The 72,089-nt window shown below is 44.7% G+C and overlaps 2 protein-coding genes and 1 pseudogene across 3 annotated transcripts; all 3 read left to right on the forward strand.

Moving 5' to 3' along the window:
- The first annotated feature begins 26,166 nt into the window (after nt 1-26,166).
- LOC147986260 (protein FAR1-RELATED SEQUENCE 5-like) lies at nt 26,167-58,436 on the forward strand (annotated as a pseudogene).
- LOC125533798 (protein FAR1-RELATED SEQUENCE 1-like) lies at nt 58,318-59,462 on the forward strand. Of its 2 annotated transcripts, none has more exons than XM_048697148.2 (2): nt 58,318-59,117; nt 59,191-59,462. In XM_048697148.2, the coding sequence occupies exons 1-2, from the start codon at nt 58,464-58,466 to the stop codon at nt 59,359-59,361; spliced, it is 825 nt and encodes a 274-aa protein (XP_048553105.2). In that variant the 5' UTR covers nt 58,318-58,463; the 3' UTR covers nt 59,362-59,462. The 2 variants fall into 2 exon arrangements, with proteins under 2 accessions (XP_048553105.2, XP_087396136.1); XM_087540010.1 differs by having other exon boundaries at nt 58,420-59,131; nt 59,175-59,462.
- A 6,172-nt stretch (nt 59,463-65,634) lies between these two features.
- On the forward strand, nt 65,635-66,669 carry LOC125533800 (uncharacterized). Its single transcript, XM_087540011.1, has 2 exons — nt 65,635-66,323; nt 66,391-66,669. Exons 1-2 carry the CDS (start codon nt 65,671-65,673, stop codon nt 66,566-66,568), a joined length of 831 nt encoding a protein of 276 aa, XP_087396137.1. The 5' UTR covers nt 65,635-65,670; the 3' UTR covers nt 66,569-66,669.
- Nucleotides 66,670-72,089: the final 5,420 nt, after the last annotated feature.

The following is a 72,089-nucleotide window of genomic DNA, read 5'->3' on the forward strand; positions in this document are numbered from 1 at the left end:
GCCGGTGGGAGACAGAGCGGGGAGACGATACGGGGGCCGACCGATACTGGGTCGATGGCTGCCGCAGGAGGACGCCACGAACGCATGTGCGGAAATGCGTCGCACCGCGGACGGGGAGCGCGTCGATGTAGAGTGGTGCCTCCTGAAGCCAGGCAGAGTCGTCGGCGACGAACGTGAGCACGCCGAGGCGGATCTCGCGGCCCTCCACCAAAACTCCGCATGAAACCATGATCAAAGGGATCGGAAAAATCGAAACTTCTCCAATCAGGTGCTAAGATTCCGGCCCCAAGGTGGGCGCCAACTGTCGTGGTTCTAACTCTGACAGTGATGTAGGGGGGTATGTATGGAGAGGCTAGATCTCAGCTATTGGGAAGTTGTAAACACACCAAGATGTACGAGTTCAGGCCCTTCGCGGAGGAAGTAACAGCCCTACGTCTCGGTGCCCGGAGGCGGTCGACTGGATTACTGGCGTGTGAATAACAGGGGTGCGAACCCTTCATACTGAGGAGGGGGGTGGCTTATATAGAGTTCGCCGGCCCCCTCCTGCCCTCTGCAATGCAAGGTTTAAGGTACATTTAAGGTTGGGCGTTACTGGTAACACCCTTAATAAAGTGTGATAATGACCATAAAGACTACTTAATAGCCGACCGTTTGCCTGCGGAGTGACTCTAGGTCTCCTGGCAGTCGAGTGGTTGGCTTCATGGTTGAGTGGTTAGCTTCATGGTCGAGTGTCTTGAACCCATCGAGTGGGATACCTTCAAGTCGATTGAAAGGTGACTTCTCCTAGGGATGTCCCAGGGTAGGGCTCTTTGGACAGGCCCGTGCCCCTAACCTAGGTACATGGCTTCATCAAGCGGGTCTCCTCCAACCTCTTGCCATTCTAGAATGGAAGTTTGACCACATTGAAATGGACTTCGTGACTGGGTTTCCAAAGTCCAAGCATGGTAATGATGCTATATTCGTTGTCATCGACAAACTCACTAAAGTGGCTCACTTTCTGCCTATCAAAGAGTCTATCACTGCAGCTCAATTGGAGGAACTCTAAACCTCTCGGATTGTCTCTTTGCACGGTATTCCTCAAGTGATCTGTTCAGACCGTGGCAGCATCTTTACCTCCAAGTTTTGGGATTCTTTTTCAGAAGGCCATGGGCACCAACATCCGCTTCAGCACAGCTTTCCATCCACAAACTAGCGGTCAAGTCGAGCGTGTCAATCAGATTCTTGAAGATATGCTCAGGGCTTGTGTGATCTCCTTCGGCATGAAGTGGGAGGATTGTCTTCCATATGCTGAATTCTCCTACAACAACAGCTTTCAAGCAAGTTCGGGCAAGGCCCCATTTGAAATTCTGTATGGCAGGAAGTGCCGTACCCCTCTTAACTGGTCTGAAACCGGTGAACGTCAGCTTTTGGGTAATGACTTAATCACAGAGGCAGAGGAAATGTGCAAAGTCATTCGAGATAACCTCAAAGCAGCCCAATCCCGCCAGAAGAGCTACTATGATAGTAAGCACCGTGATTTGGCTTTCGAGATCGGAGATCATGTTTACCTCCGTGTCTCTCCAATGAAAGGTACTCGTCGCTTCGGTATCAAAGGGAAGCTTGCCCCTAGATACATGGGACCTTTCAAGATCGTCAGCAAGAGAGGCGATCTCGCCTATCAACTCGAGCTTCCTTCAAACTTTGCAAATGTTCATGATGTGTTCCATGTCTCTCAGCTCCAAAAGTGCTTCAAGACTCCTGACCGCACCGTCAACTTCGAGGACATTGAGCTCCAAGAAGATCTCTCTTACCGTGAGCACCCTGTTGCTATTCTCGAAGAGACTGAACGCAAGACTCGCAACAAGTCAATCAAATTCCTCAAAGTCAAGTGGTCACACCATTCCGACCGTGAAGCTACCTGGGAACGCGAGGATCACCTCCGTTCTGAGTACCCGGCGTTCTTTCAGTCCTAGATCTCGGGACGAGATCCTTTCGTAGTGGTGGAGTGTTGTAACACCCCGGATGTGATTTACCCAATATGTACTCCAACTCTTGCCGTTTCCGGCGTTAAGTTATTTCATTTTCTCGGGTTCGGGTGTTTTTATCCGTGTGTTGTTGTCGTTTTCATGCATCTCATATCATGTCATCATGTGCATTGCATTTGCATACGTGTTCATCTCATGCATCCGAGCATTTTCCCTGTTGTCCGTTTTCCATTCCGGCGCTTCGTTCTCCTCCGGTGGTCATTTCTACCTTTCTTTGGTGTGTGGGGATTAAACATTTCCAGATTGTACCGAGACTTGCCAAGCGGCCTTGGTTTACTACCGGTAGACCGCCTGTCAAGTTTCGTACCATTTGGACTTCGTTTGATGCTCCAACGGTTAACCGAGGGACCGAAAAGCCCTCGTGTGTGTTGCATCCCAACACCCCTCCAAGTTGGCCCAAAACCCACCAAAACCCTCTGCGTCATCTAGAGCGTTCGATCACGATCGCGTGGCCGAAAACCGCACCTCATTTGGACACTCCTAGCTCCCTCAATGTCTATATAAACAACCCCTCCTAAAAATCCCGGATCCCCTCCATCCCTAACCTCAGATCCTCTCCCTCCGCGCGGCGGACAGCGTCCGCCGGCGCCGAACGTGTCCGCCCAGCCCCGCCGCCGCCACATGTCGCCACCCTGTTCGCCACCGCCCGTGCCCACATCGCCGTGCCGCGCGGGCCCGCAAGGCCCGTGGCCGGCCCTCCCGCCGCCCGACTGGGCCGAGCCGCCCCAGCCGGCGCCGCCCGCGTCTTCCCCGCGCCCGGCCACTCCGAGCCGCCGCTGACCGCGGCCGCCGATGCCAGCCGCCCCGCCACTCGACGCCGGCCGCCGCCTCACCGCCTTCCGCCGCCTCCCGGCGCCGCCATCGCCACCGCCGGCTCCGGCCTCCTCCTCCCCTCGTTGCCGGATCCTCCAAGCGTCAAGTCTGGCCGTCGTCTACCACAGCTCCGGTGAACCTCGTAAATCACGCCCAGATCCCAATCTGGATCTGAGATCCAAAACTCGGTTGACTTTCTCCCTAACCCTAATTTTTTTGCTATGTTCATCGTGCCGTAACTCCTCATCCGTAGCTTCGTTTTGGGCATATAGCATATCAAAATGTTCACCTCAGAGAGAACATCATTTCATCTCATTGCATCATTTTCATTTGAGTTCATCTTGATGCCCGAAATGCTGTTAGAAGAGTGCTATTTGAGATATTTGTCAGACCTGGTGCTCCAATTAGATATTTGACATTTTTGCCATGATTATTGTGTGCATGATATGCCCAGGTGCTCTTCATGTGTTTTGTTAAGGGTTTTTTCATCTTTAAAGAGGTGCAACGCATGTATTTTTGTGATGTGTGTGATGACTAGCACAAGCTTGCAAAGTGAGGCATTTGTTAATGCTGATTTCAGGGACTTCGCATTTCCACTAAGTCCTTGGACTGTTTATCTCATATGGCCATATGTTCATGTTGTTTCCTAGTGATCCATGCCTCTTTTGAGGATGATCAGTAAGGATGATTTGTTAATCTTGTAGTGCTCTATCCATCCATGTATTTGTTTGCAATTATGGAGCACCCTAGCTTGAGTCAATCGAGCTCTACTTTTGTCATGTCGTGAATCTGGGCAGATTGTCTACTTGTAAGCGATTTTGCCGATGATGTTGTAGTTGTATTTTGTGTATTCTTGATGGGTGTATGCTTAGATTGTCATGACTTGCTCTGTAGTGAGTGCATCGAGCTCGTAAACATGCCTACTTGATATCTGTTTTCAGCATGCTCCAGTTTTCACTAAGTCTGAGAACTGATTATGTTTTTGCCATGTTCACATGCTTGCAGTTGTATTTTCTGATCCCTTTTGGCTCAAGGTCACTAAGGGTCTTTTGTTAAGCTCTTTGAGTAGCTCCATGCCATGCTTTACTTTGCCATGTTCAGATCCTGTAGCATATTGTTTTCATGCTCCGAAGGGTGCTATCTGATCTGAAATTCCAGACAAGTGTTAATTTCACTAAGTCTGAAATCTGTTTGCCAAATGCATTTTTGCCATGCTTGTTTGAACCTGTTAATGGATGAATTGGACGTAGCTCAGTGCTAGTCTTTTGTTAAGCTTCATGAATGGATTCCTGCCATGTTTTTTGATGCCATGTTTGGGTGCTGTAGCATGTTCATCTTGTTGCATTTAGATGGCTACTTGCTGTAAATCGCAGAACGTGGTCATAATTGAATTGCTTGCCATTTCCAAACCGTAACTCCGATTCCGGTGTTCTTTATATCGTTTTCAAGCGATTTCATCTCATATATCCAGTGGCATACTTGGATTTCCATGTTGATGCCAGGTTCATGCATTCCTTGTCAAATCTTGCATATGCATCACATATTGCATCCCGCATAGCATACCATCTTTGCATCATATTGTTTGAGCTTTGCACATGGTTGATTGTGTCCTTGTTGCTTGTTTTTCTTGTTTGGGTAGAGATGGGAGATGAGTTCGCTAACGAGGAGCCCCTTGAGTTTGCTTTCGAGGACCCAGTCAACTCTGACAACTTTGCAGGCAAGATGATCATACCCTCGAAATCACTACTATCTTTGCTATGCTAGATGCTCACTCTTTTGCTATGCCTATGCTACGATGCCTACCACTTGCTTATCATGCCTCCCAAATTGCCATGTCAAACCTCTAACCCACCACGTCCTAGCAAACCGTTGATTGGCTATGTTACTGCTTTGCTCAGCCCCTCTTATAGCGTTGCTAGTTGCAGGTGAAGATTGGAGACCGTTCCTTGTTGAACATTATTTACTTGTTGGGATATCATAATATTGCCTTGTTATCTTAATGCATCTATATACTTGGTAAAGGGTGGAAGGCTCGGCCTCTCTCCTAGTGTTTTGTTCCACTCATGCCACCGTAGTTTCCGTCATATCGGTGTTATGTTCCCGGATTTTGCGTTCCTTACATGGTTGGGTTATAATGGGAACCCCTTGATAGTTCGCCTTGATTAAAGCTTTTCGAGCAATGCCCAACCTTGGTTTTACCATTTTCCACCTAGCCTCTTTGTCCCTTGGGTTTCCGGAGCCCGAGGGTCATGTTATTTTAAACCCCCCCGGGCCAGTGCTCCTCTGAGTGTTGGTCCACCTGTCAGCTGCCGGTGGCCACCAGGGGCAACTCTGGGCTGGCCTACGCGTACCTAGGACAATCTGAGTGTGCCCTGAGAAAGAGATATGTGCAGCTCCTATCGGGATTTGTCAGCACATTCGGGCGGTGTTGCTGGATTTGTTTTAACCTGTCGAAGTGTCTTGAAGAACCGAGATACCGAGTCTGATCGGAACGTCTCGGGAGGAGGTCTATTCCTTCGTTGGCCATGAGAGCTTGTCATGGGATAAGTTGGGACTCCCCTACAGGGTTTTGAACTTTCGAAAGCCGTTCCCGCGGTTATGGGCAGATGGGAATTTGTTAATGTCCGGTTGTAGATAACTTGAACCTTAACTTAATTACAATGAATCAACAGTGTGAGTTACCGTGATGGTCTCTTCTTGGTAGAGTCCGGGAAGTGAAGACGGTGTTGGAGTAATGCTTGCGCAGGTTGTCCTCTAGTTTCTCGCTCGCGCTTTGCCTCCACTTCTCGCTCTCTTTTGCGAACAGGATAGCCACCATATATGCTAGTCGCTTGCTGTAGCTCCTCATATTTTTCCTTGCCTTTCATATTAAGCTTAAATAGTCTTGATCGCGAGGGTGCGAGATTGCTGAGTCTCTGTGGCTCACAGATTACTTCCAAACCAGATGCAGGGCCTGATGATTCCGCTCCAGATGGCACGCTTGAGCTCAATTGGGAGTTCGACGAGGACTCTCAACGATACTACGTGTCTTTCCCTGATGATCAGTAGTGGTGCCCAGTTGGGGGTGATCGGGACCGTGTCGCATGTTGGGTTATCTTTTATTTTGGCGCCATAGTCGGGCCATGAGTGTTTGAATGTTGTAATGCTATTTATGTACTTTGATTGACGTGGCGAGTGTAAGCCAACTATGTATCTCCCCTTTTATTATCTATATTACATGGGATGTTGTGATGATTGCCTAACTTGCGACATTGCTTTCAATGCGGTTATGTCTCTAAGTCGTGCCTCGACACGTGGGAGCTATATCCGCATCGAGGGCGTTACAATGGTGTTGTCTATGTATCCACATATGTATCTGAATTTCCTATCAATACAATTCTAGCATGGATAATAAACGATTATCATGAACAATGAAATATAATATAATAATAACTAATTTATTATTGCCTCTAGGGCATATTTCCAACACAGCTAACTTTCCACATCGCCCCATTCCCAAGTAGCTATCAAGCACTGCTGGGACGCGAAGCTTTCACCCGCTTTAACGCAATACCGCATTATGCATCTCTTACGCTTAAGATGCCCGGTCCACGAGGCATCATCTCATTAAAGGGAAAACATTGAGTGTTCCTCCCGCGTGGAAGACAGTGCGGCTGCCTTGACATCCCCACAATAAAGCGGCTTCACTAGCCAAAGCACCTAAGCAGGTCGTCAAGACCACGGACACGGCTAGACGAGTCCGCCATAAACATACAATTGATAAAGGCTTAATAGCCGTATACCCCTGTACTAGGGGCTCCGCGCATATAAAACAAGAGACAATAAAGCTCAATTTTACCCATTTCGATTTATACTTTGTTTATTTAGTATAACTCATGTTCGGCACAATCTTTGTTCAACTAAGTTCCTCTCTTTTACAGATGAACGCCGTGCTACACCCGTCCAGGATACGGCACAACGGAGACACAGGCGCAGACGTGCAGCAGGGACCCGTTCCAAGGATTCTTTTCAGATTAAGACCCTGCGTAAACCTTTTTTATTGTCTCTTGTTGATACACATCCCTTGGTTTCTCGGTATAACCAAGGAGGAGGCCGGCGTTTTGGCATGTGGCCACGTCAGAGTTTTGCGCGTACCTAGACACTAGGGGCTTATTACTAAGGGCGTTATCCCGCCCGCCCTCATAAAGACCGAATACCTTAGGGAGTGTTCGGTGTCGCGAGTTTGGCCTTATATGCATCAGCTCCGAATCATGTCTTTGGTCAAATGTTGGGTTTGCCCGGCTCCTGTGTTTTGCTACCTTACGTTCCGCTCTATCGGCTAAGGCGGCACCAGGAGAACTACTGCGATTGTGCCCTGGTTCGGCCAGGCGAGCACCTCAGTAGAGAAAGCTGAAAACTGACTGTCATGATATAGCGTGAGACTGGTCAACCACTCGATGACTTACCGAAATCTTTAGGATTCCTCCGCATTAACAAAGGGCCGCTTCCTGGCCAGGCACATATGCGCCCCGAGTTGGGGCGAGCGCAGGCGCCACCAGGGGCTATATAAGTAGCCTCACTGTCAAACTCCTATGGCTAAGTGAAAGTGATAAAGCATCATAGTCTGATTGCCTAGTTCGCTGCGCTATCACCTCCTTTGTAGGACCAAGACGTTGGATCAAGTGTGAAAATGCGCCTTCTGCGAACACCCCCGCATTATGTGCGTGGGGGCTGAAGCCGATGACTGCCATCTTTCAGATTATATATACATATATGTTAAACGGCCGCACAGGAGGTATTATAATACTTGCAGGCAAAAGTATAAAAAGCTTCTACAATTTATCAAAATATTGTTTTACAATAATATATGCTATTTGAATATAGTATTCTTCGAGCACTGCATCTCTATTAAACGAGCGCCTTGCAGAACTTCCTAAAAATAGTGCTCGGCAGGTACTCGGCTTCCATCCGAGTCTGGGGATGCAACAGCGGTGGCCCCCATTTCCGCCTAGTATGTCTTGACATGGGCAAGAGCCATCCACACACCCTCTATGCACGCTGACCTCTTCATCGCATTGATGTGCGGCACCGCACCAAGGAACTGCTGCACCAAGTTGAAATAACATTTCGGCTCTGGCCTCTCTGGCCACAGATGACTCATGACATACTTCATGGCGAGTCCGGACAACCTATTTAGCTCGGCCCATTCGGCCAAATGACCGGCTAATGACAGTGGACGCTCCGGATTGTGGAACTGCGACCAAAAGAGCTTTTCCACTTCGCGATCTTCTTGATCTCGGAAGTGTTCGGCCGCATCTGCGGCACTCGCTGCCAAATCCAGATAGGTGTCCGCCGTACTCCACATCTGGTCTAATGGAGCATGTTTAGGATCACAAAACTTCCTCCGCAGCATAAAGGGCTTTCCATCCGCGATCTCTCTGACCTGACGTAGCTCCTCCTTCATAGCTCTCATCGCAGAGCGAGCATGCTTGGCATCGGCAACGGCCTTCTCCAGGTCTGTCTGTTCTGCCTGATCTTCTTTTTCAAGAAGCTTGCAACGGTCAGCAGCGCTCTTCAGCTTCACAACCATCTCGGCCATTTCCTTCTTGCTTCGGCAATGAGCAGCCTGTTCGGCTTTCAGCTCTTCAATTGCCTTTCCGGCAGCCGCATCACTTTTCCTGTCTTGCTCCTTGGCTCGGGAAAGTTCCGCCCAAAGATTCTCCATGGCAGCAGCACCATCTGCATCAAGCGCACACATTGTAAGATGCTGGCATAAAGCTCCTCTTACCAGGTGCCGCCAGAGTAATTACATACCTTGTGCCTCGTCAAGCCGCTTGTTGACAAGCGCGATGTCGGCATCTGCCACGTCAACTTGCCGCTTTAGCTCGGCAAATTCATCAGTCCGGCTGGCCACTCGACACTTCGCCACCTACGTATGAAGGCGGCATATTAGACCTGGAATTATGATCCTCTGCGCGCCGTCACTTTTGACAACGCACAGAGTCTCAGGGGCTACTATCTACACAGGGCGCATCTTATTTATGCGCAACTGTCCAAAAAGGGTACATTATTTCGCGTACCTCAAAACCTGTCAGTAAACTCCTGATAGCCTCATGCAATCTGCTCTCCGCGGATGAAATCCTCTCAATAACCGTACCCATCAATGCACGGTGCTCCTCTGAGATAGATGCTCACCCTAGCAAATCCTTCAGCTCCTCCGACCACGCACCAGACGGTGCCGGACTCGTCCGATGGCCCTTTTCGAAGGCCGGACGCGGAGGGCTTTGGGGGGGCATATGACTACCTTCCGGCCCTGCCGGATTCGGAGAAACCCTCTGCGACGATACCTCAGGGTCGCCCGCCTCGCAAGGCGGTACGGCAAGGGGAGGCGTTCCGCTCTCCATCATCTCCAAAAGAAGTTCCCCCGAAGACGAGCTCTGCTGAGAAGGGCTAAGGTCCGAGCTACAAGGTAAATTTTCGATTACTCTTCTTAGATATAACGCAAGATTTCTCTCATTTCTTAAAAAGAAAAGCTCCTCTCTACTTACGGCTCGGTGGAGGGCTGATCCCCTTGAGGCCATAATTCGGCCGAAGTATCCCCCGGCGCAGGACCCTCTGACGAAGATTTCTTCCCCCGCTTTGAGGCCATGGTCTCCGGGTCGTCAGAGGCGGTCCTCTTCTTCACCTGAGGAGAGGAATTTTCGATTCCTCCCTTCCGGATAACCTCCTTCGAGGAGGCTGTAGCTTCCTTGTCCCCTCCCTCGCTGTGACGCCCCGAGACTGATGTGCTAGTTGTCCTCCAGTTTTTCGTTGTTGCTGCTTAGTCATTTGCTTGCGTAACGCTTCTTGTCATGTCATCATGTGCATTGGGTCATCATGTTTTCAAAACTTGCATCCGTCCCGGTCTCCTCGTTCCTTCCATTGTCCATTCTGAGCCCAACCACACTTGCACGCGCCCGCGGCATGTCCGAGATATTATTTTATAAGTGGCTAAAAAATGTTCTCGGAATGGGATGAAAGTTGGCGTGCGGTGTTGTTTTGTTGTTAGTAGGCCGCCTGCCAAGTTTCATCGCATTCGGAGTCCGTTTGATAGCCCAACCGTTAAACTATAGAGGCATTATAGCCGGTCAAATCGTCGGACGTTTTCGGTCTCCGGAAACAGTCGCCGGGTCTCTCTCTTCTCTTCTCTCAGCTCGAGACCGTCTACACAGCCCACTGCTTACCGCCAGGCCCAACCTCACCTCTCTCAACAGCCCGCGGCCCTCCTCACGTGCGCATCCCAAACTTCCCCGGACCCGACCCAGGAAGACGTCACCGTTGTGTCCGGATCATCCCCAAACGTCTACAAAATATCACCATTTTCTCATTTGGACTCCCTAGTTTATTATCTCGACCGTCCGATCTTGATCGGAGGGACGAGATAGCCCCTAACCTAATCTTCGTGAGATATATATATTTGACCAACCCTAAATTCGAGGAGGCTTGTCCCATCATTCCTTTCGGCCGCCGCCACTCTCCCTTGTTTTCAGCACCACCCAATCGGCAGCTTCCACCTAGCCCCGATCCAGATCCTCCCGCACCACCAAGCTCTTCCTCGCGCCCGTGAACTGCCTCCCGGCCCTTAGGAGCTCAAAGCGCTGCCGCTCCTCGCCGGATCCGCGACTACCCCCTCTGACCTGCTCCGTTCCGGCCAGTCCCCGGCGAATCCACCCCGAGTCTCGCGCCATCACCCGCCGAAGCATGCCGCCGGGCCCCTGTTCGCCCCTGTTTCGCTCGCGCTGGCCTCGTCAGGTCTTAGCGCCCGCAGCCTCGCTTGAGGTCCAGATCGGGAGAAACCTGAGCTCCTCCATCTTCGTGCAGCGCCGACGACCTCGAGCACAGCCCCGCCAAGCCCCCTGCAAGCCGTCGCCGACCGCTGCCGCCGGCGCCCGCAGGAGCTCGCCACCGAAGATGAGCACTGCCACGCCCGTTCCCCTCTTTCTCTTCTCTCTCTCACGCGTCTCTCTTTCTCTATGTTCCGCTGCAACAGGGAGCACGCCAAGCCGCCGCCGGGAACGACCTCCACCGCCCAGGGCCTTCCCTCGCGTCATCGCCGTCGACCTGCGGAGGGACCCTCCATGGCCACCCTCGTCTTCAAGATGCATTCCCCGCGCCCGATTTCGGCGCTCTCAGCATGCCCATCGCCGGAGGCCGCCGTCCCGCGCCCCGCCATCCCCTGCGCCTCCGTCTCTTCCTCGCCGCTGTTCCCCTTCTTCCTCTGCTTCCTGTACGAGCAAGGAGAACGACCGAGCTCCCCTGCATCGCCATGACCTACAACTGTCTTTATTTTCAGACGAGAAGGAGCAGCTCGCTCGCCTTCTGTTGACCACGGCCGGGCCATGTCTCGCGACGCTCGGCCTAGCGCCAACTCCTGTGGCCTCATTCGCCTGGCGGCCCGCCTCCCCTTCGCCCGATTGACCGCGACCCAGCTGCCCCTCTCACCCGACTGGGCCTGGCCCATGGTGAGCGCACAGACTGCCCCGATTCAGCCTGCCTATGTTTTTTTCCATGCTCTGCGATTTTGTCTAATTATCCAGGAGTTTACAGTTTTGCAGAAAAGGCCTTCAACTTCATGCATTTAATATCTCACAAACCGTGCATCGGATTAAAACAAACTTAACATGAAACTTGCTTAGTTTTTCATCTAGTTTAATAATATGTCGTTTTCATCCATGTTTAAAATATTTAAAATGCTGTTTGTTTAAATTTGCTCGTATGCCATGTTAGAAATGATTTATTTCATAACTTAATAACCGTAACTCCGAATTTAATGAATTTTATATGTAAATGGGGTAGAAAAATGCCTAATTTAACATGGTGGCATCACTTTGCATGTTGAACAACTCTAAAATTATGTTAGGGCAGAACAGTACCAAACCTAAAATATGCACATGAGGAGTTTCCGGACTTGTTGTTTTGTTGTTCCGGGCTCATTTGAACTTGCCTAGATTAGATAGTTTAATTATGCTTCACCCTCTTGCCATGCTTAACAACATTTAATATTGTTGGGTACATAAACGAGATCAAACTAAATAACTTGAATGCATTTTGAGCTCCACTTAATTTGTAGTATTGTTTGTGCACTTTGCCTTGCCATGCATATTTAAACCGGACATGCATCATACTTGTTTGCGCATCGTGCCATGCTTATGTGATGGTTTTTTTACTATGTTGTGTGCTTAGTTCCGGCGTTTGCTTCCGGTAATGTCACGTTTGTGAGGACCCGTTCGACTACGCCCGTTTGTCTCCTTCATGGACTCGTTCTTCTTCCTTGCGGGATTTCAGGCAAGATGACCATACCCTCGAAATCACTTCTATCTTTGCTTGCTAGTTGCTCGCTCTTTTGCTATGCCTATGCTGCGATACCTACCACTTGCTTATCATGCCTCCCATATTGTTGAGCCAAGCCTCTAACCCACCTTGTCCTAGCAAACCGTTGATTGGCTATGTTACCGCTTTGCTCAGCCCCTTTTATAGCGTTGTTAGTTGCAGGTGAAGATTGAAGTTTGTTCCTTGTTGGAACATGGAGATGTTGTTCCTTGTTGGAACATGTTTACTTGTTGGGATATCACAATATATCTTATTTAATTAATGCATCTATATACTTGGTAAAGGGTGGAAGGCTCGGCCTTATGCCTGGTGTTTTGTTCCACTCTTGCCGCCCTAGTTTCCGTCATATCGGTGTTATGTTCCCGGATTTTGCGTTCCTTACACGGTTGGGCTATTATGGGAACCCCTTGATAGTTCGCCTTGAGTAAAACTCCTCCAGCAATGCCCAACATTGGTTTTACCATTTGCCACCTAGCCTTTTCTTTCCCTTGGGTTCTGCAGACTCAAGGGTCATCATTATTTTAACCCCCCCCCCCCGGGCCAGTGCTCCTCTGAGTGTTGGTCCACCTGTCAGCAGTCGGTGGCCACCAGGGGCAACTCTGGGCTGGCCTACCCGTACCTAGGACAATCTGAGTGTGCCCTGAGAAAGAGATATGTGCAGCTCCTATCGGGATTTGTCGGCACATTCGGGCGGTGTTGCTGGATTTGTTTTAACTTGTCGAAATGTCTTTAAGAACCGGGATACCGAGTCTGATCGGAACGTCTCGGGAGGAGGTCTATTCCTTCGTTGACCGTGAGAGCTTGTCATGGGCTAAGTTGGGACTCCCCTGCAGGGATTTGAACTTTCGAAAGCCGTGCCCGCGGTTATGGGCAGATGGGAATTTGTTAATGTCCGGTTGTATCAAACCTGAAGTGGACCTTAATTAAGATGCATCAACCGCGTGTGTTACTATGATGGTCTCTTTCTGGCGGAGTCCGGGAAGTGAACACGGTGTTGGAGTTTTGCTTGACGTAGGTTGTTTTAGGATCACTTCTTGATCATACTTTTATCGGTCGTGCTTTGCCTTCTCTTCTCGCTCTCATTTGCGTATGTTAGCCACCATATATGCTAGTCGCTTACTGCAGCTCCACCTCATACCTCTACCTTACCTATGAGCTTAAATAGTCTTGATCGCGAGCGTGCGAGATTGCTGAGTCCCCGTGGCTCACAGATACTTCCAAATCCAGTTTGCAGGTGCTGACGTTACTGAGCAGGTGACGCAACCAAGCTCAAGGAGGAGCTCGATGAAGATCTTGTCCTTTGTGTTGTTTCGTTCTAGTTGATCTGTAGGGGAGCCCAGTTGGGGTCGATCAGGGACCTTGTCGCATTTGGGGTTCTTCTTTTATTTTGGTTCCGTAGTCGGACCTTGATTGTATTTGGATGATGTATTGCTTTATTCATGTATTGTGTGAAGTGGCGATTGTAAGCCAACTATGTATCTCTTTCCCTTATGTATTACATTGGTTGTGTGAAGATTACCTCACTTGCGACATTGTTTTCAATGTGGTTATGCCTCTAAGTCGTGCTTCGACACGTGGGAGATATAGCCGCATCGAGGGCGTTATAAGTTGGTATCAGAGCCTTCCCCGACCTTAGGAGCCCCACTTCTTGATCGAATTAGCAGACGAGTTGAGTCTAGAAAAATGTTTTGAGTCATTTAGGAATTATATATCGGAGAGTTTAGGAATTCTTTTTACTCCCCAGTCCCTTCATCGCTCTGGTAAGGCATCCTGATGTAGAGTTTTGACTCTTCTCTTCTCAAATTTCACTATTTTTTTTAGGATCACGCGGGTATCTTGGAATCGTTCCGATGGATTTGTGACGAGAACATTGTTCTTGGTGCCTCCTATCATTTAGGGGTTGTGGCAGTGTCCCGGGGAGTTGAGCTCCGAGGTGTTGTTGTCACAATTTTATCGTTGCAGTTCTGGAATACCTGAGTTTAGTTCGCCGACATCGAAAATCTCTTTTATGCAGTTGTTGGTGAGATAACCTCGACGCCACCCAGTACTGGGGCGGGAGTTCGGGAGTATTGCCATAACTTGTATAACGGATGCTTTTCGAAGGTTGAGGTAGACGATTTCCGAAGGTTTCTTGGTTATGTGTTGAAGGATGGATACAGCTGGATGTAGGATTTGTTAGTTTTGGGTGAGATATTATGCTTCCCCTGTATCCCCAACACCTGATTGCATAACCGGAAAATTTCAGGAGTTTATAAGTGGGAATTCAAGTAGCTCCTAGGATATCTTTCCGATAGATGTATGATATGAAATTGGGGTTCGACGTCTAGTGGTCCGCCTATTCACGGTTGGTTTTACAGTGGTCTCGTTGTGTCTTAAAGAGTCCTTGGCTATGCCGACTCGGGGACGCTTCGTATGTCATGTGCACTGCCTTGTACATGATGGTGCTGTACGATCGAGCCCGTGTAGGCCCCACCACGAAAACTTCGAACAAAATCTCTATCATATGTTTGTTCCGGCTTATTTTGCAAGCCAATCCTTTGTTTTGTTTTGAGTTGTGGTATTCGAGTTGCTTCAAAGTAAAATGTTGATTCCATACCTTCCCTAAGCGGTGGTCTCATACTCCGATGTGAACACTAATCCTTCATGATAATCGAGATTGCCATGTCAATCCTTTTTCAACCGGCGTGTTTTCTCTTCAAGTGGATCCGATCATTTCAACATTCGCAAGATCTAGTATCAGTTCTTCTCAACGGTGTTTGTTTCATCCGTCTCCAAGTTGCCTTTATTTTCCCGCCCACCCACCCTTTTTCCTCCAGGACTCGGATTTCTTAATCAAGTATCCTTTTATTCTTGTGAAGTCTCTTCATTCTTTTCTTTCAATGTTCGTATCCGGTGATTCTCATGAAGATTCTAACAAAGCTCCAAGTTCGTCACTCTTCACTCATTTTCTTCTCCGGTGGATTCAATTCAAGCTTTGGTATTGAGCATACTCCTTTTCTTTTTGCCCAATGCCTATTTATGCCGGTGCACCTCTTAATCTTCCCCGCTTGCTATTTTTTTGTTCAGGAGTGCTAAAGATATCTCAGAAGATTCGTGTTTCCACTCTTAATGCATTTCAACGGTGTTTCTTTTGAGTGGGCCCCAACCCACAGGTCTTTTCCCAGGATCTTACCTGCCTCTTCTTATTTTCCCGGAGTTTTTCAAATTCGTTTCAAAGATTGACGTAAGAATGATTTATTATCAGTCAAATGTCTTTCTCCAAGATCTTTCAAATTCTTTCCATCGTTGGCTCAACCTTTCTAATTTTCATTACGGAGTGTCTAAACAATTCATGGTGGTATTTCTCGTTGTAATTCAAAATTTGAAGACCGAAGAAGATTTTCTCTCAGTCCTGCTCCATTCTCTTCAAGATTCGTGATTCTAGCTTGTTGCCATCCCCTCATAATTGTTTTGATTATGAGAATTCTTTTCACCCATCCGGAGTAATTCATGAGTCTTTTGAGTTTGTTTATCTGAAGGCCATCAATTTAGAATTATTCATGTCAGCTTTCAGCTATCATTCAAAAATCTTACCAGTGCATCGCCCAAATATCCTCTAATCAGCTTGTGATCTATTCGTTCTCATGGATCTAAATTCACTCAAGCATCTTCGTTCATTTGCTAATTCTTCCCGGTGTTTCTTTATCTTTTCTTCGTTCATTTTCAGTTCTTTTTTTTTGACTGAACACTGTGAGGCAACAGCCCCACAACCTTTTATTAAAACTTGGCCAAACAAAACAAATACAAAGAGTTTAAAAGGTAAGGCTAACTAGGAGACAGGGGAACCTACCTATATCTGTACAAATATACAAATATACAAATATACAACAGCATATGCCACAAGATTAAGGCTAAGCATGAATCCAGTCTAGGAGAGGTTGCTTGATAGAGGCCTTCATCCTATAGGAGTGCAGAGTAATGTCATGGATGAATTTGGCTTTCCATCTGCCAAAGCTTGGCCTAATATGCCTGAAGATCCTGTCATTCCTTGTGGTCCAAATGCTCCAGGAAGCAAGGTAGACTACTTCAAAAAAGAAAGGATGGTTGAAACTTCTCTTGGCAGCCAGAATGCATTCACGAGGAGTTAGCCCAGCATACCAGTTAATTTGCAGATAATTCCAAACCCTGGTGCTGAAAGAGCAGTGGAAAAAAAGATGATTTCTGTCTTCATGCAAGTGGGCTATGCACAGTGGGCATGAGTTATCATCCTCCTGTGATCTCCAATGTCTTCGTAGCAACATATCCCTCGTATTGAGTCTATCATTCAGCATGAGCCAGGCAAAAACTTTTATTTTCATAACACACTTACTCTTCCATATCCATTTACAGGGATCATCATCAGGTAAGTGAGCATGGGCCATAATGTAAAAACTCTTGGCAGAGTATTGACCATTACCAGGTGTCCATGACCAAGTGTCAGGTTCAAGGGGCCTCCTTTGCAGTGTGGATAGATGAGATGTTAGAGACATCAGTTCATCCATTGCTTCCTGGGACAATGGCAGTTGGAAGTAGGTTGAAATATCAAAATCCTCAATGAAATCTCTGACTGAAATCTTATCATCCAGTGTGAATGAAAACAACCTAGGAAATCTCTCTTTAATTGGTTGGTGGCTTCCACCTAAGATCCATGTATCATGCCAAAAGAGAGAGCTATTTCCATCATTGATTGTAATAATACAGTGATTTCTGTAGGTGTCATGTAGTTTCATGATGTCTCTCCACCAAAAGGATCCACATTGAATTGTTGCATGAGGAACCACTCCATCATAGTAGGTGTCCCAGATCAAGGAAACCCATGGTATATCAGCCCTATTGTAAAACTTGTGTAAGTGTTTGGTAAGAAGGGCCTTGTTCTGGATTGCAAGGTTTATTATGCCCATGCCTCCCTTATCTTTTGGTTTACAAACCATTGGCCAGGCAGCTAATGACTGTTTAGGTGTATCAGAGTTTCCCCTCCATAAGCATTGCCTCATAATTCTCTCAAGCTGTTTAATGATAGTAGCTGGCAAGCTAAGACTGCAAAGGAAATACATTGGCAAGGAGGTAAGAACAGACACTAGCAGTTGTAGTCTAGCCCCCTGGGAGAGGAGGGAGGAGCTAGCAGAGAGTCTTCTTTCCACTCTATCTACCACAGGCACTAGGTCTTGAACTCTTGGTTTTGTGGTGCCCACAGGTACGCCTAGGTAGGTAAAAGGAAGGGACCCAACCTGACATCCAAAAATTGCTGCCAATCTATTAGTTTCTTCCTGGGAGACATTAATTGGAAGAATGCAGGACTTCTGAAAGTTGACTTTCAAACCAGTTGATTTGGAAAAGGCCAGCAACATTTGCTTTAGAGCTAGGAGTTGTACTTCATCAGCTTGGGTGATTAACAAGGTGTCATCTGCATATTGGACAATTGGAAAATCTGGATCATTAGAGGGAATGGGTAGAGTAAGCAGTCCCTGTTGTAGCATATGGTTGACCACAGGTTGGAGAAGGTCAGCAGCAATCACAAACAGAAGAGGAGAAAGGGGATCCCCCTGTCTGACACCACGTTTACAAACAAATTGTTTGCCAGGCACACCATTCAATAAGATAGAAGAAGATCCTGATGACAATAGTTCCTTGACCCATCCAATCCATTTGGCATCAAAACCCTTATATTTCAACATCAGTAGGATGAGGTCATGTTCAACAGTATCAAATGCTTTAGCAAAATCCAACTTGATGATAAGAATGGGTCTTTTGGACTGATGACACTGATGTATGTATTCCAAGCTCCAAGCAATGCAGTCCTGAATAGACTTTGACTTAAGGAAGCCATATTGATTTTTATGGATGCATGTGAGGATGACTTTCTGCAGTCTATTAGCCAATAGCTTAGTTAGGAACTACAGACAAGTATTTGTGAGAGATATTGGCCTAAAGTCATTTGGCCCCTCAGGAGAAAGGATTTTTGGGATGAGTGTGACAAGAGATCCATTGATACTCTGTAAGGAGATTCTTCCTTCGTAGAAGTCCTGCATTAACTTGAGGAAATCATCTTTAATTATGTGCCAGCATTTCTTAACAAACATTCCAGTAAAGCCATCTGGTCCTGGGGCTCTGTCAAGAGGTAGAAATTTCAAAACCTCATTTATCTCATCCTTAGTAAAAGGCCCAGATAAGCTCTCTAAGCCAAGGACTGGTTGTATCAAGGCCCTAAGGTCAAACAACATGTCAATTCCACATTTAACTCCCAATCTGTCTTTATATGAGGACCAGAGTAGTCCAGCCATTTCATTGTGAGTTGATAAAGTCACACCATCCTCAGTTACCAAGCTGGAAATGGAATTCCTTCTAAACCTCTCTATTGCCATAGCTTGAAAAAGTTGGAATTTTCCTCACCCACTTTGATCCACCTGATGGTACACCTTTGTTTCCAATAAATGTACTGCAGGTGAAGGAGCTCTTCCAGGTGTAATTTCACAATTTTCCTGAAATTAAATTCTGGTCTAAACAGTGGTCTGGTTTCCTCTAAGTTATCAAAAGCTAGGATGACTACATTGCAGGCATTCATCAATAGCTTCAGCCTGGATATTCCTGTGTGCCATTTCTTAAGCTCTGACCTTAACCTTTTAAACTTATGGGTGAGGATTGCAGCAGAGTTAGATAAGTGCGTGGGGGCAGACCAGGACCTTTCAACACATTCCATAAACCCAGGCATATCAACCCAGTAGTTTTCAAAACGAAAAACCTTAGCTTTTGGTATGGAGGTAGAGATTGAGACCACACAAGGCACATGATCAGAAGTAGTTTTGGCCAGTGGGTAGACTATGGTGTTGGGATACTCTGCAGTCCAAGAAGGAGTTGTAAAGAACCAGTCCAACTGTTCCAAAAGAGGAGTTTCTTGCATGTTTGACCAGGTATATGATCTCCCCTTGAGTGGCAACTCAATAAGGCCAAGATTGCCAATGATCTCATTAAAAATGAACATATCATTATTGTCACCCCAGGCATATTTCTATTATCCAGTGATCTGATGAAGTTAAAATCTCCTAGAAATAACCAAAGTTCATCCTGTGGGATTTGAATATGATATAACCAATTCACAAAAGCATCTCTAAGCTCTCCCTGGCATGGACCATAGACATTGACTAAGGTCCAAGTTTGGTTATTTTGTGTGGAGGAGAAATTTATAACAACACCATAGGACGATGATCCCACCAGAAGCACCCACAGAAGGAGAGTATACAAAATTATCGAATCTTCGAGGACAAAACTTCCTAATAGACCTTTGATCGAAGAAATCACACTTAGTTTCTTGTAAGCAGACAACAGAGCATTGGCTTTCTTCAATTTTAGCTCACACAGCCCTCTGCCTAGCTTCAGAATTCAAACCTCTTACATTCCAGCAGAGAACTTTCCAGTTCTTATTAATGTAAGTAATCATGATAAACCAATGTGAGGGAATAGGGCAAGCACAGTATCACATAATAATACTGACACACAATATAAGCAGCATACTGTACGAGATAGTTTAAAGGAGTCTGCACAACAATAAAACCACAGTGATCTGAAGAATGTAATAGCAGACCTAACAGATAATAAATGCCAGGACAAAGTGCCTTCCTCCCTATGATATTACAACACAAATCACTCATCATTGGACATGTCTGGTTGCTGAGCTTGTTTGGGCTCAGCCATAAGCTGATCCACAGATAGTTTCTCCAGAGGGATGCCCAAAGAGGCACCTAGAGTCTGCATAACCTGGATTGGTATAGGTGCTGGTCTGGGATCTGACGCCATGGGGCTTCCATTCTGATCAGTTGTCTCTTGAAGCTTGGGCTTCTTCGCCCGTGGCTGTCTCAGAGGTCTGGGCTTGACTGGAATTGGAGATGTTGGCTTGAAACCTTGCTGCTTGGCAGCACTTCTAGTCATTCGCCTATCTGAGAAATCTTCCTGAGGAGCCACCAGAGACTTTGGTTTTCTTCCCTTTTTTTGCACAACAAGAGGTTCACTGACAAAAGGTTGTGGAGCTTGCATAGTGTGTAAAGAGGTTTCAGGTGTAGGCATGTTCGGGAGCCCATCATCAAAGGACAGTTTCCTAGCAACTGGCCTGTGAGGTGATGGTAGCTGATGTAGTGGTTGGTGTTGCTCATAAGACAGTGTAGGTGGCCAAAAAAATGACATGTCTTTTGGAAAAGCTTGCAACCAAGATCTCTTAAGGGTAGGACACTGGATCATCATAGGTATCTGCTTGGGAATTGATGCAGTCAGAAAGCTAGGCAACAGAGACTCAAAAGTCCTCTGCGAAATCATGGTAGGTGGAAGAACTGGCCCGTAGACAACTCTGGCAGCGCCAACAAACAGTGGAGGTTGTAGGGGAGGTTGGTATGGTACAATAGCAAGGTTGTTATTGTCTTCAGGTACAACTGGAGCTTCAAATTGATTTGCATTAACCTGAACTTCTGCCTGAACTTCAATGTCCAACTCTTTTACCAAGATGTTATCCACAGGTATATGCAGAGGCTGCAATGGTCCAATCTCCTCATTTGGCCCATCTATCTCGTCTTGTATTATTGGGCCAACAGGCCCATCACCCTCAAGCACTGGCAGAAAGCCCTGGACAGGTTGCACTGGGGGCCCATCAACCACAAGATTCTGCTGTGAGGAGTCGTTGGAACCCATGGAGGGGTTTAAGACCATGGAAGCTTGATCTTGCTGCACCGGTGGTTGCTCTCCAGCCTGCTCCTCAACTGGCTCATTCCAAGCGTCCCAACCATCCGGCTGAGGCTGCTGTTGCTGTGGACCATCCGTTTGCAGAGGCTGTGGGATGTCATTCCATCCAAGAGCAGGGTAAGGCGGCAATGCCCAGAAGTTTTCTGCCGGTTGAAGGTGGCCTAGCATTGGGTGGGGATTCCCATCGATTGGCATTACATCTTCATCTTGGGGAAGTTGCTCAGCAAAAGCAGCCGTTAAGATACTACATGAGGCGGTCCAAGAAACAACAGCACCTCCAACAGTGGCAAACTTGCGGAAAACAACATCTCTTGGGACAAGCAAGTTATCTGGAAAAGATGCATAAACCAGAGTTCGAACTAGTCAATCATCCTCATGATTCCATTAATGAAACTGGCCAAAAGTCCCCACTACTTCAGACAGAATTTCCTCATTGCGATAATCTAGTGGCACCCCAATGAACATGAGCCATCCAGTTCGGTACCCTTGAAGAGCTCTATACCCCTCTCCATCATCGTGATTTATGAATCTAACAAAGATTTCCTGGCCATACTGATCTAATCCAAGAGGCCAAGGTGCATTATTAACTAGGGCGCTGCGAATAACTGGGTCTTGCATCTGATTCAAACCAACGCCCTGGAACCACGTTTGAGAGGAAAGAACTGGCAGTTCGAGCTCATCGGTGATAAAATCCCTGACCTGTTGTCGAAGATGATGTACATCCTCTGGCTGGGGTATTGGCTCCACAATCCCCACCATGTAGGACTCGTGCCGGCGGGGAGGCGAAAGAGCCGGTGTATAGAACGTGCGCGGCAGTCGCTGTGGGCCGGCGTCGACGATATCATGTCCCGCCGGCAAAAACCTTCTCGGGTCAAGCTCATAGTTCGCCATGGATAGCGGCGAAGTAGAGGGCGAGGTGGAGGGCGAAGTAGAGGTATCGATGGGCGTGCGGTTCGATGGAGGTGGCGTGGAATAACCAGACTGCAGGGTGGGAGAGGCGGGGGTTTTGGCAGGGGATCTTTCCACTGTTTGGGAGCACGAAGCGTCCGGGCTGTGCCTGAAGGCGTGAGGCTCGAGGTTGGTAGTTGGGCTGGTTTGTTTGGGAACCCAAATCTTTAAATTGGGAGGTGATCTCCTGCAACCTTTTTTAACGTGACCGAGCCAGAAACATCTACGGCACCGCACCTTGTTCCTGCATCGATTGAGCGTGTGCCCCATGCCCAAACAGCGTGGGCAATCCCAAACTTGGGCAGCAATTTCCTCAATCACTTCGTCCAGACCTTGAAGGTCTCGTACTATTTCCACGGGTGACTTGGGCGAAAGTTGCACTGGGCTTACCGGGCTGGCAGGTGGTATATGGCTTGATGGAGCAGGAGAAGGCCCATCATCTTCAGAATCATCATCGGATAGGATTAGGGGGTTTTGACTAGAACCCAGGGAAGTCAACCTAACGTTAAAAATATCAGGTGAAAATATTATCCTATCATTATTAACTGGAACCATATCCCGAGAAAGATGGTCGGCAGGCGTAACAGATCCAAATTGCAGTTCAACCTCCAACTCCAGTGAGGAAGTCACCGGCGGCAAGCTAACAATCTGCATGGCTTGATCCTTAGATAAAGAATTATCTTTTGAAACTATCAACTCCTGGGGATCTTGCGAATAGCCTGCATCCTGCACCGTGAGGATGTCCTCTGCAGTGGCATTATACCGGTACCCTTTGCATGCATCATAATTAAGAAAGGTTGCAAAATGTAAATTCTTGCGAGGATGATTTCCATCCTTAGAACGCAAAGATGATTTTGCAGGGACATGCTTCAAAGCGGCCATGGCAAGACTCGCACGACGCTTAGATGGGCTGACTAGGATCCATTCATCATTGCATTCAGCTTGCCAAGATCTGAACTCCTTGGTCCAATCTGGACCTCCATGGCCCCAGAGATGAAAATGGCACTTGAATTGCGGGCAAACATGATTGCGTCGATGTAAAATGAAAAAGCCAACCTCTTTGCATGAGACATTAAAGGAGAAAACCCGATCACGTAGGCATGATACCTTCAGTGAAGAACAATATCCCCTGATCGCTGCCTCTAGAGCTAGGGCAACATTCTCCTCAGTGAAGCGGAAATTATGCCGCGCAAATGAAACCACCGTGATGAAGTGACTAGAGCCATCAGTGGGATGGACCGTGCGCCTCATGGATCGCCAGATCTCTTGCGCGAGACCCATGCCATGAGAAAAATCAAAACCAAGAGCAATGGAAGCCTGGACCGCCATCGAGATCAAACCCCAAGGGGGTAAACCTTGACGCCGGAGAGAATGGGTGGATCAGATGATGATTTCCACGGCTGGAGGTGGAGATCACCGGGGGGTGGCGGCTAGGGTTTAAGGTGGGGTGGGCGGGGTGGGGGACGTCATCGAGTTTCAATTCTTACCCGGTGATTCATCCCTTACTTCGTTTATTTTAATTCTAACGGTGGTTTGTGCAAGAGTTCTCGTCATTTGTTATCGTATATATTCATTCGTTCTTCTCAATCCTACCGGTAACTTATTGAAGACGTTCTCAAGTTTATGTTATATCTCTCTTAATCGTTTCCACGAGAATAAGTAATATGTCAAATCTGTTGATTGTCATCAATTTGATTGGTGAAGGATACGCATAACATAATTCTTATTCTTGTTCCATCCAAGTGATCAATTCTTTTTTCCGAAGTGGTTCATCGTATCACATTCTCAGTTCGAGATGCGTTATCTTTTCTTTTCCGGAGTTCCAAGCTCTAATTATCACGGAGATCCATCTAAATCATTACAAGGTTTCACCTTGTGTTCCCAACTTCTCTTTATCTTCATAATTCTTTTGTTTACCGGAGTTCTTCATGAAGGTTCTACATGATGGTTCATCAAGGATTTATATTCTTTCTCGAAGTGTTCATCGAGATTCTTTTCTAAGGAGCTCAAGTATTCTTCATCTTGCATAAGGAGTGCAATTCTTTCTACCTTATCATTGGAGGTGGTATTATGTCATTCTTGATAATTTGAGTTCATGTTTCATGATTCACATGTTATTAAGAATGAGGTATTTTAAATCCACCAACCAACTAGTTCGAGCTATCTTGTGTCATGTTTCACCTAAAGCCTTTCCTAAGGATCGTTGCTATTTATGGTTCTCATAAATGATCCATGTTCTTCATTTATCCTCCCGGTGAGATAGCTTCTCGTCTCCTTGTTCTTATCAATCCAATTCTTTTTCCCGTGAATGGCAGGTTGTCACCTCATAATTTTGAGATGTATTCTATAAGGCCATATCAAGCTTATCCTTTTCGTTTATGATAACCCAACAACTTCGTTCTAGCTTTTGGTGTAAGCGTGCTCTCTCAAGACCTTGTTTTTTCTCCCCCGTTCATTCAGTTCCATTATCTCACTTCTTATGGAGGCATTGTGATGTTGCTCTCTTCAAACCTTCTTCTTGTTCTTGTCAGGATCATGTTCTTTTCGTGTTATCCATTTTACCGGAGTGTCGTGCCCTCTTTTCAAGTTCTCTCATCTTATCAAGTTTTACGTCCCTTCTCAGACGGAGTGCTGTCCAAATTATATCATTCTTAATCCTTCTCTATCTTGACTTAACCGGAGTGTTTTCAATATATATCTTGCCCTCCAACCTCAAGGTTTTTCGCAATGTTCTTTGTCCCTCTTTTCTAACGGAGTGTTTTCGACCTTGTTCACCTTCGTTGTATATTTTTCTCGAATTTGTTCAACCTCTCAAGGTTCTTTGGTTTCACTCGTTTGTCAAAGAAGCAACTTAGTTTTACCTCTTCTCTGTCTCTTACGTTTTCTCTCCGGTGCCATTCTAGATCTCGGGATGAGATCCTCTCATAGTGGTGGAGTGTTGTGACGCCCCGAGACCGATGTGCCAGTTGTCCTCCAGTTTTTCGTTGTTGTTGCTTCGTCATTTGCTTGTGTGTCGCTACTTGTCATGTCATCATGTGCATTGCATCATCATGTTTTCAAAACTTGCATCCGTCCCAGTCTCCTCGTTCCTTCCGTTGTCCGTTCTGAGCCCAACCACACTTGCACGCGCCCGCGGCATGTCCGAGATATTATTTTATAAGTGGCCGAAAAATGTTCTCGGAATGGGATGAAAGTTGGCGTGCGGTGTTGTTTTGTTGTTAGTAGGCTGCCTGCCAAGTTTCATCGCATTCGGAGTCCGTTTGATATCCCAACCATTAAACTATAGAGGCATTATAGTCGGTCAAATCGTCGGACGTTTTCGGTCTCCGGAAACAGTCGCCGGGTCTCTCTCTTCTCTTCTCTCAGCTCGAGACCGTCTACACAGCCCACTGCTTACCGCCAGGCCCAACCTAACCTCTCTCAACAGCCCGCGGCCCTCCTCACGTGCGCGTCCCAAACTTCCCCGGACCCGACCCGGGTAGACGTCACCGTTGTGTCCGGATCATCCCCAAACGTCTACAAAATATCACCGTTTTCTCATTTGGACTCCCTAGTTTATTCTCCCGACCGTCCGATCATGATCGGAGGGACGAGATAGCCCCTAACCTAATCTTCCTGAGATATATATATTTGACCAACCCTAAATTCGAGGAGGCTTGTCCCATCATTCCTTTCGGCCGCCGCCACTCTTCCTTGTTTTCAGCACCACCCCAATCGGCAGCTTCCACCTTGCCCCGATCCAGATCCTCCCGCACCACCAAGCTCTTCCTCACACCCGTGAACTGCCCCCCGGCCCTTAGGAGCTCAAAGCGCTGCGGCTCCTCGCCGGATCCGCGACTACCCCCTCTGACCTGCTCCGTTCCGGCCAGTCCCCGGCGAATCCACCCGAGTCTTGCGCCATCACCCACCGAAGCATGCTGCCGGGCCCCTGTTCGCCCCTGTTTCGCTTGCGCTGGCCTCGTCAGGTCTTAGCGCCCGCAGCCTCGCTTGAGGTCTAGATCAGGAGGAACCTGAGCTCCTCCATCTTCGTGCAGCGCCGATGACCTCGAGCACAGCCCCGCCAAGCCCCATGCAAGCCGTCACCGACCGCTGCCGCCGGCGCCCGCAGGAGCTCGCCACCGAAGATGAGCACCGCCATGCCCGTTCCCCTCTTTCTCCTCTCTCTCTCATGCGTCTCTCTTTCTCTATGTTCCGCTGCAACAGGGAGCATGCCAAGCCGCCGCCGGGAACGACCTCCATCGCCCAGGGCCTTCCCTCGCGTCATCGCCGTCGACCTGCGGAGGGACCCGCCATGGCCACCCTCGTCTTCAAGATGCGTTCCCCGCGCCCGATTTCGGCGCTCTCAGCACGCCCATCTCCGGAGGCCGCCGTCCCGCGCCCCTCCATCCCCTGCGCCTTCATCTCTCCCTCACCGCCGTTCCCCTTCTTCCTCTGCTTCCTGTATGAGCAAGGAGAACGACCGAGCTCCCCTTCATCGCCATGACCTACAACTGTCTCTATTTTTAGACGAGAAGGAGCAGCTCGCTCGCCTTCCGTTGACCACGGCCGGGCCATGTCTCGCGCCGCTCGGCCTAGCGCCAACTCATGTGGCCTCATTCGCCTGGCGGCCCGCCTCCCCTTCGCCCGATTGACCGCGGCCCAGCTGCCCCTCTCACCTGACTGGGCCTGGCCCATGGTGAGCGCACAGACTGCCCCGATTCAGCCCGCCTATGTTTTTTCCGTGCTCTGCGATTTTGTCTAATTATCCAGGAGTTTACAGTTTTGCAGAAAAGGCCTTCAACTTCATGCATTTAATATCTCACAAACCGTGCATCGGATTAAAACAAACTTAACATGAAACTTGCTTAGTTTTTCATCTAGTTTAATAATATGTCGTTTTCATCCATGTTTAAAATATTTAAAATGCTGTTTGTTTAAATTTGCTCCTATGCCATGTTAAAAATGATTTATTTCATAACTTAATAACCGTAACTTCGAATTTAATGAATTTTATATGTAAATGGGGTAGAAAAATGCCTAGTTTAACATGGTGGCATCACTTTGCATGTTTAACAACTCTAAAATTATGTTTAGGGCAGAACAGTACCAAACCTAAAATATGCACATGAGGAGTTTCCGGAATTGTTGTTTTGTTTTTCCGGGCTCATTTGAACTTGCCTAGATTAGATAGTTTAATTATGCTTCACCCTCTTGCCATGCTTAACAACATTTAATATTGTTGGGTACATAAACGAGATCAAACTAAATAACTTGAATGCATTTTGAGATCCACTTAATTTGTAGTATTGTTTGTGCACTTTGCCTTGCCATGCATATTTTAACCAGACATGCATCATACTTGTTTGCGCATCGTGCCATGCTTATGTGATGGTTGTTTACTATGTTGTGTGCCTCTTTCCGGTGTTTGCTTCTTTGGGTTGGTTCCGGTAACGTCGCGTTTGTGAGGACCCGTTCGACTACGCCCGTTTGTCTCCTTCATGGACTCGTTCTTCTTCCTTGCGGGATTTCAGGCAAGATGACCATACCCTCAAAATCACTTCTATCTTTGCTTGCTAGTTGCTCACTCTTTTGCTATGCCTATGCTGCGATACCTACCACTTCCTTATCATGCCTCCCATATTGTTGAGCCAAGCCTCTAACCCACCTTGTCCTAGCAAACCGTTGATTGGCTATGTTACCGCTTTGCTCAGCCCCTTTTCTAGCGTTGTTAGTTGTAGGTGAAGATTGAAGTTTGTTCCTTGTTGGAACATGGAGATGTTGTTCCTTGTTGGAACATGTTTACTTGTTGGGATATCACAATATATCTTATTTAATTAATGCATCTATATACTTGGTTAAGGGTGGAAGGCTCGGCCTTATGCCTGGTGTTTTGTTCCACTCTTGCCGCCCTAGTTTCCGTCATATCAGTGTTATGTTCCCAGATTTTGCGTTCCTTACGCGGTTGGGCTATTATGGGAACCCCTTGACAGTTCGCCTTGAGTAAAACTCCTCCAGCAATGCCCAACATTGGTTTTACCATTTGCCACCTAGCCTTTTCTTTCCCTTGGGTTCTGCAGACTCAAGGGTCATCATTATTTTAACCCCCCCCCCCCCCCGGGCCAGTGCTCCGCTGAGTGTTGGTCACCTGTCAGCTGCCGGTGGCCACCAGGGGCAACTCTGGGCTGGCCTACCCGTACCTAGGACAATCTAAGTGTGCCCTGAGAAAGAGATATGTGCAGCTCCTATCGGGATTTGTCGGCACATTCGGGCGGTGTTGCTGGATTTGTTTTAGCTTGTCGAAATGTCTTGAAGAACTGGGATACCGAGTCTGATCGAAACGTCTCAGGAGGAGGTCTATTCCTTCGTTGACCGTGAGAGCTTGTCATGGGCTAAGTTGGGAATCCCCTGCAGGGATTTGAACTTTCAAAAGCCGTGCCCGTGGTTATGGGCAGATGGGAATTTGTTAATGTCCGGTTGTAGAAAACCTGAAGTTGACCTTAATTAAAATGCATCAACCGCGTGTGTTACCGTGATGGTATCTTTCCGACGGAGTCCGGGAAGTGAACACGGTGTTGGAGTTTTGCTTGACGTAGGTTGTTTTAGGATCACTTCTTGATCATACTTTTATGGACCGTGCTTTGCCTTCTCTTCTCGCTCTCATTTGCGTATGTTAGCCACCATATATGCTAGTCGCTTGCTGCAGCTCCACCTCATACCTTTACCTTGCCTATGAGCTTAAATAGTCTTGATTGCGAGGGTGCGAGATTGCCGAGTCCCCGTGGCTCACAGATACTTCCGAAACCAGTTTGCAGGTGCCGACGTTACCGAGCAGGTGACGCAACCAAGCTCAAGGAGGAGCTCGATGAAGATCTTGTCCTTTGTGTTGTTTCGTTCTAGTTGATCTGTAGTGGAGTGCAGTTGGGGTCGATCAGGGACCTTGTCACATTTGGGGTTCTTCTTTTATTTTGGTTCCGTAGTCGGACCTTGATTGTATTTGGACGATGTAATGCTTTATTCATGTATTGTGTGAAGTGATGATTGTAAGCCAACTATGTATCTCTTTCCCTTATGTATTACATGGGTTGTGTGAAGATTACCTCACTTGCGACATTGCTTTCAATGTGGTTATGCCTCTAAGTCGTGCTTCGACACGTCGGAGATATAGCCGCATCGAGGGTGTTATACTCGCTTTCCTTCGAAGGCACAACCTCCAACATCCTGACTAGCACGGGATCCGGCGTGGTCTCGGGGAGGGGGGCCGGACACCTGATTAGCTTTGCTTTCTCTATCCACTCTTGTTTAAAGGACAACTCTTTTATGGGCAATTTTATGATAAATATATGGATAGCGAGTCCGGGCACAAGGCTACTTACTTGAGTATCCGGGCGATTGCAGCTCAAGCATGCGTCCTCGGTCAAGTCCGGACACATTGCTTGTGATCCGAAGAACAATTTGTACATCTCCACGGGCGTTGCGCCCATGAAATGCTGGAGAGCTCGTGGTCCCTCCGGATTGAACTCCCATAGGCGAAGGGGGCGACATTTGCTGGGCAAGGCTCGGCGGATCAACATGACCTGCGTCACCACGACTAGACTAATGTCTCTTTCTAAGAGATCTCGAATGCGGCCCTGCAAAAAGGGCACGTCCTTGCATGGCCCCCAGTCCAGTCCTTTATTGACCCATGACACTAGCTATGGTGGGGGACCCGAGCGAAAGGCGGGTGGCGCCACCCACTTGGTGCCCCTGGGAACGGTGATGTAAAACCACTCTCGTTGCCATAAGCTGGACTCCTCTTGAAAACAGCCCTCGGGCCATGGAGCACTAGCATTCTTGCTTATAAAAGCACCTCCGCACTCCGCATGTCGTCCCTCGATCATCTTCAGCTCTACTTTGAAGGTCTTGAGCCATAGTCCGAAGTGAGGAGTAATACGGAGGAAGGCTTCACACATGACGATGAATGAGGAAATATGGAGGATAGACTCCGGAGCTAAGTCGTGAAATTCCAGCCCATAATAAAGCATGAGCCCCCTCACGAAGGGATCCGTCGGGAAGCCTAGCCCCCGAAGGAAGTGAGACATGAACACCACACTCTCACCAGGCTTGGGAGTGGGAATGACTTGCCCTTGAGCAGGCAGCCTATGCCAGATTTCGCCGGTCAAGAACCTGGCCTCTCTCAACTTCAGCACGTCCTCCTCTATGATGGAGGAGGGCATCCATCGGTCTCGAAGGTCGGAACCGGACATTGTCAAAGGTCTGAAGCGCCTGAAATCTGGAGCCTTGGGTGTTGGAACTCGAGGCGAAGGGCGAACTCGTTTGAGATTGAAAGATAGGAGTAAGGCCTTGGTCTCTTTATAAGAGGTTGAATACCAAGGGCCCTCCCCGTGACCGTTTGGGACTCGCCTTTGATCGAGAAAACATACCAACGGGTACGACTGGGTTACCCACGCTCGTATTGATGAGAATCTCGGAATAAGGGGACACGATCTCTGCTTTGACAAGACGTGCCAAGGAAACCGCCTCGCTAAACACGCTGAGGTGGGACAGTAAAACGATTCGAATAAAGACTTGGCCGTGGTGTGATGTCACGCTACGGAATACGTCAGTAGATTAGATTTGTGTAAATATTATTCTCTCTATGGCAATATGTGGAAACTTATTTTGCAGATCCGGACACTACCTTTGTGTTCAAAATCTTCTATGAAGTACTTGGAGGAGGAACCCGCCTTGCAATGTCGAAGACAATCTGCGTGCTAGACTCGTCGTCATTGAAGCCTGGTTCAGGGGCTACTGAGGGAGTCCTGGATTAGGGGGTGAACGGATAGCCGGACTATACCTTCGGCCGGACTCCTGGACTATGAAGATACAAGATTGAAGACTTCGTCCCGTGTCCGGAAGGGACTTTCCTTGGCGTGGAAGGCAAGCTTGGCGATATGGATATGTAGATCTCCTACCATTGTAACCGACTCTGTGTAACCCTAGCCCTCTCCGGTGTCTATATAAACCGGAGGGTTTTAGTCCGTAGGATGAACAACAATCATACCATAGGCTAGCTTCTAGAGTTTAGCCTCCTTGATCTCGTGGTAGATCTACTCTTGTACTACCCATATCATCAATATTAATCAAGTAGGAGTAGGGTTTTACCTCCATCGAGAGGGCCCGAACCTGGGTAAAAACATCGTGTCCCTTGTCTCCTATTACCACCCGCCTAGACGCACAGTTCGGGACCCCCTACCCGAGATCCGCCGGTTTTGACACCGACAGTAACCTCGTCCAAATCGCCTACTGAACAAATTCTTCCTGCTAGACAGAGTGATATATATATATGTGCTCCAGACACAAGTCCAATCCCTAATGGACGTTGTTTCAGAAACAAGAATAGTGGTTGAGAAATGTCCTTAAGATATGAATGGTTTTGAAACCAGACTATCAGACATTCGCTTCGTTGTTCAAGAGTAATGGCGGAAAAAAGGTGGAGATCGTGTTGCTCCATCAGATTCTACAGCCTGAAACATTAGCACTCAGGTCAAATGATCTGTGCTTCTATACATATGATGGTGCTTTTATCTGGAAGGACTGTAAACTTTATGCCAACAGGCCTTTTGTTGTATGGTTGGAATTTATTTTGTTGTGATACAACATTTATGATGCTGCCTCAGGCTGCAGTAATTACGACGCTATTTTTGTATAGTGTAGGTTTATCTTAGTAATGTATTCGGCCGAAAGCTTCGTAGGAGCCCAACATGCCAACATTCGTCGGGCCCATTCCAATTGGGCTAAAAACGATTACGGGCCGAAATTGGCATGTAGCCCACTAAAAATATCTAGGCCTAAATCAGCATAAGCTTTCATATTTTTCTGGTAGGCCTGTGCCCATAGTGGGCCTTTAACAGGCCTAAACATAATTTGGGCCCTCAGTAAAAATAGGCCGTTTACAGGTGTAAATATCTTGAGCCCATAGAAAACATGGGCCTTTAATAGACCGAAAGTAAGATTGGGCCCTGATTGTGGCCCATTTACGATGCGGATCTTTGATAGGCCGAAATTCGAACGGGCCGTAAATGCGCCGACCTAATACACGTGCCTTTAACAGGGTGGAACTTCGGTCGGGCTAGATTATCGTCATTTTTATATGGGCCGTTAATGGGCCCGATATGACGTTGGTCCACATATGGCCCATGGTTTATGTCCGGCGTTAACAGGCCAAAAATGACAACAGGCCGAAAGTGGCCCAAAGCTATAGTGGGCCTCTAACAGGCCGAATGTCAGACATGGCCGAATATGACCCAAATCCTTCACGGTCGTTTATGGGCCGAAAGTTTTGATGGCCTGTAAATGGGCCCAAATGAAGCTGGACCTTTAACAGGCTGGAAATACACCGGGCCGTAATTCGGCCCAATTACTTAGCGGACTGTTAACGGGCCAGAAGTGACCATGGGCCGTGTTGGGGATATTACTACTGGAGGTAAACCGGCCTTATGTAGCCGGGTTGACTCTTTGAAGATTGGAAGCCCATGAAGATGTAAAGATGATGGCGCTTTACGGAGGGCCCAAAGGCGGGTTATAGCCTGTAAATGTAAACCGGCTTAGTCATGTAACTTGTATAGTAAGATAGAGAGAGAGAGAGAGAGGCCGAACCAGATACGTCTATGATCCGGCTTCGGGACTCTGTAGCCCCGCGGGCGTCAACCTATGTATATAAAGGGACGACCCGGCCGCGGTTTAGAGATAGACAACAACAACTCGAGAGCCAGACAAAGCGAATTCGCTCCCTGGCCTTCGAAACCCTAGCAGTACCAATCACAACTAGACGTAGGCTTTTACCTTCATCGAAGGGGCCGAACTAGTATAAACTCCCATGTCCCCTTGTCCGGTTTAACCCCTCTAAGCTAACCCGTTGCGATGGCTCCACGACTAAGTCCTTTCACGAGGACATCTGCCGTGACAAACCCACGACAGTTGGCGCCCACCGTGGGGCTATCGCACGATGGTTTTGAGTTCTTGAAGGGCAGCTTCGATGGACTTAAGGGATACGCTGTGGGCCGGATGACGAAGAGTTGTCACGGCAAGCTCTACATCGATAATGCAGGATGGGGTCCTGAGGCCGATTCAATTGAATACGGGTACCGGGTCCCGTTTGGTGGGATTCACGTCTTCATCGGCAAGATCGGCGAACCGGCCCCCGAGCCGGACCTCTGCACCGACATCATCGAAACGACTCGGAGTGCAAGTTCTTCGCCGGTTCAGCCCGAGGCAAGGCATGTTTTCGTAGGTGTCGTCCATGGATCAGGGTACAAGGATGGACCGGTGTCCGATGGAGAAACCGTAGTCTGCTCTGATGACGAGTCTTCTAGGGAGACCGGATCGCTTTACCAGTTGCAGGATGGCCGGATTGACCAAGGATCCAAGGGCAATAGTATTCCAGATTCCCCCGGTCTGCCAAACCGGGCCGCCATCTTCATGGCCGGCACACAATCGGCACCTCATTCATCTACCGCTACAGCAATGCTCTCCGGTTCAACGACGGCCACACCAGCAGGGGCAGGAAGCTCGGCGTCACCTCCAGCCCAAGTCTTGTCTGATTTGTTCGACGCTCTGGCAACATTGATGTCCACGGAGGTGGACGCAGCAGGCAGGGATCAGCACAATGCGTAGATTGTAGAAGTGAAAGATCAGATAGCCCCAGGCTAAAGCGGACCTGGCAGCAGAAAATGCCAGGATGGCTACGGAGCGGGCCGAGTTGGAAGCAGAGGCCTACCGGATTAGACTGGATCAGAATGCTTCAGAGGAAGTCATGAGAAGAAGGTATCGATCACGTCTCCCGTTGGTTTATGAGCCGCATAATCTTTTCAACACGCCAGGTGCAAGAGCTGGTAACCAACCCATGCTAAACCGAGCGGGGCACCGGGAGCAGGAGCGCCGGTTCAGCCACGCACAATGAACCTGCCTTGCTGGAACAACGTTGTGCCATCAACGCCGCCCGGGCATTATTCCAACCCGTTGGACAACATTGTGGCCGCCGCTTCACGCCTGGCGGCCCTCCCAACCGACGGCGAGTCACCAGTTGCAGTAGAAGCGTGTCGAGCCAGGGATCTCCTTCAAACAGCACTAAACCAACAGCAAGCATATTCACACAGCCGTGAGAGGATTCATTCTTCTCCCCGTCCAAGCCGAAGTTATAGCAGACACATGGAGGACAAATCGGCCGTGTCCAGTAGTGCACGTCGCCGAAATTCGCCACAAGGGAACAACCGGGCTGGGGGAGGTGCTAATGTGCAAGATGTTGTGGACCATGGCCGTGTGCGTCGAGAGACCGAGTTGACAGCTCGACACGGAGCACGATAGCTTACTCCGGTTCACCCCACGGCCTCCGTGGAGCCAGGGGCGATGTTCAGTTCCTTAGGGGTACTGTGTTTAACTCCCGCTTTGCGTAATGTGCGACTGCCCAAGGATTTCAAGGGACCTCATAAGGTACCAAATTACACCACCGATTTGCAGCCAGAGGCGTGGGTGTAGAGCTATGAGATGGCAATGGAGATGTTAGATGTGGATGAGCGGTGTGTGCTAAATATTTCACCATGATGTTGGAAGGAACAGCTCGCACTTGGTTGAAGAGCTTGCCGACCAACTCTGTTGGATCATGGGCCGAACTAAAGGACCGGTTTATCCAGAACTTCAAGGATACGTGTAAGCAACCAATTTCAATTGTAGATCTGGCCGCTTGTGTCCAAGAGGAAGGGGAGTCCACGACCCATTGGGTCAAACGGGTCTCGGCTATTTTGCATTCATCAGATCGTATCAATGTAGACACCGCAGTGTTAAAGTTAGAGGGCAATTGCCATTTGAAACCGTTAAAATAGAAGTTGGGAAGGCTCAAATGTCACTGCAACAACATGTCAACACTCACGACCGCTTTGGTTAAATATGCCGATTCAGATAATACCAAGGATCCAGATTCAGAGGAGGACAAACCGGAGAAAGGTAAGAAGAACGGCAATGCCAAAGGCCAATAGCATAATCCGGCGGGCCATGGAAACACTGGTAAGCGCAAGGCCGACAGCAGCTTGGACTTTGTCGCAAATACCAACGCGTAGGAGAATGGCCAGCGCCGTAAAGGCAAGCAGCCCCAGAGGGGTTGAGGTCCAGGCAACAATTTGGAGCGTTTGTTAAATCAGCCCTGTGCAAAGCATGGATCGAAGGAGAAACCGGCATCACATCTCTGGAAAGATTGTTATATCATGCGGGATTTCAAGAATTCCAATATGTTCCAATATGACAACGGCCCGCCCGGCGGTTCAGGAGGAGGTTTCCACGGGCCGGGTTACGGAGGTGGTGGTTCCGGTTCAGGGTTTCCAGGCAACCAAATCGGACATGTCAATCAAGGACACCAAGGCAACCAGGGAGGCTACAACCATCAGGGGAGTCAGCAGCAGCAGCAGTCGGGTTATCAGAGCAATACCAAACAGCTGAACAGCGGGCAGTATCATGTCTTCACTACTAGTTTGTGCAAACGTGATCATAAGCTCCACAAAAGGGCAGTCAACTCTGTTGAGCCGGCAGTACCTCAGTATTTACGCTGGTCTGAGCAACCTATTTTGTGGAGTAGAGATGATCACCCACCCCGGGTTGATAATCCAGGTCATTTGGCCTTGGTGGTAGCCCCTCAAGTCGGGGGATACGAGTTCACTAAAGTGCTCATGGATGGGGGAAGTAGTATCAATATTTTGTACTATGATACATTCCGCCATATGGGGTTGACAGATAAGGATCTTAAACCGTCAAATACGATCTTTCATGGTGTGGTTCCTGGTAAGTCTGCATATCCTGTTGGTAAGATAGCTTTGGAGGTAGCTTTTGGAGATGACTACGATTCAAGGTCAGAAACTTTGACATTTGAGGTGGTAAAGATCAAAAGTCTATACCACGCCTTGTTTGGGCAGTCGGTTTATGCTAAGTTTATGGCAAGGCCATGTTATGTTTATCTACAGCTTAAAATGTCAGGTCATAAAGGGACTATCACAGTACATGGAAGTAGAAAGATTGCTTTGGAGTGCAAAGAAGGCGATGCGGCTTATGCGGAGTCGGTTTGTGCCACAGAGTAGTTAAAATTCTATAAGGAGCAGGTTGATCCGGCAGACATGACCTCTTTAAAAAAGCCAACTAGGGAGCATGACCCAGCGTTGAAGTTCAAATCGTCTACAGACACTAAGATGGTTGATTTTGTTCCTAGCGATTCATACAAACAGTTCAGCATCAGCGCTAACCTGGATCCCAAATAGGAAAGCGCGCTCATCGAGTTCATACATGAGAATCGGGACATCTTCGCATGGAAACCTTCTGACATGCCAGGTGTACCGAGGGAACTCTCTGAGCACACACTCAACATTGATTCTAAGTTCAAACCAGTCTGGCAGTTCCTCCGCCATTTCAATGAAGAGAGACGCAAGGCAATAGGTGAAGAGGTAGCCCGTCTGTTGGCTGCTAGGTTTATTGTCGAATATTTTCATCCAGAGTGGTTAGCCAATCCGGTGCTAGTTCTTAAGAAAAACGGCACTTGGCTTATGTGTGTGGACTACACGGATTTAAACAAAGCTTGCCCTACAGACCCCTTTGCTCTCCCTCGCATTGATCAGATAATTGATGCTATGGCGGGTTGTGACCGTTTGTGTTTTCTGGATGCTTACTCTGGTTATCATCAGATCAAAATGGCGGTTAAGGACCAGGAGAAGACAGCCTTCATAACTCCCTTTGGAGCCTTCTGCTATGTTTCCATGCCCTTTGGAATCAAGAGTGCCCAGGCAACTTACCAGCGATGTGTTTAGAATTGCCTTCATAAGCAAATTGGGCGCAATGTTCATGCATATGTGGATGATATTGTGGTCAAATCTCGAAAGGAGGGGACTTTGATAGATGATCTACGGGAAACCTTTGAGAATCTCCGGGTTTACAAGATGATGCTCAATCCGGAGAAGTGTGTTCTCGGTATCCCAGCAGGCAAGCTCTTAGGCTTTCTGGTTTCAAATAGAGGCATTGAGGCTAATCCGGAAAAGATTGCAGCAATTACATCCTTGGCTAAACCGGCGTGTATTAATGATGTTCAACGTCTGGCCAGCCGGATTACAACCTTAAGCCGGTTTATCAGCCGCCTTGGAGAGAAGGCCATTCCCTTATATCATATGCTCAAGAAAACAGATAACTTTGTCTGGAGTGAGGCAGCTGATAAGGCATTCGAGGATCTGAAGAGGCAGCTCGCCGAACCACCCATGCTTGCAGCACCAATCAATAAGGAGCCATTATTATTATATGTGGTTGCTAATGCCCGGGCTGTTAGCGTAGCCATTGTGGTAGAGCGCAAGGAGCCTGGTAAGGAGTATCCGGTTCAACGACCAGTTTATTATATCAGTGAGGTGCTCATTGATTCAAAGCAGAGGTATCCACATTGGCAGAAACTGGTGTATGGGGTGTTTATGGCAAGCCGGAAGCTTAAACACTATTTTCAGGGCCATCCTATCACAGTGGTCAGTTCAGCTCCTCTGGGAAACATCATTCAAAACAGAGAGGCGACTGGCCGGTTGCCAAGTGGGCTATTGAGCTTGGACCTCATGGGCTCAAATGTATACCCCACACGGCGATCAAGTCCCAAGCACTCATGGATTTCATCAACGATTGGACGGAGTTACAGGCACCTGAAGAGAAACCGGATAATACATATTGGACTATTCATTTTGATGGGTCCAGACAGTTGGAGGGCTCAGGGGCTGGAGTCATATTAACTTCCCCACGAGGTGACAAGTTTTGTTATGTCCTCTGTTTAATGTTCCCTTGTACTAACAATGCAGCTGGATATGAGGCTTTGCTCCACGGTCTTTGGATGGCTAAAGAGATGAATTTGAGCCGGGTTAAGTGCTTCGGCGATTCAAATCTAGTGGCCCAGTAGGTGCCTGGCACTTGGGATTCTAAAGACCCACTCATGGCTGCATATCAGCGAGAGGTAGACGCAGTGGCTGGTCACTTTAAAGGTTATCAGGTGGACCATATGGACCGGCGTAAGAATGAAGCGGCGGACGCTTTAAGTCGTCTCGGTTCCCAACGTAAACCGGTTCCGCCCAATGTCTTTCTTGATGTGTTGCACAATCCGTCAGTCAAAATACCAACTGAAGAAGATTTGGCTATTCCTGATCCAGAGGCTCAGTTGGTGGCAGCTCTGCATGCCATACCGGATTGGACGATCCCATATCTGGATTACATGAACCGGGGCGAGTTACCAGATGAGGAAACGTTGGCCTGACAGATAATCCACCGTTCCAAGTCCATGACCATACTCAACGGGTAGTTACATCGTTACAGTGTTTCAGGAGCGTTACAGCGCTGTGTTTCTCCTCAAGAAGGTCGTGAGATTTTGCGAGAAATCCATGAAGGGGATTGTGGTCACCACGCTGGTTCAAAGTCATTGGTTGCCAAAGCTTTTCGCCACGGTTTTTACTGGTTGATGGCGCATGCTGATGCGGAGGATTTAGTCAAGAGATGTGATGGATGTCAAAAATTTGCCCGCCGTGCGCACGTTCCGGCTCAAGAGTTGCGGATGATTCCAATTATGTGGCCGTTTGCAACTTGGGGGCTTCATATGGTTGGACCCTTCAAGCGCTCTAAGGACAAGAAGACCCACATGTTAGTAGCAGTTGATAAATTCACTAAATGGGTGGAGGCAGAGCTAGTCAGCAAGTGTGATGCAGCCACGACGGTTCAATTCATCAAAAAGGTGATATTGCGGTTTGGCTTTCCACACAGTATTATAACAGATAATGGCACTAATCTGTCAAAAGGGGAGATGGAAGAATTCTGTCAACGTGAGCACATCCGGCTTGATCTAGCATTAGTAGCTCACCCCCAATCTAATGGTCAAGCGGAAAGGGCAAATCAAGAGATTCTAAGGGGTATCAAACCAAGGCTTATGGTTCCCTTAAAGCGGATGCCGGGTTGTTGGGTTGAGGAGTTACCTTCTGTGTTATGGAGTATCAACACCGCACCCAATAGGTCTACGGGTTACACACCTTTCTTCATGGTGTATGGAGCGGAGGCAGTTCTTCCTAGTGACATCCGTCATGATTCGCCCCGTGTTGCAGCTTATGTTGAGGTTGATAATGAGAAGGCACGTCAGGATTCTCTGGACCTGTTGGATGAAGAGCGTGATCTTGCAGTAGCACGTTCGGTGATTTATCAACAAGATCTTCGACAATATCACAGCCGCCAAGTTAAAACTAGAACCTTTCAAGAAGGTGATTTGGTGCTCCGGCTCATCCAGGATCAGACTGATATGCACGAGTTATCCCCCCCTTGGGAAGGACCTTTCGTGGTCAGCAAAAACCTGCACAACGGATCTTACTACCTCATTGATGTTCGAGAGCACGAAGAATCACGTCAATCGGAGGAGGAGACAAAGCGGCCATGGAACATAGCTCTCCTTCGTCCCTATTATACTTGAAGCCATAGGCTCTTCATCTGTACATATTTATGACAGTGTATATATCATATAATAAACCGGAGCCTCTGTTATAAGCGGGGTATCTATTCTTTCTTATATCATGTGTGTGCTTTTACACGATAACTAACAAAGCGGAGTCTTTGTTAAACCGGATTTAGCAGATGCATAGAGATAAAGAAAATCACTTGGGGGCTTGGTCATGTTTGAACCTCAGCTACACCTCTTGATAGGCATTCCAAGCCATACAAGGAAAATTTGTGGAGCCAAAGAGAGTGTTGTACATAGTACAGACTCAAACATAGGCACACACTGAGCATCGCTCACAAAGTTACTTGGGGGCTCTTTTTTGCAAAGCAACAAAGAGTTTGAAAGGACCCTCGTAATTGGCTATCAAGCCACGGCTTGGAAGCCTGGTGTATTCACCTAAAACCCCAGGTTAGCCTGCCTTCATCAAGTAAGCCACTCCTATCCAGGTAATCCTGGTATGACCCATCGAACATTTGACAAGTCAATCTTTTACAGACCCTGAACGTGTCATAGTTAAAACGATGATTGGTTAATTGGAGGCCCATCTTAAAAGGCTTTGATAAATGGTTTAACTCAGAGGCCTGGCAGCCCATGAAAAGCCTCGATTTGGAGCCTGGCAGCTCATAAAAAGCCTCGCATATTTTCCTATTTGAATTTTTTTTGTTGAACATCATAAGTATTTTTTGATAAACCGGCATCCTTGACCCGGCTTGCTTTCCAACTACCAGTTGTTGGCACATGATCAATTATAAACCGGTGGTCATTGACCCGGTCTGGTTTGACTAAATCACCAGTGTTATAAAGAAAATCCGGTAGTTATACCGGTCTGGTTTGATATATAGACCAGCCTTATGAAGATAAAATTATCAAACGTATCGGGTTGGTGTTAAACACCTTTGCTGTATACACATTTGGTCAATCAATGAGGTATGTTCTGTACATTATTTTTTGTACAAACACTTATTTATTCAGCTAAAGTACTATATTCTTCTTGGATATTATGACATGTCTAGCGGTAAACCGCTAGACACTTTTTAGTTTTTTGGACCTAGGAAGGCAAGTCATCATAGGCTATGCATAAAATATATCCTGAAGGGCAGCACAGATTGTCACAAAGCGTTATGAAACATGCTCGATGGCATGGCAGATAAACAAAGTTTCAGCTATCCTATTACATGAAGCTTCAAAGCGGCTCAAACAGTGCCATTGTTTTTCACAGTAGCCATATAAACCGGCGACCAGATCAGGACTCTTCATCACGACGGTTTGACAGTTGCGGATCAGTTGGTGTAGGCACTTCTTCATCCTTACCCAGCCGCTGGAAATCAGTCGTTGACCAATCGATTCCGGTTAAAGCTTGGAACACTGCTTCCTCATGGATAAGATCAGAAGGGTTAATATCAGGGGCGTAAGTGTGCTTACGAATCGGAGGCACAAGTTCTTCGACTTCATGGATATCGGCCGGCTGTCTTTTCCCTTCTGCATCATAAAACAGTTGAAAATGGGACAAATCGGTGTCCTCAGCCAATTTGCTGGCCGCTGGCCGCATCTGTTTGGTCAGCCGCCGATGATCATCATTATCAAAGTTTGAACCATCTTCTTTAACGCCTGGATATCCTTTAATGATATCCTCCGCTTCAAGGTCTGGAATCCAGGCCTTGGCTCGAATAAGGGCGGTTAATGCTCCTGCTCTCGCAGCGGCTCTCTTCAACTCGGCAATACGCGCTGGTAACATGCCCAGCTTCTCAAGAGTTTCCTTAATCAATGTTGGCATCGGTTTGTTATAAGCTGCCGTACTAATGGCTCGCTGAGACCCAGAGTATAGCTGCTCAACCAATGTATATGCCGCTTTGAGCTTCATCCGCATATCTGCACCAAGATGAGTGATCCGAGTTCCTGCCAAAGATTTTATCAACATTTTTGTCATTTTAAGATTCCTGACTGACGCAACATACATAAGCAGACACTTACCAAAGATAGCAAAGGTCATAGCATTGATTTGGCGCTTCAAACCGGCTAGTTCTTCAACCACTGGTTTCAAGGCTTCCTCGGCGTCTACAGCTCTTTTTGTTAAACCGGCTTTTTCGGTTTCCCATTCAGCACGATCTTGGTTGAAGGATTCTTTCAGTTTCTCCATTCCGGCTAGGGCCTGGGTCAACTCCTCTTTGGCTTTTGCAGCTTCCACTTGTTGAGACTTCACATTTTCTTGCAAGTCAGAGTTTTGAGCATCTTTGCTTCTCAGTTCAGCCTGCAACATTGAAGGTATATTCAACAAAACAACATATTTATGCACTAAGTATAAAGCATATAACACGTTATCCACTTCATACTTGGGGGCTAATGCCTATTTGCTCTCAAATACTACACTCTATACAAGTCTCCAGAACAATGCAAGCATTATCCTTGACACTTGGGGGCTAATGTACGTTTGTTCTAAACCGGCGGTGTGGATTAAAAACTGGATTAACTTGCCAAGTTAAATCGGCCTTTTGGGGCTATGCTGCAGAAAGTTGTCTAATTTTTTCAAACATGAGTCTTATCTATGATTGAGGACACGCCTTTGCAAGGATCAATGATGGGATGCTTGAAGTGTTACAAAGACCCGGTTTATGATTAACAATCATAAAACTGCTCTTGGGGCTACTTGGAATAGTATTTCAGCTATAAATCAATGTACAAGGGGGAAGAATTTACCTCATATCATTCTTTCATCAAATTCACCAAACCGGCCTCATAATCCCGATTTGAGTGCAGACGGTTCAAGAAGCCGTAATGAAGCTCATCAGCATTAAGATGAGCATAGTTTGATAAGTCGCTGCTCCATTTACCTTTATCCCTGGCAATTTTCTCTACTTTGGCACTATGCTGAGCCAAAATGACGGGATGACCAAGAGAGTTGTGGCCTATTCCAGTAATAATAACGTCATCACCTTGGCCTTCAGGATTTTTGGTGGATGATGATGGAATTTCAGTGTCTTTCATTGGACTAGCTCGGTTTGGTTCTGTCGGTTCAGTATCAGGGGCGGTAGGCTCAGCATCTGTTGGTTCGTCGGTATGTTGGCCGTCAAGGGGCGGATCATCAAAAGTTGTTTCAGGATGGAGGCCTTTTGGTTCACCAGTTTGCTCCGGTTCACCTCTTGGTTCTTCTTCTTCGGCAACAGGGTCTTCTGGCGGATTGGTGACCCGAGCTTTCTTGCTAGGTCTGGCTTTGGCCCTGCAAACAGAATAAAAAGGGCTAACATCATGTTCAAAAGATGTAGGGCGCTTTGAAAGGAAAGGTTTTTCATAACTCACCCGGCCACAGTTTTCAAAGGGGGGAGTTGAGTTGCTGTCGATTCACCAGAAGAGGAAGGAGGTGTCACCTGATAATTTGAATCGGACGGATTAAGAGGCTATCTGAAATAACCTGCCTTGGGGTAAGAATGGTCATAAGTAGGAGAGACCTCAGACCGGCGCTTCCGAACCGGAGTATCAGGTAAACCGGCAGAGGTGACCTGTTGGCCACTATGCCGGGTTGTCCGGCGAGCTTCATGCTGTTGAGTCTTCAATATAAATGTTGGATACAATTGATCAAGAGGATGAGAAAAGCTTGCTTTCCGGATTGCTTGGCGAGTTTTTTGTGTTGGCATAGAGTCTGTACCAGAGGAAAGGGTAATTACCTCTATGTCATCAGCCTGACTAGCTTCTGCCTCCTCCTGAGGAAGATCATTGTTAACAAGATGCATAAAAAGAGAGCCAAGTGAGTCAAGTTCTACCTCAACTTTTGGGTCATCAGTATCATCATCAAGCTCCATATTAATCCGGTCAGCCGTTTTCCTCTTTGACGTCCGTTTTACGGCTTTGGTCTTCGGGCGGTTTGGCTTGACCACTTTGTCTCCAGTTGGCTTTGCCGCTTTCTCTATGGATTTCCATTTCCAGAAGGGGTCATCACCCTATATATATATAAAGAAGAAGGGTTACAGCTTGTATAAGTTAAAGATATTAGAGATGAAGAGGAAGTGTAATGCTTACAGCAGGCGGTTTGTTCTTGGTATAGAAGGGACTCAGACCGGTTTGACTACAGACCAGTTCCGATTCATTCAGAATCTTCGTTACACCTTCAATAACTTCTTCCTCAGATAATTGGACATTGCAGTGGCGTTGAGGATCGTCAACTTCACCGGTATATTCGCACATTAAACCGGGACGCCGGCTTAGCAGCGAGATACTCCAGGATATCCAATAGCGCACAAAATCCACGCCTGTTAAACCGTTTGCCATAAAGGCCCGGAGCTTGGCGATTTGAGGAGCGTATTTTTCCCTTTCTGAAGAGCTCAGGCATTGTGGCATTGGGTGAGTGTTGGATAATCTATGATCACGGAAGCCGGGGAGGGGATTTTCATCCTCAGGCGAAGTGTCTCTGCAATAAAACCATGTTTGGTTCCATTCCTTTGGGGGGCTATGATGTTTGGCATGAGGAAATTCTACTTCTTTCTGCTTTTGAATCGAGACACCACCAAGCTCTCTGTTCGGGCCATTCACAAACTCTGTGCGCCGGTTTAAGTGAAAGAAATCCCGGAACAGTTCTGCAGTTGGTTCTTCTTGTAAATAGACTTCACAAAAGACTTGGAAATTGCATAAGTTGGAGACTGAGTTGGGTCCAATATCTTGTGGATGCAGTTGGAAGCTGGCAAGCACATCTCGATAAAATTTTGACCCTGGCGGTTTAAACCACGACCTATATGGTCAACGAAGACTACCACATCGCCTTGTCTTGGGGTTGGAGGATTCTCTGTTCCTGGAACTCGCCATTTGATCTCAGTTTTCTTAGGCAGAGAGCCGATGCTAACCATCTCATTCAATTGAGCCTCAGTAACCCGGGAACGAGCCTAGTTGCAGGCAGTGAATTGTTTGGCCATTGCAAAGCGAACAAACTGAAAATGAAAGGCCGGTTTATAAATTACGCATGATTATACACAAGAGACAAGGGAGTAAGAAACATACTGATATGATAAATGGTACAACCTGGAGACTAGTGTAATGAGAGAAAAAGGTAATGCTAGCACAGGATTGATCAGGCACTGTTAAACCGGAGCATAATTATGAAGGTAACATGCTCTTCCGGTTTATCAGAGGGCTAATGGCATAGACTATTTATACAATGTTAAACCGCTTATATTGGTGCGAGGAGAAACGGATCTCACAGGAACATAGAAACAGATCTCACAGTGATGTATAAAACTTTCAGTTCTAAAGATAAGAAAGAAAAGCAAAAATAATTGGATCCTGAAGGGGTGCAGAACTGAAGCAATTTTTGACAGACTAGATCAGTTCTTTGCGCATAAGGATTTGTGATGACCATGGTAGGTAAGCTACGGCAAGAGATGCGTCAAGCATGAAGTGTCCATCTATATATTAAAGGAAGAATAGGGAAGAATAGCACTGATGAACTTTGGAAGAACTGCGAAGAATGTCGAAACCCTAGAACAGATCTATGGTGAAAAAAGTAGAGAACTTACTGGAGCTGGTGAGGAAGCGGAAGGGCACCGCAGTATTCTGGTGCGTTCAGGGTGATGCAGCGGCCAAGGTCGGAGCATAGGCGACGGTCGACGGTGGTGGCGAAGCTCCAGAGGTTGAGCGGCGTGAGGAAGACGACGCGAAGAGGCACGGGGGGAAACGGCGAAAATGACCCCTCGGTCCTATTTATAAGGCGAAGTGATAAAATGGCAAGTACGGGAATCGAGGAGCCCAAAAAATGGATAAGTTAATAAGGGTGTCACCTCGATGACTGGATATATATTAAATTAAGGAAATCTCCGACATCAACGGATGGATGACGTCAGGGCGGTTTATCATAATTTTGAAGTATGACATCATGGCGGTTTACAAGATCAAACATGAAGATAAGAGAGAATATTTTTTCTAAGTGTGGAAGATTGACATGAACAAGTTCAAACCAATCTGGGGCCTAATGTTGGGGATATTACTACTGGAGGTAAACCGGCCTTATGTAGCCGGGTTGACTCTTTGAGGATTAGAAGCCCATGAAGATGTAAAGATGATGGCGCTTTACGGAGGGCCCAAAGGCGGGTTACAGCCTGGAAATGTAAACTGGCTTAGTCATGTAACTTGTATAGTAAGATAGAGAGAAAGGCCAAACCGGATACATTTATGATCCGGCTTCGGGACTCTGTAGCCCGGCGGGCGTCAACCTATGTATATAAAGGGATGACCCGGCCGCGGTTTAGAGATAGACAACAACAACTCGAGAGCCAGACAAAGCGGATTCGCTCCCCGGCCTTCGAAACCCTAGCAATACCAATCACAACTAGACGTAGGATTTTACCTTCATTGAAGGGGCCGAACTAGTATAAACTCCCGTGTCCCCTTGTCCGGTTTAACCCCTTTAAGCTAACCCGTTGCGATGGCTCCACGACTAATTCCTTTCACGAGGACATCTGCTGTGAAAAACCCACAACAGGGCGCGTTGATGATAAGTTTAGGACATGACGTTGACGGGCCAATTTGACAGAAAATGTTGGGCCTTTAGCTGGGCCGGCCCATTATGGTGTGCAGAATCTTGTGGTCCTTTAGCTGGGCCGGCCCATTGTGGTCCGCAAAATCTTGTGGGCCTTTAGCTGGGCCGACCCATTATGGTTTGCTAAATTTTGTGGGCCTTTAGCTGGGCCGTCCCATTATGGTCCGCTAAATCTTATGGGCCTTCGGTTGGGCCGGCCCATTAAAACTTTGTGGGCCACTTTTGGGCCGGTCCACGTGTCAACATATCATAGGCCCATCTCGACCGTTGGATGAGTGACACCTGTGCCAACGCGGAGCTGACGCGTGGATCCGTCAGCCAATGAGAATTTTACACGTGGAAAATCGGCATTGGTCGTGGCTGTTAACGGGTTATCGGATCCAAAATCTGACCCGATAGCTTAACGGCGTTCTGTTACGGTGGATGCCACGTGTCGGTCACCCTTGACGAAAGCACTTCTGTGACGCGCGATTTATCGTCATGGAAGTGGACACTTCCGTGATGATAATTTTGGCAATGTCATGGAACACTTCTACGATAGCACATGTATGACTATCTTGATTCTGTCAAAAATTTGTCATGGATGTACATGCATGACAGAAAACACGACCTACTGTGACAAACACGTATCATCACGAAAGTGTATTTTTTTGTAGTGGTGATTGTCAAGCTTCAAAATATTTCACTTTCTAAACCCAGTGTGAAGCTACCACTAGCATGATATAATTTCAACTTCATGATATCCAATTCATTCAACAATTTACTCATAGGATATAAGTGAAGCACAAGAGTAAATGACCAGCTACTCCAAAAAAGATATAAGTGAAGATCAAGCGAGTAGTTAAGTAAATAGGTAGCTATTTGAGGACTCTCTCTTATTCAAAAACTTTCAGATCTAAGCATTTTATTAAAACAACAAGAAAAACAAAATAAAATTACATTCCAAGAATAGCACACATCATGTGAAGAAGCAAAAACTTAGGCTCAACCGATACTAACCGATAATTGTTGATGAAGAAAGGTGGGATGCCTACCGGGGCATCCCCAAGCTTAGATGCTTGAGACTTATTGAAATATTATCTTGGGGTGCCTTGGGAATCCCCAAGCTTGAGCTTTTGTGTCTCCTTAATTCCTCTCATATCACGGTTTTCTTAAATCTCAAAAACTTCATCTGCACAAAACTCAACAAGAACTCGTGAGATAAGTTAGTATAAATCAATGCAAAACCTTATCATTTTTACTGTAGCAAATCACCAAAATTATTATTCAACATTGCATACTAAATGTCTCTGCATATTTAATAGTCCTATCCTCAAATAGAATCATTAAACAAGCAAACATATGCAAACAATGCAAACATAACAACAATCTGCCAAAACAGTTCAGTCTGTAAAGAATGCAAGAGTACCAATACATTCCTAACACGAAAAGTTATGAAGATTTTGAACACTGTAGATAATTTATCAGATCTCATTTTGCAAAAAGTTTCAACATTTTATCACATTCTGAATTTTCTAGGGAATTTTTGCAACAGCGGTAAACTTTCTGTTTTCAAACAGCAACATGTATACTTGCAAAATAAGCGTGGCAAAGGCTATCATTTCCACTTTTATTGAAATAAAAGATTCAAAACATTATTATAAATAACATCAAGAAAATCCTAACAAAAAAATGATGCTCCAAGCAAAACACATATCATGAGACGAATAAAAATATAGCTCCAGGTGAGGTTACCGATAATGTTGGAGACAAAAGAGGGGATGCCTTCCGGGGCATCCCCAAGCTTAGTTGCTTGGATCTTCCTTAAATATTAACTTGGGATTCCTTAGGAATCCCCAAGCTTAAGGTCTTATCACTCCTTATTCTCCTCATATCAATGTCTCACCCAAAACTTGAAAACTTCAATCACACAAAACTTAACGGAACTTCATGAGATAGGTTGGTATGATAAAGAGCAAACCGTTTCACTTTGGTACTGTCAAAAACAAGATTCATAATTGTTTCCACACAATGCCTACTGTATAATATAATTTCCACAATTTATATTGAGCAATATAAGCCATAGAAACTAGAAAACAAGCAAACTATGCATTGAAAACAGAATCTGTCAAAAACAGAACAGTCTGTAGTAATCTGTACTTCAACTATACTTATGCTACTTCAAAAATTCTGAAAAATTACGAAAACCTGGGAAATTTGTCTATTGATCTTATGGAAAAAGAATCAGTATTTTATCACACTTCTATTAAAAATGAGAATTATTTTCATGAGCGCAAAAGTTTCTATTTTTCAGCAAGATCAAATCAACTATCACCTTAGACCATACCAAAGGCTTTACTTGGCACTTTATTGAAAAGAAAGCTATAAAACATGATTACTACAGTAGAATAATCATGTGAACACATAAAAACAATAGGAGTAAATGTAGGGTTGTCTCCCAACAAGCGCTTTTCTTTAATGCCTTTTAGCTAGGCATGATGATTTCAATGATGCTCGCATAAAAGATAAAAATTGAAACATAATGGGAGCGAAACACATGGCAAGCACATTTAAGCCTAACCCACTTCCTATTCATAGGGATTTTATGGGAAAACAATTTATGGGAACAAGAATCAACTAGCATAGGAAGGCAAAACAAGCATAACTTCCAAGACTTTCAACACATAGAGAGGAAACTTGATATTATTGAGATGTGTAGAAGCATAAGTTCCTCCCTCATAGTAATTTTCAGTAGCATCATGAATGAATTTAACAATATAACTATCACATAAAGCATTCTTTTCATGATCCACAAGCATAGAAATTTTATTACTCTCCACATAAACAAACTTCTTCTCATCAATAGTGGTGGGTGCAAACTCAACAAAATAACTATCATGAGATTGAAAATTAAAATCATGATGACAAGTTTAATGGTTATCATTATTCTTTGTAGCATACATGTCATCACCATAATCATCATGGATAGGGACTTTGTTATCATAGTCAACTGAAGCCCCTCATCCAAAATGGTGGATTCATCACTAAAGAAAGTCAGGACCTCTCCAAATCCACATTCATCATTGTAATCATCATAAATAGGAGGCATGCTACCATTATAACAAATTTGCACATCAAAACTTGGGGAATAAAAAAATCATCTTCATCAAACATAGCATCCCCAAGCTTATGGCTTTGCACATCGTTAGCATCATGGATATTCAAAGAATTCATACTAACAACATTGCAACCATGCTCATCATTTATACCAAACATTCTATTGAATTCTTCTTCTATCAATTGAGCACAATTTTCTTTTCCATCATTTTCACAAAATACATTATAAAGATGAATAATATGATGCAACCTCAATTCCATTTTTTGTGGTTTTCTTTTATAAACCAAACTAGTGATAAACAAGAAACTAAAAGATTCGATTGCAAGATCTAAAGATATACCTTCAAGCACTCACCTCCCCGGCAACGGCGCCAGAAAAGAGCTTCGTTGACGGGATGTGAGTTCTGCTTACCTAGCCTCCCCGGAAACAGCGCCAGAAAAGAGCTTGATGTCTACTACGCAACTTTATTCTTATAGACTCGTGTTGGGCCTCCAAGCGCAGAGTTTTGTAGGACATTAGCAATTTTCCCTCAAGTGGATGACCTAAGATTTATCAATCCGTGGGAGGTGTAGGATGATGATGGTCTCTCTCAAACAACCCTGCAACCAAATACAAGAAATCTCTTGTGTCCCCAACACACCCGATACAATGGCTAATTGTATAGGTGCACTAGTTCGGCGAAGAGATGGTGATAAAAGTGTAATATTGATGGTAGAAATATATTTTTATAATCTGAGTAAATAAAAACAGCAAGGTAGCAATTGATAAAACAGAGCAAAAACGGAATTGCAATGCTTGAAAATGAGGCCTAGGGTCCGTACTTTCGCTAGTGCAATCTCTCAATAATGCTAATATAATTGGATCATATAACCATCCCTCAAAGTGCAATGAAGAATCACTCCAAAGTTCCTATCTAGCGGAGAACATAAGAAGAAATAGTTTATAGGGTATGAAACCACCTTGAAGCTATTCTTTCCGATCGATCTATCCAAGAGTTCGTACTAAAATAACACCAAATAATTTCAGATTCATAATACTCAATCCAATACAAAGAATCTCAAAGAGTGCCCCAAGATTTCTACCGGAGAAACAAAAGACGAGAACGTGCATCAACCCCTATGCATAGATTACCCCAATGTCACCGCGGGAATCCGCGAGTTGAGTGTCAAAACACATGTCAAGTGGATCAATATGATACCCCATTGTCACCATGAGTATTCATATGCAAGACATATATCAAGTGCTCTCAAATCCATAAAAGTATTCAATCCGATAACAACGAAATCTCAAAGGGAAAAACTCAATTCATCACAACAAGATAGAGAGCGGAAAACACCATATGATCCGACTATATTAACAAAGCTCCTGATACATCAAGATCGTGACATCTCAAGAACACGAGAGAGAGAGAGAGATTAAACACATAGCTACTGGTACAAACCCTCAGCCCCGAGGGTGGACTACTCCCTCCTCATCGTGGTGGCTGCCGGTATGATGAAGATGGCCACCGGTGATGATTTCCCCCTCTGGCGGAGTGCCAGAATGGGTCTAGATTGGTTATCATGGGTACAGAGCCTTGCGGCGGTGAAACTTCTGATCTAGGTTTACCCCGAGGGTTTTTGGAATATTTGGGATTTTATAGGGCAAAGAGGGGGTACGGGAGGCCACCGAGCTGGGCACAACCCACCTGGATGCGCCTGGGGCCTCGGGCGCGCCCTGGTGGGTTGTGCCCCCCTCGGGGCACCCCCTAGGTGCTACTCTGGACCATCCTGGGTGACCTGGTCCATAAAAATTCGCCAAAAAGTTTTGCGGTGTTTTGAATCTGTTTGATATTGATTTTCTGCGATGTAAGAAACAAGCAAAAAACAACAACTTACATTGGGCACTGGGTCAATAGGTTAGTCCCAAAAATGATATAAAGTTGCTATAAAATGATTGTAAAACATCCAAGAATGGTAATATATTAGCATGAATACTTCATAAATTATAAATACGTTGGAGACGTATCAGTAGCTGAAGCATCATTTACTCTAAGTCCTACCCCCTCCGATGTGCTATATAAGCCGAGGGGCCATGCTCATATATACATCTCAGAAATCTCTTGGTAGTTTACCTGTACTCTATGCACATGGTCGTGTACTGCATCGGGGTGGTTCACCCATGGGGAGCCCGGTAGCATGCATGCCCAAGGGCTCGGGAGGCCTACCGCATACCTAACAACAATAAGGAGCCTAGAAGAGCAGATAGGTGTCAAGGATCTACTTGGTGCCCAAGTATACGCTGGCGGTGACCTAGATCGCATCTCCCTCCTTGTAAAACCTTAGCCCCGCCATGTATATAAGGTGGGGACAGGAGGGCTCTCATTCCCATCTATTCCTATAGATCAGACTCTCGATAGCACTTCATACACACCATTGTAATCCCTCACATGAGGTATACCCACCATGAATAACAAGAGCAAGCAGGTGAAAGTGCAACTAATCCCCGGGTGGTTTTGGTAATTCATAACAACATATAACTCATTGAACTAATATCCATTTAAGTTAATTTTTTTAGAAAGTTCAATGATTGGCATGGCATGGACTAGAGATGTGGACCCCTCAAAATGCTAAGGACAAAGATTGGCAAAAGCTCAAGACTCTTCATTTCTATTTTAGTGGTCCAAGATCACATTGAGTCCATAGGAAAAGACAATACTATTAAAAGGGGATGAGGTGTTGCTTAATGGTCTACTTGCTCAAAATGCTTAGTGATATGCTCCAAAGCCCTCAACCATTTTCTCAAATCCAAATATGTCCTAAACCTAAAGTCAAACTTGGCCCCACCGATTTGATCTATCCGGCGCCACCGAGTTTCTTTGACATAGCCACAGCCAGAAACCCTAATCAGTTCGGTCTCACCAAGATGGGATTGCAAACTCTCTGTTTCCCTTCGTAACATTTCGGTCTCACCAAAATGAGCGATCGGTCCCACCGAGTTCACAATGCAAACTCTTTGTTTACCTTCTTAACATTTTGGTCTTACCGAAGCTGAAATCAGTCTCACCGAGTTCATGCAATCAGTCACACCGAGATGAGGTTTTGCCCTAACCCTAGCACATCGGTCCCACCGAGTTGATCATATCGGTCCAACTGAGATTCCTCACATTCACATTTTCAATTGAATCGGTCTCACCGAGTTCTTCTATTCGGTCTGACCGAGTTGGGTCAAATGTGTGTAACGGTTGGATTTTGTGTGGAGGCTATATATACCCCTCCACCCCCTCTCTATTCAAAAGAGAGCCATCAGAACATGCCTACACTTCCACTACTCATTTTCTGAAAGAGAACCACCTACTCATGTGTTGAGACCAAGACATTCCAATCCAACCACAAGAATCTTGATTTCTAGCCTTCCCCAAGTTGCTTTCCACTCAAATCATCTTTCCACCATAGACAAATCTATGAGAGAGAGTTGAGTGTTGGGGAGACTATCATTTGAAGCACAAGAGCAAAGAGTTCATCATCATCAGACCATCTATTACCTTTTGGAGAGTGGTGTATCCTAGATTGTAGTGTCACTTGGGAGCCTCCGACAAAATTGTGGAGTCGAACCAAGGAGTTTGTAAGGGCAAGGAGATCGCCTACTTTGTGAAGATCTACCCAAGTGAGGCACGTCCTTCATGGGCGATGGCCATGGTGGGATAGACAAGGTTGCTTCTTTGTGGACCCTTCATGGGTGGAACCCTCCGTGGACTCGCACAACTGTTACCCTTCATGGGTTGAAGTCTCCATCAACATAGACGTACGATAGCACCACCTATCGGAACCACACCAATTATCTCTATGTCTACATTGCGTTTGCCTTCTCCAAACCCTTCGCTTTACCTTCATATGCAATGTTTTACTTTCCACTGCTACACTCTCAGAATTGCATGTGTAGGTTGATTGCTTGACTTCTGCTAAGTTGCTAAAATCTGCCAAGACTTAAAATTGGGAAAAGGCTAGATTTTTATTTGATCAATAATACCAATCACCCCCCTCTAGACCTACTTTCGATCCTACAAATGGTATCAGAGCTTTGGTCTCCATTTGCCTTGATTTCCATAGTTTTGGCGATCATAGCCTTGGTTTCACAACCTAGGAGATTATGACGTCTTGATGATCCACAAGTATAGGGGATCAATTGTAGCTCTTTTTGATAAGTAAGAGTGTCGAACCCAACAAGGAGCAGAAGGAAATGACAAGTGGTTTCCAGCAAGGTAATGTCTGCAAGTGCTAAAATTATAAATAGTAGAGTAGTTTGATAGCAAGGTAATTTTTAGCGAGCAAGTAATGATAGTAGTAACAGAAGTGCAGCAAGGTATCCCAATCCTTTTGAGGCAAAGGACAGGCCAAAACGGTTTCTTATGATAAGCAAAGTGTTCTTGAGGGCACATGGGAATTTCATCTAGCCACTTTCATCATGTTGGCTTAATTTGTGTTCGGTACTTTGATAATTTGATATGTGGGTGGACCGGTGCTTAGGTGTTGTTCTTACTTGAACAAACCTCCTACTTATGATTAACCCTTCCACAAGCATCCGCAACTACGAGAAAAGTATTAAGAATAAATTCTAACCATAGCATTAAACTTTTGGATCCAATCGGTCACTTACGGAATAGCGCATAAACTAGGATTTAAGCTTTTGTCACTCTCGCAACCCATCATCTAATTGCTACTCCACAATGCATTCCCTTAGGGCCAAATATGGTGAAGTGTCATGCAGTCGATGTTCACATGACACCACTAAGGGAATCATAACATACATTTAAAGACATTATAATTGAGCACTATTGGAGCCCTCTCAGGCCATTATCGTTTTTGGCCGTCAGATGTCAAGTTGTGGGCGTTTTTGGCGGCTGGATTTCCCTCTAATCCCGTCCAGCCTTCCTCTGCTATGCAAATCAGGCTCCATGGGCTGGGTCGCTTCTCCCATAACAAAATCCACGACCTCCTGTTAACTGGGCCTTCGGTTTGTTGTAATCGCTTTCCCGTGTGTCACAACTTTGGAAGGGCGAAAAAAATCGTCGAGCGCACACGCTCTCTACTCCCATGTGGCGTTATGTGGTGCGGCTCGTTTGGAGCAGGAGAGGAACTTGCTCTATCGAGAGGATTTGAGACAGTCGATCGCTTCTCTCGAGGAAAAAGAAGTGAGTCGCGTGGTCGCACGGTTACTGGTGAGAGGTGAGTGTTGGCGATGCAGTTCGCACAGTTACTGGTCGCGGACCGAGACCATGCGGCCGTGTTGGTTCGAGCCTCCCGACACGCATGCAGATGCAGGTAGAGGTGAAGCGTCGCTCAACTATTCGGTGAAGCGGAGGGGTGAAACTGACTCGCTATAGTTGAAGCATTGAAGGAGGCAATGAATTATCAGTTCCAGGGAGCATTCACTGCGAGCGATGTGCACCACTCACGAGCGGCGACTAAGGGAGGTGTGCGTTTTCCCCAACCTACAGCCGCTTCAACTCCTGCGCTCACATATAGCTTCATCTCCTGGTGCTCTCCCTCACCCTTCCTGCTCCAGCAAACGGATTGCCTATCACGGGAGTGAGAGTTGATTAGACGATGGCCACACACTAGATCGTGAAGCTCTGACCAGGCTGTAGAAGCGGCGACGAAGAAGCTACGAGAGCATCTTTGGTGATGACTCCAGTTCAAGTAGCTCCTCCTTCACATGACACCACTAAGGGAATCACAACATACATACTATCAAAATACCAAACACATATCAAGTTCACATGATTACTTGCAACATGATTTCTCTCGTGACCTCAAGAACAAAAGTAACTACTCACAAACGATAATCATGCTCAAGATCAGAGGGGTATTAAATAGCATGATGGATCTGAACATATAATCTCCCACCAAATAAACCATATAGTAATCAACTACAAGATGTAATCAACACTACTAGTCACCCACAAGCACCAATCTATAGTTCCGGTAATAAGATTGAACACAAGAGATAAAACTAGGGTTTGAGAGGAGATAGTGTTGCTGAAGATGTTGATGGAGATTGCCCTCCCCAAGATGGGAGAGTTGTTGGTGATGATGATGACGATGATTTGCCCCTTCGGGAGGGAAGTTCCCCCGGCGGAATCGCTCTGCCAGAGGGCAAAAGTGCTCCTGCCCAAGTTTTGCCTCGAGACGGCGGCACTCCATCCCGAAAGTCCTCTCTTTATTTTTTTTTCTAGGTCAAAATGACTTATATACCAGAAGATGGGCACCGGAGGTGGGCCTGGGTGAGCATAACCCACCAGGGCGCGCATGGGCTCCCTAGCGCGCCTAGGTGGGTTGTACCCACCTAGTGGGCCCCTCTAGTAGTTATTTGCTCCAATATTCCTCAAATAATCCATAAAAAATCTCCGTGAAGTTCCAACTTGTTTGGAGTTGTGCAGAATAGGTGGCCTGACGTAGCTTTTCCAGGTCCAAATTTCCAGCTGCCGAAATTCTCCCTCTTTGTGTATACCTTGCATATTATGAGAGAAAAGACATTAGAATTACTCCAAAAAGCATTATTATGGATAAACATATTATAAATAACATTAAGAAAACATTATGCAAAATGGACGTATCACGTCTAGCGAGGGAAATTACCACCGTAGAGGTCCTTACTTTGATGGTACTAATTTTGCTAGTTGGAAGCATAAGATGAAAATGCATATTCTTGGACATAACCCTGCCGTTTGGGCTATTGTGTGTATTTGTTTGCAAGGTGAATTCTTCGAAGATGGAAGAGAACCAAATCGTGAAGCGACCGCGGAAGAATTGAAGATGTTGCAATACAATGCTCAAGCTTTCGATATCCTCTTCAACGGATTGTGCCCCGAAGAATTCAACAAAATCAGCCGCCTTGAGAATGCAAAGGAAATTTGGGATACTTTGGTTGGGACTGAGATCAGGTGACATGCCTACAGCATGTCACGCTACAACATCCAGCCTCCCATCCACCCTCCAATCTCCATCCAACGTTCCACAGTGATCCAAGGCAAAAAAAATCCCAGGCGATCAGACTAGGACCAAATCGTGGTGGTCTGCCTCTGCCTGCTCGGAACCAATTTATGGCGGGGAAAAGGGGAGATTGGCGCCGATTGCCGCTGCAGAGGACAGGCAGGGCCGCGCCACCGCCAAGGAGGACCCGCGGGGTCGCGCCGCTGCCGCCCCAGTGAACCGCTCCGCCTCGCCGCAGCGGTAATCAGCACCGCCGAGCCCCCATGGGAACCAGCTCCGCCGAGTCACCGGGGAACCAGAAGAGCGCCATCCTGTGCCGGGTAGCAGCGACTTGCCGCCGTGGTCCACGGAGGAGCGCCACCCTGACCACCAATCTGGTTTCCCAGGTCGCCTCTCCTCTTCCTTCACATCAGTTTGATGCCTGTGCAGTTTGGGTTCAGAGTTAGCACGGTTTGGGTTAGTTTCATTTCAGAATTAACTGATAATATGTGTAGTTCTATGACTTTGCATCAATATCACTGCTGCACCAAAACAAGTTAAATTATGTGTAGTTCTATGAGTTTGCAACAATGTCGAAGATTGCAGTCCACTAATTTATCATAGTATACTGCAGATTACTCCGTAGATTGGAAACACTACACCTTTTTGTGTCCTCTCCTAGACATAATTGACTGAAGCCTTGGTGTAGCGTCCACTGTAATTAAATCTATCCCTCGGTCTCTTTATTTGTCAAGGAAAAAAATGTGATATCTGTTTAGCAACGCCACAACAAAAGTTTAAGGATGGATAAACTCTGGATCCATCATTGCACCTATGTAAACTAGATGGCATACTGAATCATCATATTCAGTGTGAGTGTGATTAATTTATCTTTTATATATGAGTTGTTGTACCATCCTGACATGTATATACATATATGTCTTGACATGTTGTACCATCCTTTCTACCGGAACCAAGAAGATTGCAGTCCACTAATTTATATACTTTGTTTTCGTTTGGCAGAATTGAATGTTGTGCAATGGCAGAAATTGGAAAGAGGACACCCAAAGTTGGTATGAGGTTCAGAGATTTGGAAGAGGATTGGGAGTTTTGGGTAGATTATGGGGGCCACATCGGCTTTGATGTGAGGAAAAGATCCACAATCAAAAGCAGATGTGATGGTGTGATTACTTCACGCTAGTTTGTTTGTTCCAATGAAGGCCATCAAAGGAAAAACCAAACAGATCATGAGCCAAAGCGTATTAGAGCATAAACAAGAACCAATTGTAAGGCTCATGTGATTGTTACATATGATCGAGTTGCCAACAATTTTGAAGTCACCAAAGTTGATTTGGAGCACAATCACCGCCTTCAATTGCCACAAACCTGCCACTTGTTAGCATCACAAAGGAAGATTCCAGAAGTGCAAGCTTTCGAGATAGAAACAACCGATGATTTTGGAATTATGCCAAAATCTTCACATGAGTATGCTTGTCGTCTAGTTGGTGGCCCTAAACAACCTTGGTTACACTTTCCATGACCGAAAGAACCATTTGCGAAGTAAGCAGCAGCGGGAGTTGGCTTCTGGACAGGCTGGAAGTATGTTGAATTATTTTTGTGGCAAGCAGGCTGAGAATGCAGCATTCCAATACCATTTGCAATTGGATAGTGAGGAGCATATAGCTAACATATTCTGGGTTGATGCTAAAATGCTACTTGACTATGCACACTTTGGCGATGTTTTCACATTTGACCCTACATTTGGCACAAACAAAGAGTATAGGCCATTTGGTATTTTTCTTGGGCTGAACCAGTTCAGAAAAACAACCATTTTGGTGTTACATTGATGTTCGATGAAACACGTGACTCCTTTATATGGCTCTTTGAGACTTTTCTAGCCGCACATAATGGAAGGCAACCTAGAGCTATCTATACAGATCAAGATGTTGCAATGGGAAAAGCCATAGAAAAGGTCTTCACATAATCATATCATGGATTGTGCACCTTTCATATAATGCAAAATGCTGTCAAACACTTAACTTCTGCGAAGGGCGAAGAAAAAGATGAATTGTAAGAGAGAGATGAAGTGGAGGATGAAGAAAAAGAGCCTCATATTCTCGCAGATTTTGGTACTTGTATGTATGGCTATGAAGACAAGGTAGCATTTGAAGAAGCGTTTTCCAATATGAGGCTCAAAGTGCATAAGTGAACTTGGTTAGATAGTATCTACAAGGTGAAAGAAAAATGGGTTGAATATTATATGAGAGATGTCTTTAGCTTGGGAGTGAGAAGTACACAATTAAGTGAGAGCTTCAACAATGCATTGAAAAATCATTTGAAATCTGATTTTCATATTCTTCGATTCTTAATGCATTTTGAGAGGACAGTGGCAGTAAAAAGAAGAGCTGAATTAGAATCTGAATTCGATGCAATAAAGAATATATCAATAATTAAGATGAAGACTCCTATGTTGGTGGAAGCAAGCGAAGTATACACTCCGATTATTTTTTAGGCTTTCCAAGGTGAGTATGAAAGATCAATGGCTGCATGTTGTAGAGTATTGGATGGAAATAACAAATTTGTTGTTGCTATTGCGAGGTTGCATGGCAATTTACAGTTTGAGGAGGAGCGCATAGTCATAGGTGATCCTTTGACCAAAACGGTTTCATGTAGTTGTGAGATGTTTAATAGGACAGGAGTCTTGTGTGCACATGGTCTAAAAGTGCTTGATTTGATGAACATAAAGACACTGCCGGCACATTATGTCTTGAAGAGATGGACTAGAGAAGCTCACAATGGAAGTATACAAGATAGACAAGGAAGGAATGTGGTAGAAAATCCAAAAATGGAAGCTGAACTTCGATACAAGGATTTGTCTCATAAATTTCACAAAATGGCACAAAAGGCAGCCAACTCTCCACAATGTTGTATTCTATTGGATAAAGCACTTGATTCCGTCGCTCCACATATACATGATTTACTCAATGCATCCACTAGTGCCATGAATGAACTATGTAAAGACAAAGAGAATGTTGACCCAAATGTGCAGCAAGTAGATGAGTTGCTTAGATCTGCATGGCTGAAGAAAAAAGAGGTTCAGTCAAAGAACTTAAGGAGAAAGAAAAATTGGCTTGATAAGTTACTCAAGGGGAAGCACAAAGTAACTAAAGGACCAACAAAACAGGGAGAAAAGGTAAGTTGCAATTGGTACATGATATGTTGTTATTGCTCATTTGTTAACTAATTACAGTGATTTTTGTTCTCAGCCACAAAGGAAAAAGGATGGTGTGCAACAAAAGAAAAAAGATTGTGTGCAGCCTCAAGTAGAAGTGGAGAAGTATGACAACAACAAAGAAGTAAATTTGGTGCTTCAAGAGTGCAATAATATTATGTGTTTCACCCAGCTCTTGACGGCTGACCATGATAATCTATTCTAGCATGGAAGCTCCTTAGATAATATTTTGTACATGGTGGTGATGATGATGATTATCTGTTCTAGCATGGAACTTGTTAGATAGTATTTTGGACATGGTTAACTATAATACTTTTTACATGGTAGTATTGTTAAATTACTGTTGTTTTTGTTGGTATATGACTGCTGTTTGCATATAGCTTTTTGTTTTTTTTGTATAGCTAAGTTTGAAATTTAATTTATGCAAATTCGGTAAAAAAAGCTGCTGTTTTGTACTGTATAATGACTGAAAAGTTGGTGATTCTATTGAACAAACTATGAAAACAGTAGTTTGATGCATTTCTCCTGTGTAGTCTGATCGCCTGGGGATTTTTTTGCCTTGGATCGCTGTGGAACATTGGATGGAGATTGGAGGGCGGATGGGAGGCTGCATGTTGCAGCGTGACATGTTGTAAGCATGTCACCTGATCCCAGTCCCTTTGGTTGATATGCATGAAGGTACCGAGTCCGTCAAGGAATCCAAATTAGATGTGCTTGAAAGTCAACTTGAAAAGTTCAAAATGAAGGATGGTGAAGGGGTCGCTGAAATGCATTTTAGGCTTGCTCTCATCACAAATGAGATTGCCGGCTTAGGAAGTGAAGAGATGACCGACATATTCATCATCAAGAAGATCCTAAGAGCCTTGGATGGAAAATATGATACCATGTGCACCTTGATCCAAATGATGCCCAAGTACCAAGATCTCAAGCCAACAGAGGTCATTGGTAGAATTGTTGCTCATGAGATGTCAATCAAGGATAAGGAAGAGCTCCACAACAAGTCTAGTGGTGCTTACAAAGCCTCATGTGATGCTCCTACAACATCAAGTGAGAAACAAGCCTTCAATGAAGAATTGAGCCTAATGGTGAAGAACTTCAACAAGTTCTACAAGAGTAGAAGCAAAGAGAGAAGTTCCAAGTCAAGGTCCTACAATGATAAAAGATCTTCTAGTCATGATCGCAATTGCTACAACTGTGGAAGATCCGGACACTACTCTACTGAGTGTATGACTCCCTACAAAAGAAGAGAAGACTCACCTAAAAGGAGAAGTAAAAGAGAGGAATCACCACCAAGAGAGAGAAGGAGTAGATATGATCGTTATGAATGAAGACCCTCTCGCAGAAGCAAGGATTCAGAAAGGAAGGACAAGTCATCAAAGAGCTACACAAGACGAAGACATCAAGCTCATGTTGGTGAATGGGTATCCGGTTCTGACTCCGACAACTACTCCGAGAGAAGTTATCACTCCAACTCCGAATATACTCAAGATGAAGGTGTTGCCGGTATTGCACTTGTGTCATCCAACTCCTACGACATATTCGACACACCAAATGAAGGGATTGGAAGAATCTTCATGGCTAAAGGCCCCAAGGTATCACACCTCGAGTATGTTGATTTCAATAGTTAGGAAGATGATTTGCTAGGTGATGATGATTTACTTGTTGACAACTCTAGTGATGAAATCTATGATGAAATTGATATTAATCATGCTAATCAAGATGAAACCAATGACAATGATAAGAAGGAGATTGAGCGTCTAACTAAAGAACTAAACACTCTTAAGTTAGCTCATGAAACTACCTTAGAGGATCATCGAGAGCTTTTAAAGACTCATGAGAAGCTATGCTTTGGAAAGCTCAATCTAGAGCAAGAGCATGGGTTCTTAAAAGCAATTAATGATGATCATCATAAGAAAAGTTCTTCTTACATTGCCAAGCTTTACTCCTGTCTACTTACATGCCACAAGTAAAATCTAGCAACAAGAACAAGAAAGATTCTTCTTCTAGTAGTAACAATAATCATGTTAAATCCAATATTGTTGCTTCTAGTAGTTCTCTTGATTCCACTAATGATTCTCTTAGCCAAGTTACACTTGAGCAAGAAAATAGCTTATTGAAGGGAATTATAGAGAAAGGTGTCTACAAGAGCCTTGTCGGAAGTAAGAAATTTGAGGAAATTGTATGCAGGCAAGGAAGGCACCGAAAGAATCAAGGTGTTGATTTTGAACGCAAGATGAATGCCAATGGTGTTGAGTGGGAAGAAGATCAATACCCCAAGACGAAGTTTGTTCCTCAACAAGAGAAGTATGATCCCACTTTTTCAAGGGAACACAAGCTCAAGATGATCTTCCACCACAAGCTAAAAGGCAAGGACAAGCTTCAAGAAGAGATTGATTCATTTGAAGAAGCTCCAAAGGCCTTGGTCAAGTGGGTTCCCAAGACTACATCAAGTTCTACTTCATCAAGTATGACTGTAACTCCAAGGATTCCCATCAAGATGATGTGGATCACAAAGAAGAAGAACTAGAGAGTTCTTGAGGGTGACTCCACCAACATACTTCACTCATATTCATTTTGGCAAGGACAAGTACAATCAACCTTCACATCTGGCACTAGTTCAAGGAGTCACAAACCCTCTTGTTGGTAAGACAAGGGACAAGGTAACTTAATGCTTTCATGGACAACATCGTATGTGTATTTCACTCTATGTCTATGGATATCCTTGTATATTCCTTGTGGGACTAACCCAAGTAGGTATTGAAAGAGCAACTTGAACGAAATATGTCCTAGAGGCAATAATAAAGTTGTTATTTTATATTTCCTTATATCATGATAAATGTTTATTATTCATGCTATAATTGTATTAGCCGGAAACTTGATATATGTGTGGGTACATAGACAAAACACCGTGTCCCTAGTAAGCCTCTACTAGACTAGCTCATTAATCAAAGATGGTTAATTTTCCTAACCATAGACACGTGTTGTCATTTGATAAACGGGATCACATCATTAGGAGAATGATGTGATGGACAAGACCCATCCGTTAGCTTAGCATTATGATCGTTCTGTTTTATTTCTATTGCTTTCGTCATGACTTATACATATTCCTTTGACTATGAGATTATGCAACTCCCGGATACCGGAGGAATACCTTGTGTGCCATCAAACGTCACAACGTAACTGGGTGATTATAAAGATGCTCTACAGGTATCTCCGAAGGTATTTGTTGGGTTGGCATAGATCGAGATTAGTATTTGTCACTCAGAGTATCAGAGAGGTATCTCTGGGCCCTCTCGGTAATGCAAATCATAATAAACCTTGCAAGCAATGTGATTAATGAGTTAGTTGCGGGATGATGCATTACGGAACGAGTAAAGAGACTTGCCGGTAACGAGATTGAACTTGGTATGAAGATACCGATGATCGAATCTCGGGCAAGTAACATACCGATGACAAAGGGAATAACGTATGGTGTCATTACGGTTTGACCGATAAAGATCTTCATAGAATATGGAGGAACCAATATGAGCATCCAGGTTCCGCTGTTGGTTATTGACCGGAGAGGTGTCTCAGTCATGTCTACATAGTTCTCGAACCCGTAGGGTCCGCACGCTTAACGTTCAATGACGATTTTGTATTATATGAGTTATGTGATTTGGTGACTGAATGTTGTTCGGAGTCCCGGATGAGATCACGAACATGACAAGGAGTCCCGAAATGGTTGAGAGGTAAAGATTCATATATAGGATGATAGTATTCGGACACCAAAAGTGTTCTTGGGGTACTGAGTACGTATCGGGTCACCGGAAGGGGTTTCGGGCAACCCCTAATACGTCCATTTCGCATCATGTTTTCTTACTGTTATTTATGATGTTTTTATCCATAATAATGCTTTTTGGAGTAATTCTAATGCCTTTCTCCTAATAATTTGCGAGGTACACACCAAGAGGGAGAATTCCGGCAGCTGGAAATCTGGACCTGGAAAAGCTACGTCAGGCTACCTATTCTGCACAACTCCAAACAAGTTGAAACTTAACGGAGATTTTTTATGGAATATTTAAGAAGTATTGGAGCAAATAACTACTATAGGGGGCCCACCGGGTGGGCACAACCCACCTGGGCGCACCAGGGAGCCTAGGCGCACCCTGGTGGGTTGTGCTCACCCAGGCCCACCTCCGGTGCCCATATTTCCGTATATAAGTCCTTTTGACCTAGAAAAAAATGAGGAGAGGAATTTCGGGATGAAGCGCCGCCGCTCGAAGCGGAACTTGGGTAGGAGCACTTTTGCCCTCCAGCAGAGCGATTCCGCCGGGGGAACTTCCCTCCCGGAGTGGGAAATCATCGTCATCATCATCACCAACAACTCTCCCATCTTGGGGAGGGTAATCTCCATCAACATCTTCAACAGCACCATCTCATCTCAAACCCTAGTTCATCTCTTGTGTTCAATCTTGTTACTGGAACTATAGATTGGTACTTGTGGGTGACTAGTAGTGTTCATTACATCTTGTAGTTGATTACTATATGGTTTATTTGGTGGAAGATTATATGTTCAGATCCAATATGCTATTTAATACCCATCTGATCTTGAGCATGATTATCATTTGTGAGTAGTTACTTTTGTTCTTGAGGTCACAGGAGAAATCATGTTGCAAGTAATCATGTGAACTCGATATGTATTTGACTGAAGCCTTGGTGTAGCATCCACTGTAATTAAATCTATCCCTCGGTCTCTTTACTTGTTAAGGAAAAAAATGTGATATCTGTTTAGCAACGCCGCAAAAAAAGTTTAAGGATGGATAAACTCTGGATCCATCATTGCACCTATGTAAACTAGATGGCATACTGAATCATCATATTCAGTGTGAGTGTGATTAATTTATCTTTTATATATGAGTTGTTGTACCATCCTGACATGTATATACATATATTTCTTGACATGTTGTACCATCCTTGCTACCGGAACCAAGAAGATTGCAGTCCACTAATTTATATACTTTGTTTTTGTTTGGCAGAATTGAATGTTGTGCAAAGGCAGAAATTGGAAAGAGGACACCCAAAGTTGGTATGAGGTTCAGAGATTCAGAAGAGGATTGGGAGTTTTGGGTAGATTATGGGGGCCACATCGGCTTTTATGTGATGAAAAGATCCACAATCAAAAGCAGATGTGATGGTGTGATTACTTCACGCTAGTTTGTTTGTTCCAATGAAGGCCATCAAAGGAAAAACCAAACAAATCATGAGCCAAAGCGTATTAGAGCATAAACAAGAACCAATTGTAAGGATCATGTGATTGTTACATATGATCGAGTTGCCAACAATTTTGAAGTCACCAAAGTTGATTTGGAGCATAATCACCGCCTTCAATTGCCACAAACCTGCCACTTGTTAGCATCACAAAGGAAGATTCCAGAAGTGCAAGCTTTCGAGATAGAAACAGCCAATGATTTTGGAACTATGCCAAAAGCTTCACATGAGTATGCTTGTCGTCTAGTTGGTGGCCCTAAACAACCTTGGTTACACTTTCCATGACCGAAAGAACCATTTGCGAAGTAAGCAGCAGTGGGAGTTGGCTTCTGGACAGGCTGGAAGTATGTTGAATTATTTTTGTGACAAGCAGGCTGAGAATGCAGCATTCCAATACCGTTTGCAGTTGGATAGTGAGGAGCATATAGCCAACATATTCTGGGTTGATGCTAAAATGCTACTTGACTATGCACACTTTGGCGATGTTTTCACATTTGACACTACATTTGGCACAAACAAAGAGTATAGGCCATTTGGTATTTTTCTTGGGCTGAACCAGTTCAGAAAAACAACCATTTTTGGTGTTGCATTGATGTTCGATGAAACACGTGACTCCTTTATATGGCTCTTTGAGACTTTTCTAGCCGCACATAATGGAAGGCAACCTAGAACTATCTATACAGATCAAGATGTTGCAATGGGAAAAGCCATAGAAAAGGTCTTACATAATCATATCACGGATTGTGCACCTTTCATATAATGCAAAATGCTGTCAAACACTTAACTTCTGCGAAGGGCGAAGAAAAAGATGAAGTGTAAGAGAGAGATGAGGATGAAGAAAAAGAGCCTCATATTCTCACAGATTTTGGTACTTGTATATATGGCTATGAAGACAAGGTAGCATTTGAAGAAGCGTTTTCCAATATGAGGCTCAAAGTGCATAAGCGAACTTGGTTAGATAGTATCTACAAGGTGAAAGAAAAATGGGTTTAATGTTATATGAGAGATGTCTTTAGCTTGGGAGTGAGAAGTACACAATTAAGTGAGAGCTTCAACAATGCATTGAAAAATCATTTGAAATCAGATTTTCATATTCTTCGATTCTTAATGCATTTTGAGAGGACAGTGGCAGTAAAAAGAAGAGCTGAATTAGAATCTGAATTCGATGCAATAAAGAATATATCAATAATTAAGATGAAGACTCCTATGTTGGTGGAAGCAAGCGAAGTATACCTTTTAGGCTTTCCAAGGTGAGTATGAAAGATCAATGGCTGCATGTTGTAGAGTATTGGATGGAAATAACAAATTTGTTGTTGCTATTGCGAGGTTGCATGGCAATTTACAGTTTGAGGAGGAGCGCATAGTGATAGGTGATCCTTTGACCAAAACGGTTTCATGTAGTTGTGAGATGTTTAATAGGACAGGAGTCTTGTGTGCACATGGTCTAAAAGTGCTTGATTTGATGAACATAAAGACATTGCCAGCACATTATGTCTTGAAGAGGTGGACTAGAGAAGCTCGCAATGGAAGTATACAAGATAGACAAGGAAGGAATGTGGTAGAAAATCCAAAAATGGAAGCTGAACTTCGATACAAGGATTTGTCTCATAAATTTCACAAAATGGCACAAGAAGCAGCCAACTCTCCACAATGTTGTATTCTATTGGATAAAGCACTTGATTCCGTCGCTCCGCATATACATGATTTACTCAAGGCATCCACTAGTGCCATGAATGAACTATGTAAAGATAAAGAGAATGTTGACCCAAATGTGCAGCAAGTAGATGAGTTGCTTAGATCTGCATGGCTGAAGAAAAAAGAGGTTCAGTCAAAGAACTTAAGGAGAAAGAAAAATTGGCTTGATAAGTTACTCAAGGGGAAGCATAGAGTAACTAAAGGACCAACAAAACAGGGAGAAAAGGTAAGTTGCAATTGGTACATGATATGTTGTTATTGCTCATTTGTTAACTAATTACATTGATTTTTGTTCTCGGCCACAAAGGAAGAAGGATGGTGTGCAACAAAAGAAAAAAGATTGTGTGCAGCCTCAAGTAGAAGTGGAGAAGTATGACAACAACAAAGAAGTAAATTTGGTGCTTCAAGAGTGCAATAATATTATGAGTTTCACCCAGCTCTTGATGGCTGACCATGATAATCTGTTCTAGCATGGAAGCTCCTTAGATAATATTTTGTACATGGTGGTGATGATGATGATTATCTGTTCTAGCATGGAACTTGTTAGATAGTATTTTGGACATGGTTAACTATAGTACTTTTTACATGGTTGTATTGTTAAATTACTGCTGTTTTTGTTGGTATATGACTGCTGTTTGCATACAGCTTTTTGTTTTTTTGTATAGCTAAGTTTGAAATTTAATTTATGCAAATTCGATAAAAAAATAGTTGCTGTTTTGTACTGTATAATGACTGAAAAGTTGGTGATTCTATTGAACAAACTATGAAAACAGTAGTTTGATGCATTCCTAGAAAAAAATGAGGAGAGGAATTTCGGGATGAAGCGCCGCCGCTCGAAGCGGAACTTGGGTAGGAGCACTTTTGCCCTCCGGCAGAGCGATTCCGCCGGGGGAACTTCCCTCCCGGAGTGGGAAATCATCGTCATCATCATCACCAACAACTCTCCCATCTTGGGGAGGGTAATCTCCATCAACATCTTCAACAGCACCATCTCATCTCAAACCCTAGTTCATCTCTTTTGTTCAATCTTGTTACTGGAACTATAGATTGGTACTTGTGGGTGACTAGTAGTGTTCATTACATCTTGTAGTTGATTACTATATGGTTTATTTGGTGGAAGATTATATGCTCAGATCCAATATGCTATTTAATACCCATCTGATCTTGAGCATGATTATCATTTGTGAGTAGTTACTTTTGTTCTTGAGGTCACAGGAGAAATCATGTTGCAAGTAATCATGTGAACTCGATATGTATTTGATATTTTGATAGTATGCATGTTGTGATTCCCTTAGTGGTGTCATGTGAACGTCGACTACATGACACTTCACCATATTTGGCCTAAGGGAATACATTGTGGATTAGCAATTAGATGATGGGTTGCGAGAGTGACAGAAGCTTAAACCCCGGTTTATGCGCTATTCCGTAGGGGACCGATTGCATCCAAAAGTTTAATGTTGTGGTTATAATTTATTCTTAATACTTTTCTCGTAGTTGCGGATGCTTGAGGGAGGGTTAATCATAAGTAGGAGGTTTGTTCAAGTAAGAACAACACCTAAGCACTGGTCCACCCACATATGAAATTATCAAAGTAGCGAACACAAATCGAACCAACATGATGAAAGTGACTATTTGAAATTCCCGTGTACCCTCAAGAATGCTTTGCTTATCATAAGAGACCGTTTTGGCCTATCTGTTGCCTCAAAAGGATTGGGCTACCTTGCTGCACTTTTTCCACTACTCTCATTACTTTCTCATTATAAATTATCTTGCTATCAAACTACTCTGCTACTTACAATTTCAGCACTTGCAGACATTACCTTACTGAAAACCACTTGTCATTTCCTTCTGCTCCTCGTTGGGTTCGACACTCTTACCTATCGAAAAGAGCTAAAATTAATCCCCTATACTTTTGGGTCATCAAGGCTATTTTCTGGCACCGTTGCCGGGGAGTGAAGCGCCTTTGGTAAGTGGAAATTGGTAAGGAAACATTTATATAGTGTGTTGAAATTTATTGTCACTTGTTACTATGGAAAACAATCCTTTGAGGGGTTTGTTCCGGGTATCTTCACCTCTTCCGGAACCACAATTAATTACCCCTCAACCTACTGCACCTACTGAAAATATTGAATATGAAATTCCTTCGGGTATGATAGAACAACTGCTAGCTAATCCTTATGTAGGAGATGGAACCGAACATCCTGATATGCACTTGATATATGTAGAACAAATATGTGGATTGTTTAAGCTTGCACGTCTACCCGGGGATGAAGTTATGAAGAAGGTTTTCCCTTTATCTTTGAAGGGAAAAACATTGGCATGGTATAGGCTATGCTATGATATTGGATCTTGGAATTGGAACCGTTTGAAATTGGAGTTCCACTAAAAAAATATCCTATGCATCTAGTTCATCGTGATCGGAATTATATATATATTTTTGGCCTCGTGAAGGAGAAAGTATCGCTCTAACTTGGGGGTGGCTTAAGTCAATGTTATATTCATGCCCCAATCATGAGCTCTCAAGAGAAATTATTATGCAGAATTTTTATGGCCGGCTTTCTCGTAATGATCAAACCATGCTTGATACTTCTTGTGCTGGTTCTTTTATGAAGAAGACTATTGAATTCCGGTGGGATCTTTTGGAAGAATTTAACGCAACTCTGAAGATTGGGAACTAGAAGAAGGTAAAGAGTCAGGTATTAAACTTAAGTATGATTGCGTTAAATCTTTTATGGATACCGATGATTTTCAAAAGTTTAGCACTAAATATGACTTGACTCTAAGATAGTAGCCTCCTTTTGTGAATCATTTGCTACTCATGTTGATCTCCCTAAAGAGAAGTGGTTTAAATATCACCCACCTATTAAAGAAGAAATTAAAGAACCGGTACTAGTTAAAGAAGAAACTATACTTTATAATGTTGATCCGGTTGTTCCTTCTGCTTATATTAAGAAACCACCTTTCCCTGTTAGGATAAAGGAACATGATATAGTTTCAACTGTGGTTAACAAAATCTATATCAGAACACCTAAACCCGATGAACAAATTAATGTAGATCCTAGTATTGCTATGGTTAAAGATCTCTTAGAAGAAGATATGGATGGGCATGTTATTTACTTCTGTGAAGAAGCTGCTAGAATTGCCAAACCTGATAAAAAAGATAAACATAGACCTGTTGTTGGCATGCCCGTCATCTCAGTTAAAATAGGAGATCACTGTTATCATGGTTTATGTGACATAGGTGCTAGTGTGAGTGCTATTCCTTATACCTTATATCAAGAAATTATGAATGACATAGCACACACAGAAATAGAAGACATAGATGTTACTATTAAACTTGCTAATAGAGACACTATATCACCAATTAGGATTGTTAGAGATGTTGAAGTCTTTTGTGGGAAAATAAAATACCCTACTGATTTTCTTGTTCTTGGTTCCCCACAAGATGACTTTTGTCCCATTATCTTTGGTAGACCTTTCTAGAACACCGTTAATGCTAGAATAGACTGTGAGAAACAAACTGTCGGTGTTAGTTTTGGTAATGAGTCTCATGAGTTCAAATTTTCCAAGTTTAGTAGAAATCTTCATGAAAAATAATTGCCTAGTAAGGATGAATTAATTGGTCTTTCTTCTATTGTTGTAAGACCTACTGATCCTTTAGAACAATATTTGCTAGACCATGAAAATGATTTTCATATGCATGAAAGAAATGAAGTAGATAAATTTTTCTTTGAACAACGTCCTCTATTTAAACACAATCTGCCTATTGAAACTCTAGGAGGTCCGCCTCCACCTAAAGGTGATCCTGTGTTTGAATTAAAACAATTGCCAGACACTTTGAAATATGCTTATCTTGATGAAAAGAAAATATATCCTGTTATTATCAGTGCTAAACTTTCAGAACATGAAGAAGAAAGATTATTGAAAGTTCTAAGGAAGCACCAGGCTGCTATTGGATATACTCTTGATGATTCAAAGGTCATTAGTCCCACTCTATGTCAGCACAAAATTAATATGGAACCTAATGCTAAAGACGTTGTTGATCACCAACGTCGGTTAAATCTAAAGATGAAAGAAGTGGTAAGAACAGAAATATTAAAACTTCTGGAAGCAGGTTTAATCTATCCCATAGCTGATAGTAGATGGGTAAGTCATGTTCATTGTGTCCCTAAGAAAGGAGCTATAACTATTGTTCCTAATGATAAGAATGAAGTTATTCCATAAAGAATTGTTACAGGCTATAGAATGGTAATTGATTTTAGAAAATTAAACAAAGCAACTAGAAAAGATCATTACCCTTTGCCTTTTGTTGATCAAATGCTTGAAAGATTATCTAAGCACACACACTTTTGCTTCCTTGATGGATATTCTAGCTTTTCACAAATACCTGTTTCTCAACCTGATCAAGAAAATACCACTTTTACTTGTCCTTTTGGAACCTATGCTTATAGATGTATGCCTTTTGGTTTATGTAATGCACCTGCTACCTTTCAAAGATGTATGACTACTATATTCTATGGCTTTTGTGAAAAGATTGTTGAGGTTTTCATGGATGACTTTTCTGTTTATGGGAAGTCTTTTGATGATTGTTTAAGCAATCTTGATTGAGTTTTGCAGAGATGTGAACAAACAAACTTGTCTTGAATTGGGAGAAGTGTCACTTTATGGTTAATGAAGGCATTGTCTTGGGTCATAAAATTTCTGAAATAGGTATTGAAGTGGACAAAGCTAAGGTTGATGGAATTGAGAAAATGCCATGTCCCAAAGATATAAAAGGTATTTGTCGTTTCTTAGGTCATGCTGGTTTCTATGGGAGATTTATCAAAGACTTTTCAAAAATTGCTTTTGTTTTTTATGATGATTGTTTAGAAGCCTTTGAAACACTTAAGAAAGCTTTAATTTCTGCACCTACTGTTCAACCACCTGATTGGAACTTGCCTTTTGAAATTATATGTGATGCTAGTGATTATGTTGTTGGTGCTGTTCTTGGACAAAGAGTTGATAAATTTAGACTCTAGACGGTGCTGGTACTGATTGGAACTTAATGTAATTCATTATGCTAGTAAAACTCTAGACGGTGCTCAAAGAAATTATGCTACTACTAAAAAAGAATTCTTAGCAATGGTGTTTGCTTGTGATAAATTTAGACCTTATGTTATTGATTCCAAAGTAACTGTTCACACAGACCATGCTGCTATTAAATATCTTATGGAAAAGAAAGATGCTAAACCTAGACTTATTCAATGGGTTATCTTATTACAAGAATTTGATTTGCATATCATTGATAGAAAAGGAGCTGAGAACCCAGTAGTTGATAATTTATCTAGGCTTGAAAATGTGCTTGATGACCCACTACCTATTGATGGTAGTTTTCCTGATGAGCAGTTATCTGCAATAAATGCTTCTCATAGCACTCCTTGGTATGCTGACTATGTTGATTACATTGTTGCTAAATATTTACCACCTATCTTTACATACCAACAAAAGAAAAAAATTCTTCTATGATTTAACACATTACTTTTGGGATGACCCACACCTTTTTAAAGGAGTAGATGGTATTATTAGACATTGTGTACCTGAGCATGAACAGGGACAAATCCTATGGAAATGTCACTCCGAAGCTTATGGAGGGCATCATGCTGGAGATAGAACCGCTCATAAGGTATTACAGTCTGGATTTTATTGGCCTACTCTCTTCAAGGATGCCCTAAGTTCGTCTTATCTTGTGATGAATGTCAAAGAATAGGTAATATCGGTAAGCGTCAAGAAATACCTATGAATTATTCACTTGCTGTTGAATCATTTGATGTTTGGGGATTTGATTACATGGAACATTTTCCTTCCTCTAATGGGTATACACATATTTTGGTTGCTGTTGATTTTATTACTAAATGGGTAGAAGCTATTCCAACTAGTTGTGCTAATCACAACACCTCTATTAAAATGCTTAAGGAAGTTATTTTCCCATGGTTTGGAGTCCCTAGATATTTA

Source organism: Triticum urartu, chromosome 2A (genome assembly GCF_056163025.1).
Source record: "Triticum urartu cultivar PI428250 chromosome 2A, HENAU_Tu73, whole genome shotgun sequence".
NCBI lineage: Eukaryota > Viridiplantae > Streptophyta > Magnoliopsida > Poales > Poaceae > Triticum > Triticum urartu.

Bases quoted from the DNA above. Each gene is read 5' to 3' on its own strand.
- LOC125533800 (XM_087540011.1), top strand. From the start codon at position 65,671: ATGGCTGCATGTTGTAGAGTATTGGATGGAAATAACAAATTTGTTGTT. The intron at 66,324-66,390 runs GGTAAGTTGCAA...CATTGATTTTTG, and splicing joins CCAACAAAACAGGGAGAAAA to TTCTCGGCCACAAAGGAAGA.
- LOC125533798 (XM_087540010.1), top strand. From the start codon at position 58,464: ATGGCTGCATGTTGTAGAGTATTGGATGGAAATAACAAATTTGTTGTT. The intron at 59,132-59,174 runs GTACATGATATG...AACTAATTACAG, and splicing joins GAAAAGGTAAGTTGCAATTG to TGATTTTTGTTCTCAGCCAC.